Below are 64,078 nucleotides of genomic sequence, written 5' to 3'. Positions count from 1 at the left end.
GTCCTTCAGGGAGCGACGGAGGAGGCGGGTGTTTATCTTGATATGATGGCGTCTTTGTTGGGCCGTCCGTCACACAGAAGTCGTCCTGGTGTGTCTGAACTGTCTCCTGTGTTCAGTAATAACACTTAAACCTGTCCTCTGACGCCGGGACGTGTTTTTGTAACGATGCTAAATCTGCTCGACCTTCTGCTTCGGCCTCCTGCGTCACGGAGCCGAGCCGAAAAGTCCTCCTGGATTTGCTCTCAGCTGTGTGGTCTCCTCACCTCGGCACTCTCTCCTCACCTCGCCTCTCTCTCCTCACCTCGGCACTCGGCAACTGTCTTTACAGGAAAGTGGCCAAAGCACGTCTGCTAATTTAAGCATGACCTCATCATGTAAGCCTCAACGCCTCACCTTAACCACATGGTTATTATTCTAACCGCGCTGACGAAGGTTAACGCTGCTGCACTGATCACATGACACGCCTGTCCCGCCTGTAGTCGGGGGGGAATCTTGAAGTTGTGGAGACGGTGGACTCGAAGCAGGAAACAGGATTTCTACTGTGTCGTTGGTTTAAGTTTAAGGAATGCAGCGACCCAAGGAGGGAAAGAAAGAGGACACCTTGAACGACACCCACTGATTTGCTGATCGCTGTTTTGAGGCCTCGAGTTTGGTTTCATGGTCGTCGCCATCTTGGTTTATGAAAATGAGAGCGTTAAAGGTCCTAAATGAGAGCGACGCAGCGATCAGTCGATTTAAACTACTGAGAGAAAATGAATCTGCTGCTATTTTGGTAATCAAACAGTCTCTGATTTTCTGTTTTATATCACAGTGAACTGAATCTTTGGGTTTTGGACTGTTTCTTTCTCCATTCGTCTGACATTGATTAAAAAACCTAAATCAGCAGAAGCAGTCCTGATAAAGCCGATCAGTTGATGAAGCATCGATTAACAACTGTTTTCATCAGCGGTTAATCTACTGATTATTGTAGTAAAACTAGATTTCTTGTTGTTTTCTACCAGTAAACTGATTATTTGGGGTTTTGAACATTTAGATATGTTGATCTCAGCTGTGGGGACCTGGGATTATTTTTTGTCGTGATTTGTTTTGTATATTTTCATCATCGGTTAATCCAGGGGGGTCAAACTCAATCAAAGAAGGGGCCAAAATTTAAAACAGTCTCGAGGGCCAAACAGGCTCAACATTTATTGAAGTCTAAAAGTGACTGTTTTATTCAGAAATATGAAAACTTTTCCTCAATAAATAAATAAATAGAATAAAATAATTGGTATAATAAAACTTGTACTTATCCTGATGTTTTGTCTTATAGTGTCGTCTTCTGTTATCTTCTTTAAGTACGGCCACATCAGCTCCACAAACTAGACACACAGGTTTTACCTCCGACATCGACAAACAGGTAAAACTCTGCTGTGAAAGTCTCTGTGTTCAAAGTTTAGCCGTTTATTTTGGAGGCTAACTGAAGTGTCACAATAAAAGCATTTCTCAGCTGATCACTGATCGGTGTGTCATTATATTATATTATTATATATTATACCAGCGGGAGGAGGGGCTGCTGCACGGGTCTTGACTAGCGCGGCAGCTGCATTGTGGGATTTGTAGTTTGAGTGCTGGGCCTGGGCAGCATGGTGGTGCTGTGGTCAGCACTGTTGCCTCACAGGTTCAAATCCTGGTTTGAACTCTGGGTCTTTCTGTGTGGAGTTTGCATGTTCTCCCGCATGGGTTCTCTCCAGGTACTCCGGCTTCCTCCCACAATCCAAAGACATGCACATTAGGTTAATTGGTGACTCTAAATTGCCCGTAGGTGTGAGTGTGAAAGGTTGTCTGTCTGTATGTGGCCCTGTGATTGGCTGGCGACCAGTTCAGGGTGTAACCCGCCTCTCGCCCCAAGTCAGCTGGGATAAGCTCCAGCCCCCCTGGCAGATAAGCGGTATAGAAAATGGATGGATGGATGGAGTGCTGGGCCTTTTGTTAATAGTCGCATATGTTGGACATGTCTGGGTTAATCTACTGGTTATTACTTGGTCTATAGATCATTAGAAAACAGAAAATTAAAATAAAAAAGCACAGTTTCTAAGAGAGAAACCTAAAGAGACTTACTAAGAGAATTTACAGCAGAAATCACATTTTATTTGGTCTCACACAAACTCTCTGCTCCTCACAGCTGATTTTGTTTCAGCGTAATCGCTATTTTATTTTATTTTGTACAGTTATAGTTACAGACTTAATGTTCCACCTCCCTACTTTTGTATTTTGAGTGTCAACAACAAACAAACAAACTTATAGATGAATTTGACTGAAAGCTTTATTATGTTTTTTTTATTTTCTAGCGTCATCGTGAATTCTTTTGGCCACAATAATCCTGTTTTTTAGACATCTGATAAAGTCTCCAAACTGATCAATCAAATATCAGAATAGTTTCTCACGACTTTAACGATTAATCGACAAATTGTTTCAGTTCAAAATCAAAACACACTGTTTGTCCCTGAGTGCTTATTTCTGCCTGTAATCTTCTTCTAACCAGGTCATGTTTGCCAAATCTTAACCGTCACCTCATTAAACAGATTTCTTTAATTTAATTTATTCATTAACTGTGATGTAACAGACGAGGTCGTCCCGTCAGTAGAGACGTCGGGGCTGAAAACACTTGGATGTGTTTTGTTTGTAAATCACAGTGCCGCCGGCCTGCGGTTGGACCCCTCGCCTCATCCCTCCGTCAGCCTGATGCAGGATGATGTCGGTGGTCACGGCAGAGCAGGACTCCGATGATCTGCTGCCAGCTGAGATCACAGCCAGCGTAAATGATCCTCGTGGGATCACCAGAGCAGGATGTGCTCTGGATTTAAGACTTTATGTAACACGTCTAGTTATCGTGGGGTTAATTATGCTGGATACCTGACACACTGCAGCAGATCTGTCGTCCAATACAAACACTCAAAGAGAGCATTAAAGGGACAGTTCGGGTTATTTGAGCTGTGTGTCACCTACAGTAGAGTTTGATTTATTAACACACCCAAACTCTTTCTTTTACAAGCATGTTTTACTTTTCTGTTCACGTCTATGGATGTACCAGTCCCCAAGGAAGGCGCCAGGCTTTGAAGCCAAGTTCAAACTGTGTAATTACAACAATGGCGTCCGTCACGTGATGTCGTTGGGCCCCAGACTCTCATTGAGAAAGAGACGTCTGTAAATGACTCGTTTCACCATCAGGATTTGATCCATTCAGTCCGTCTAGAAGAGTTACTTCTGGCTCCCAAAAACCAAGATGGCGGCTGCCGTGAAGCCAAAGCTGTGGCTTCAAACCGGCGGTCCATAAACCTTATATACGGTCGATGACCCTCCAGTCGATGATCTCAGTCTGTGTGAAGCTGCGGTCATGTTTTCTGAACGCCTCATCAGGTCTAACGCTCCTCCGCTCTGTGTCCGCTCAGGGTGTGCAGTCGCGGCTGATCTGGGATCGGCCCGGTGGAGTCTAGGCTGCCGGCTGCGGCGTGCGTCCGGAGGAGGCTGCTGTCTGCGGTCATGAAGCCTCCCTGCTCCCTCTACTGCTCCCTGTGGTTCCTCCTGCTGCTGGGAGCCGGATCCCTGCTGCTGCTGGTCCGCCTGCAGGACCTCACCGAGATGGTCCCGCAGCAGAGCCCAGGTCAGTGCTGTGGTGTTCACGCCGGCTTCTCTCCTCCTCTGTCGACGTCTTCTTCATCTCTCTCTCAGCCTCCTCCTCCTCCTCCTCCTCCTCCTTTCTTCATTTTCTCCTGTCTCTTTGCTCCTTTTCTTCCTTTGCTCTATTCTTCTTCTTCTCCTCCTACTTCTTAATCTTCCTCTTCTCCTTATTCTTCTTCTTCGTTGTGGTCTGCCTCTCATGCACCTCCTCCTTCTCCTCCTGCTTCTTGTTATTCTGCTCCTTCTCCTCCTCCTTTTTTCCTTCTCCTCCTGCTCCCCATCTACCCTTTCTTCTTCATGTTCTTGTTCTTCTTCTCCCACTTTATCTTCTCCTGCTGCCTCTCGTTGCTCCTTTTCTTCCTTCGACCTCTTTTTCTTCTCCTCCTCATCCTTCTTCGTCTTCTTCATCTCTCTCTCAGCCTCCTCCTTCTCCTTCTTCTCCACCTTTCTTCATTTTCTCCTGTCTCTTTGCTCCTTTTCTTCCTTTGCTCTATTCTTCTTCTCCTCCTACTTCTTAATCTTCTCCTTCTTCTTCTTCTTCATTGTGGTCTGCCTCTCATGCACCTCCTCCTTCTCCTCCTGCTTCTTGTTATTCTGCTCCTTCTCCTCCTCCTTTTTTCCTTCTCCTCCTCCTGCTCCCCATCTACCTTTCTTCTTCATGGTCTTGTTCTTCTTCTCCCACTTTATCTTCTCCTGCTGCCTCTCGTTGCTCCTTTTCTTCCTTTGACCTCTTTTTCTTCTCCTACTGCTCCTTCTCCCTCTTCCTTCTCCTCCTCCTCCTTCTTCCTCTCTCCCTCCTCCTCCTCCTCCTCCTCCTCCCTGTCTTGTGCTGTGTGTGGATCTGGTCACACTCCTGCTTGTGGTGGTCCATCAGTAGTGAGAGACGTCAGAGGTGGTAAAGACCATAAAACCTGCTCAGTGATGCTCTGGACTAAATGTATGTTATGTTCATGTACAGCTTGTGATTATAAACACAACACAGGTATGTTGATCAAAATGGCTGCGAACGCATCATTTTTCGTTGCTGGGTAATTTACGAAGGAGGGAGTTGGGCCTCCTGGAGCTCTTCTTCTCTTTGGTGTGAATGCTAACAGTGATATACGGCTACATGCTAAAACACATACAGATGAGCTGATGACGGCACATCGGTGTGATCGACACCTGAGATCAATCAGTGTTGGAGTCACACTCTTTCTAAGTAAGGAGCAGGACAGAGGGTGATAAACATTCACGTCTAAGCACTGAAAATAAGTTTAATGTTATGATTATTGTCTTTATTGTGGTACAAGCGGGGCAGTTTGGTAGGGAATGCTGAAAACCGGGTCACCCAGCATGAAACCGGGACAAGTCTCAGTCTTTTTTGGTTTTTGTTCTAGTTTTGTCCCCTTTTATATTTAATTCTGGTCCCTGTAAGTCCACTCTGCAGCTGCAGCAGAGGGAGAGAGAGAGAGAGAGAGAGAGAGGTGAGGGGAAACCACGGATGTAGAAACTCTTCAAACTCCTCCCGTCTGGTAGGCGCTACAGATCACTGTGCGCCAAAACCACCAGACACACAGACAGTTTCTTCCCTCAGGCCGTCACCCTGATGAACTCTCACTAAGCTCAGAGTCTCAGGATCCACTGTAGATAGTCCTCCACCCCCCCCCCTCGCTGCACTTCTGCAACTTTTTGCACCACTTTCTTTTCTAACTCTGCACTACATCTACCTCCATTGTACATACTGTTGACATAGAGTTCTATATTGTTTAATACTGTATATAGAGAGTCAAGTTTCACCAAGTCAGATTCCTAGTTTGCCTGCTCAAACTTGATTTTGATCATCCCATTATTGGGCCCGTAGAGGATGGCGTGCTAGCGTCTCAGGCCTGCTGAGCCGGCTAACTTCCTGTTAGCCCTCCGCTAACATGAATGTGGATAAAATTATTAGATTGAGTGACTGAACGGATCAAATTCTAATGGTGAAACGAGTCATTTCATGGATTGTGATGCTCAGAAAGAACATTATTCTCGTCCATAACGTGAGACGATGAGGATGAAGTAAGTCTTTTGGTGCCCAATGGCATCATGTGATGGACGCCATTGTTGTTGGCGCACTCACTTGGGGGCTTGGGTTAAACTTCTCCGTACATCCATGGATTCACTGCGAACAGAAAAGGAAGACATGCTCGTTAACAGAGTTAATAAATCAGATTTCACAGATCGATGGAACCCAATAAAAGAGGAAAAACTCTTTCTATCTAACCGTGTTCTGTCGGAGCCGAACACACGGCAGCCTGACGCTTCAGTTCAGTCACGTCTTTATCAGCCCTTCTCCTCTCCAATCAAATAAACTCTCCCTCCCTCCGGCTCGGAGGAAACTGTAGTGGAGGGTGTAATTGTTGTGTTGCGAGCGCCGTGTGTGTCCACTGATAATGGATTCACAGCCGCCATTAGGCCAAGTGCTGCTGTCAAATGAAGCAGAGACACAAACATTAAGCAGCTCAGAGGGAAATAAAGTTTACAGAAGGACCCCCTCCGTCCCCCCTACATCCCCACCCTGTTATTTCAACACTGTGTTTGAAGGTTACTCTGCTTAAAGGGACAGTTCACCCCAAATTACAAAAATGTACACGTCCAACAGTGTGTAGATATTATGGCTTTTAGCCTGCCTCCCTGAAATAAGTGACAAAAGACTGTGGTTTGTTTGCTGTGGCTCATACACCAGTCGCTGTGGGGAAGGACAGAGTGAATTGTGGGAGGTGTAGGCCTTAACCCCTTGTTGCCTGTTGTCGAGAATTCGCCTCAAACCTCTTCCGGTCTTGATGCAGCTGATGTGGCATTATATAAACATTATATATACATACATAAATATATATATATTCTATGCGTATGTACATATATGTTTTATTATACTATTATTATATTGTGCTATTCTATGCTATGCTATATTCAAATTAACAATCTCCACTTAATTTAGCATCTGCTTGAATGCAAAAACACAAATGATACATTTTTTTAATGTAATTGTAAATAAATTCAGGTTAAATAAGAGGCAGATATCACTAAAGTGCAGCATAAACACCACAACACCGAACTTTCTAAACTTCTTTCATGTGTTTTTAACTGACTGTGTTCTCGTGTTACCCAGCTGGAAGGTTACTGGTTTTGATTTTCACCCATAATGCTTTGCTAAGTCAACTAAAACAGCAGCCACAGATCCGAATCAAGCAGACGGGGGATCTGCAGTCTGGAGTTTGTAATTTATTAGTTCCATTTTGGCTTATTCTGTGTTAATGACCCATACCGACACCCCCAATCCACATGGAACTTTAATATATTCGTTCCTGATTGTTGTGAAAATTAAAAACACAAGCGTTTCCATTTAAAAACCTGCCAGCTGGAAAGCAGGCAGTAATTGAGGGTGTGGATGTGAGCCAGGCTCCAGTGGAGAGCAGAGAACAGAGCGCCAACAGGACGTCTGAGGGAGCGTTTTCTCTTCTCTGACATCCGTGTCGGGGTCTCGTGTTCGGATCAGGAGCTTTACGCTGATTTCTCTTCAGTCCACATGTTTTTGTTCCAGGAGAGATTTGAAGAAACACGGCTGTGACTGTCAGATTTCAGATTTGATGGTGCACTGTAAACCTTGTTTATGTTGTTGATGCTGCCTCCGCTACGCTAACATCAGTTTGGAGTGGCCATATTTAGCAGCAACCGGTCCCAGTCGACCGATTTGTCACTTTAGAACCAGCAAGCAGGCGGTTCATGTTACGTTTAGATCCACTCAGAAGTCCGACAATCGATGTAGACGCATCTCTGAAGTTAAAATCGATGTGTATCAGTGAATCTTTACAGCAAAACATCATAAAATCATTTACTGAGAGATGTCGTCTCCAGTCAGACCATAATGTGACTAAACATGTGAGAAAAAGAAAGTGTATGACTTTCCTTGTTTTACTGTAAATAATCTCTGCACATACATAATCTGTAAATGCGTAAAACTAGATTGAGAATAAGAGGAGTGCTGCATATAAATAGAATAATAAGAATAGAAAACAGGCAGCACTTCATGCTGCAGAATGTTGTATTTCCATCTTTACCACAAAGAGCTCTGTGCTTCATTGCTTTGACTGTTTTTACCCTAAATACTGTAACACAGAGAAGGAGTTGGAGCTTATTTCAGTCCTGAGTCGTGCCTGCAGTCCTCTTATAAATAACTTTCCCCCCAGTGGGGAAACTGGATGAGTATGAGAACTAAAACCAGGAAAACAATCAATGCAGCGTCCAGTTTGTTTTCAATTCAGCCAATAACGGTAAAGCATCTGCTCGTTTTCCATTTTCACTCCCCAGAACGGCAGAAAAGTGACTTCATGATTGTGTTTTCTCCGGTGTAGGTTGGACAGGTGATACCTGGACCGCAGCATATGGTTCACTTTGTGTTAAATCACCAAGGTGGTTTCAGCTTCACGTCGTGAGCTGAGCTGTGAGGTCTGGAGCCACCTGAGCAGGTTCACCTGAACGTGAACGCATCGTCCTTTAGTTCACAGTCAGTTCACACCATCAGCTGTAAGGATTTAATCATTAGAAACTGTTCAGGACTGTTTCCAGTATGACACCAGTAATATAACACTTTGTTTTGAAGAATCTAAACACATTTTAAGATGGTTTTCTTCACTTAAACACCGGCAGCTGCACAAGAATTGGCGAAATTATGATTTAAGACGTTAACAATCTGCGTCTAAATGCCTCAGTATAGTCTTTCACTTTAAACTGGCTTTTAATCAACATGCAATCTCAGTCTCAATTAATCATCTATTATCAAAAATATCAGAATACAATCTTAATAATACAATATTTTCCTTTTTTGTGCTTAGTATTATGTTATTTAGAAATGTATACTATACTGCAACATATGGCAAACTGTTTACACAAGTTATAAAAATCGAAATAAAATAAAAATAAAAATAAATAATAATAATAATACAATATTTTCATGGTATTAACCAGAACGCATGCAAGAAAAAAACAAAAATCACACAAATATACATACATACAGAGAAAAAGAATCCATAAATACTCTAAAGTATGAAAAATATATCAAATAAGGAACAGAAACAGAAAACTGATTGTTCAGATTAAGAGAAACCAAACCGCTGCAGACACTGTAAGAGACACTAAAGAGAAAATAAAACAATACATTTAGTCTGTTCACAGTTCATTTTCTCCTAAAAAGACTCTAGAATTGAATTAAATGTCAAACGTACTGCAAGATGTATTCAGATCTATAAGAGGAAAATATAATGATGCGTTAATAATATACAGGTTTATGTAACGTTTCTATTTTTTATACTACAGTTACTATGGAACGCACAATAAGCAGGTCTGCCATCATTTATTTGGTGGATTGATTTTGTTTTTTTTTTCACTTTTTCAACTGAATCCAAACCAAAGCTGCATGTTGATGCCAGAGCACTGTTAGAAAGCTGCAGTAATCCACGGATGCCTCAAAAGTCTGGGAAACCAAACAAGCACAGATGATCGTTCTCACTGTTCCTCGAGCACCAGGCTCATAATGCCCCCTTTTCGTAATCGCAGAAAGAATTAATGACCAAAGAAATCCATCCAAGACTCGGAGGAGGGCAGAGTTTCAGACGTACGAAGCCCCTGAGGCGCGGTGAGTCCGGCGGGTCTGTGGTTCTGATGTATTGTCTGTGTCATCACACTCGAGGGCTGAATTATAATCGTCTTTTCTGGACATGAAAATATCCAAAAAACGCTGAAAATGTGTAGCCCTCACACTCCAGCTGCACAATTCATTAGAAAACCATTCACAGTGGAATATTTGACCACTGCAGAGAAGTCAGAGGATGTAGTTTGTGTTTTTATTGGAGGGAAACGCGTGTCAGAAAGTAGATTTTATTTATCACCAATAATCAAATTACATTTATTTAGTACAGTAAGGGGTGGAGCCAGAGGGGCGGTGGAGTCTGATTGGTCATCCCTGGTGCCAGCGCAACTCTGGACAATGTGCAGACATGATTCTCTGAATATTCAGAGATGATGCAGATTAGCAAAATAACCAGAATCAGGAGCAAAATGACCACCAGCCGAGCCGTGTGGTGATAAAAGAAACTGAGAAAAAGACACAAAATCACAGAGACGCTACATCACTACAAAGAGATGCTACATGACTACAAAGAGACGCTACATCACCACAAAGACGCTACATCACCACAAAGAGACACTACATCACCACAAAGACGCTACATCACCACAAAGAGATGGTACATCACCACAAAGAGATGGTACATCACTACAAAGAGATGCTACATGACCACAAAGAGATGCTACATCACCACAAAGACGCTACATGACCACAAAGAGACGCTACATCACCACAAAGAGATGGTACATCACTACAAAGAGACGCTACATCACTACAAAGAGATGCTACATGACTACAAAGAGACACTACATCACCACAAAGACGCTACATGACCACAAAGAGATGGTACATGACCACAAAGACGCTACATGACCACAAAGAGATGGTACATCACCACAAAGACGCTACATCACCACAAAGAGACACTACATCACTACAAAGAGACGCTACATCACTACAAAGAGACGCTACATGACTACAAAGAGACGCTACATCACTACAAAGAGACTCTGCATCACCACAAAGAGACGCTGCATCACCACAAAGAGACTCTACATCACCACAAAGAGACGCTACATCACCACAGAGACATTACATGGGATGGGGGATCTTAGGGAGCTCGTGGTCAGATAGTCTGTCCAGTTGGTCTGCAGCCTTTATTCTGTTTCATTCATCTTTTAGTTTATAAAGTCCTTAAAGCCCAAAGTGACCATCATCCATACATCATTAGTCAGTTATCAAACTATTTGCCGATAAGTTTTCCAATTAATGGAATGAACCAATAGTTGCAGCTCTACTGTCTGTGGCTGTAGGATCTTTGGAGTTCACTTTATATTAGAGTTTTATACGTTCTTTAGTGCAGTGAATAAACACAAGTGTTTGTGATGTACAGTTAATGTTGTGGAGAGTATCAGAGTTTCACTGCAGATTTCAGCCGAAATATCAGTGTTTTGGTCAATATCACGGAGCCTTTGAGACTATAAAAAGCTTGTTTGCTGGATATTTGAACTGCAGCAGGAGTTCATTCCAGTTTGTTTGTTTTTTTTTATTGATTTCTTTTATAAATATATTAGGTATCACATTGATTAGAATATCATGTTCCCTCTGAGCGGGCCTCTAAAATTACTGACGGGCTCCTCCGTCATTGATCCAAAGCTGAAGTCAGCTGTTGCTTCACATCCCTCTTTTCTCTCAGAAATGATCGGATATCGCTAAAACCTGATTGATTAGCAAGCCACTGATTCCGGTTCACCGGCGGGGGGGTCGGTGGGGGGGATGCGGCGTCGGATCACAAAAAGCTGCAATAATTTAGAGGCCGATTCGGATGATTGTTCTTCTTTAATTAAATCAATGGCTCTCAGTTAAAGCTGTGAAACTGAGTCCCACTTCTCTTCTGCGCTGTCTAATAATCTAATAACACTTTTAAGTGGCACTCTGGTTCCTTCTTTTCAAATCATTCCCCCCGTAGCTCCATAAATTAAATGAATGCCGGTGTTTCCTGTGAGCTCAGTAATGCTATAAAATGAGTATATCTGCCTCTGGCTGTGTCGCCCAGCAGTCCCCCAACAGAAACAACCGTCAGAGTTGCTGCAAAGCAAAGTAAGCACTGCGCTGAGTGTTTCTATGTTATGCTATTTAACACCTGTACTTCACCACCTAGCAGAGCGGTTTGTCTGCCTCCACTCCACCGGCAGCTGTAGCCAGAGACGGTCTGTTGTCAGGTTGTCGGTCTGATTCAGCTGAACGTTGTTTCTCAGAACGCCTGCAGGGAAATGCTTCAACTTTGGCACAAACATCCACTCAAGGACTCAAGGATGAACTGATTTTGTTGGTTTAGTGGGTGCTAATGCTAGTAAGCATGCTAGGCTAACGTCAGCCAAGACAGTGAAGAAGCCCAGTGGTCTCCAACAACAACTTAGCTAATAAGCTAATTAATTACTTGAAGATGTCGATGAAGTTGCCTCACTTAAAGTTTCGCCGTCCATGGAAGGTTCCACTTGTTTTGCCGCTGGTTGCAGCCGTGCTAATGTTAGCTGCAGCTGCTGCAGGAGCTATCAAACCCGGTCCTCTCCTTTTTAGTGTGTCACCAGGTGTTTCTGCAGGTTAGACGTGTCACCCAGCGTTTAACTTCTGCACACTAGCAGCTGCCGCTCAAGGCTCAGCATCGCCCAGACTGTAAGGGACTCGAACAAGGGTTTAGTGGCAGCTTATATTTCAGGTTTCTCTGCAGCAGGTTCCCTTTCAGCTCAGCTTCAAGGGCAAGCGCTACTAACTTAGAACTAGTTGTAAAGTCAGCGGATGTAGTAGCTATGGGAAATTAGGTGAATTGGAATTGGGTCGTACGGAGATAATTCAGTCTGTACTCTTAAAGGCACAGAGTTGGGCACCTTCTGCTTGATAAATACTCCTTCCATCGTGTGGCTGACACACAAAATGGAGATAAACTGGTAACAAAACCAGCTTTAACGCTCCCACAGGAAGCTTGTGTTTCATTTCTCGTTCCAATGAAAATAGTTTAAAACGAAATTGGTCTCGGTCTTATCATTGTTGCCCTGGAAAACGCAACTAAACATACGTACTTTGAAAACTTCAGCAGCTTCCAGTGAGAGATAACCTTTGTGTGGGTGCTGTTTTTCTTTAAACAGAGAGGGGAAAGAAGCAGCAGTGTGTCTGCACTGAGGCGAGACGAGCTCTCTGAAGGAAAAGCACATTAAATTATCTCCGAGCTCCCTCAATGTGCTGCAGATTCAATTTCCTCCCTTAAGTGACCTAATGCAATTTGAAAGTTTGGCTGCGGGAGTGTGACATGTGTGATGTGCGGCCTATTTCAGTCCAAACAAAAACATGTCACAGCACGCCTCAGCCTGATTCGAACAGTGCATTTTAATTAATGTTCTCAGGGGGGGTCGCGCAAAGCTGCTCAGGAGTTTTCTTGAACAATGACTCTGCCTGCCTGGCTGCTGCCCCCACATTAAGGGCCTGTTTACACCGGGATAAATAACCACAGTGACATGCATATTATGCTGTAAGTTTCCAGTGCTGCTGAATCTCATTTGTACAATTTGCCACCGTTTCTGTAAATCCCTCAGAGGGCTGGCTGAACAAACACGGAGGGGAACTCGGACGTGTTGATTTAAACCCACCTGGCTTCACCGCTTTGTTGTTCCTCACTAAAGAGGGTTCGGTCCGCAAAGTTAAAAACACAGGAGAGAGCTCTGGATATTTATCTCACAACATCCAGTTACCACTTCCTGTTTGCCACTAATTCGTCCTCATCTTCATCACAGCCGATTCACTTTGTTGACTTCAGCCGCGGAACATCCGCACGCTGTTTATCTGAGCGACCGGCTGGCAGATCAGCAGAACACGAGCTGACTTGGTCCGACAGCTTCTCCAGCGACGGAGCAACAATTAAGCAGCGGTGCCACGAGCTTTTAGCAAACGCTGGTGACGGCTGCATCTGTGCTTCGCTGGGCAACACGAGCAACTGCCTGCACAGGACAGAGTCTGAGCATCAGTCAGAGCGATGAGGCAGTGGGCCTGTCACGCTTCTAGACTGGAAATGACAAAATGACTGCCCGTCTCTTTGTGGCCGTTATGTCGTCTGTTTGTAGTCGTTTTGCATATTTTTGTCCCCTTTTCCACCAACATTTCCAGGAACTTTTATCACCAGGAATTTATATATCTGGTAAAATAATCCTGGTAATCTGTGTGGTTTGTGTTTCCACCACACCTCAAATTTCAGGAACATTTATTCAAATCAGGCTGATGAGGTGTGATGTGGTGCTCCTTCAGCTTCTCATCATCTTTCATAAGTTTCTTCAACTTTTCTTGAATCGGTTTCGGCGTGTGTCCTACTTTCAGCTCCGCCAGCTTGTCGGCTCTTCTTCCACAGACTCTGTCGTCTCGCTGAAAAGAGTCTGGACCTCGTCGTCCGTCTGCTTCTCTTCTTTTACTCAATTTTCCAAACGATCAAAACACAAACGAAGTGAAGCTTGTAGAAATGTTCTGCAGCACACAGCCCCGCCCCTCAAGAAGTCCAGGTAATCTGAAAAGTCCTTCCCCCCTACTGGGAACTTTCTTCAGGGAAAGTTTCAAAATCACGGGTAAATGAGAAAAGTTCCTGCGGTGGAAAAGGTCACTGGTCACTGCATCTCTCTCTAGTCTTATTGTGTCTCTCTCAGTTTGAGTCTCTGCAGCAGTTCACATTTCTGTGTAGATTCTTTCCATCTATTTGTTGTCATTTTGTGTTTTTGTACTTTTGCATCTCCTTGTTTTTTGCATCTTTATTGTCATTTTGTGTGTCTTTGTAGTTGTTTTGCATCTCTTTGTTTTCGTCTTGTAGCTCTTTTTAATCGTATCGTATCTTTTATAGTCATTTTGAGACTCTTTCTAGTCGTATTGTGTCTCCTTGTGGTTGTTTTGCACATCTTTGTAGTGTTCTGTGTCTCTTTGTAGTTGGTCTGTGTCTCTTTGTAGTGTTTTGAGATTCTTTGTAGGCATTTGCGTCTCTTTAATTTTTCTTAGTGGTTTTTTTTGTGTCTGTGGTCATTTTGAGCTTCTTTGTAGTCACTTTGAGAAATAACATTGTTCTTTCGATGCTGCCAAGTATTTCAACATGTGAAATATTTAGACTTCAGCGTCCATGACTTCTGTGGAGTGTTGGGGGAGATTCAAATAACTAATTTAAAGCAAACAAAGGTATTTTGTGTCCTGGTATCTACATGTGAGAAGAGATCATGACACTATACATTATTGATAACTTGAGCTTGGATCTTTTTTTTTTTTTTTTTATTCTTTGGAAACAGCCGTTGACAAAACAGTTTCATCTCAAGATTCACATTCAGGCTTTCTGTCAAATGACATGGTTTTCTTCGGATCGATAAGGCGTTGCGATCGGCTCCTTGTGCCGACGAGGACTGTCTGATTCGGTCGGCAGCTCCAGAATAAGAAGGGAGGTAAAATCAAACCCTGTCAGAACAACAGAGAGCTGGAGAATGATTTAAAAAAAAAAAAAAAAACTAGTACCTGAGCTTGTGTTTTGTCAGCTGTGCCCATGCATATGAATTATACAGCAGAGATTTGAACAGGTAAATAAGTAACCATGGCAACTATGAATTAAAAGTTGGCAAGGAGACGAGAGGCTGTAGAAATTAATATGCGACACAAAAAAAAAAGTGCGTTGGAGTTTTCCTGTTTGAATAGAGATCAAAAGTGTTGAGAGCCCAGAGATCTCTCCTGGGTGTGGAGTGTAAAAGGCTTTATTTCACCGCAGCCTTTTAACTCGACACCTCGCACGGCTGCCTTTACACCTCTGCTGCTGCAGTTACTCTTTATTATTAAACAGCATGTAAGAATCTGATAGCAGCTCCATTTTATGTCGTTCACATAGTTTCCACACATTCTGCTCTGGTGAACACGTCGACTTCACACCAGTGTGCAAACAGTTTTCTAGATGTTTCTGCAAATTAAAGGAGATGATGTGGACAGTAAGAGATGAACCTTAATATATAAAGCAGTGTATCGGTATATCTGTTACTTAATTTCGCCTGATTAAAGTAAAATAAAATGTCAACTTAGTTTTAAAGACTGATTTTAGCTTTTTTTTAATTTGAAATGTCACTTTTCTACACGTCTTCAAATGTCTTGTTTTGTCCAAGAAAAAGTTCAAAACTAGAAGATATTCTGATTAACTCTTTTAACTCGTCCTCGTCGGTGTTTCTTCTTCTGGTGACGTCGTTTCTTGGAGGATCATCTTCTTCTTCATGTCCCTAAAATGTGTCCAACCTCAGCTAAAAGCTTCCAGAAGTCACTAAAGCAGAATCAGTGAGGAAAGTTGGAAACTGTGCTTTACATACATACATACACATATATATTTGACTAGATAAAGATAAAACTATAATATACTTGAAAAAAGTGTTTTTTGCCTTTTCTCTCGACTAATTCAGCCATTTTTTTGTATTTATTTGTGTTTTGATCTTTTTCTCAAAGAAGAAAATTGAAGGCTTTCACTCAAACTCTGCTTTTATCTCATGCAGAAATAAAAAAACCAAAAAACTTCTGGAGCTCTCGACTGTGAGAGATGTTCTTCTACAACAGTGATATATTGTCCTTATTTCTCCTCTGTGGAAGGAATCCATCAGCTGTATGTAAATGTAAATAAGCTCTGTATTCTGAGCATGTTTTCATGTGACAAGACTTTTAAAGATCTCATCTCCATTTATTTAAGTGCAGAGAACCTTTTCTGGCCCAGAGAGCAGCACAGGTACGAACACAGACGGCTGTCACACTCTTCAGAGCAGTAAACTCCTTCTGTGGTAATCTGTTCAACTAACTAAACCATTTTAACCCTCCGCTCTCTAAACGCTGCTGTGTCTTCTTCTTCTGGTGACGTCATTTCTTGGAGGACCTTCTTCTTCTTCATGTCCCTAAAATGTGTCCAACCTCAGCTAGAAGGTTCCAGAATCAGAATCAGAATCAGAGGTCCTTTAATAATCCCCAGGGGGACATTGCTTTTGTTACACACAGCTCCAAAAGAATAAGAATAAACTTCAAACACAAAAGTAAAAATATAAATATATAAAAAATTATGTATTAAAAATTATTATTACAAATTATTACACAGAGGTAAATAATTGCACCAGGTGAGTCCAGAGTCATTTAATAATAATAATAATAACAATAATAATAATAATGATGATGATGATATAATGATAACAACAACAACAACGACATAACGATAACGATAATCATAATCATCATAATAATATATAACAACATGTACATTCAGAGTGAGGAGTTGTACTATATTATAATAATAATAATATAAATAAGTCAATAAAGCAGAATCAGTGAGGAAACTATTGAGATTGTTCTTTATATACATATATATACATATATGTTTCTATATCTGACATGTTTTATCAACAGATTTGACTAAATAAAGACACCAAACATGTTGATCCAGGACAGTGACTGTAAAAACATAAACTAAATGTTTCTCAACCCTCCAGAAGAGATTTGAGTTATTAATATTTTTTACTTCTGTTGAGTGAGACTGTTGTGATGTTGCCACCACGACCCGACTCTGGATGAATGGATGGATGATAATGATAGTGATAATGTTGTTTGTGATGTACAGCTGCTGTAGCTCCCAAAACTGGAAGTCTGTCTCTTTGTCTCGGCTGCCGGAGAAGCTTTTCTGATGTCTTCATGTTTTATAATTAAACGTCTGGTCGTGGTCGTCCTGCGCCGCCCCTCCATAATCTGATCCATAACCTGCCGTCAGTGCTGTTTTAAGATATTATATTTCCCTGGTTTGTTGTCCTGTAGCTCCTGTCACAACACACACTCCCTCTTTTCTGTTCTCTTCTTGAGAAGACGTCACCTTGGACTTTGGTCAGTTCATCACAAAAACAATATTCAGGATTAATCAGTATTGATTACTGATGTACTTCACAAATCAAATCCAGGTTTGTTTAGTTTTCCAGGTGCGTTTTGAGCTCCTGATATCTGTTAAATGTTCTTTTACTGTCACATCTGAGCAGTGAGGTCCAGTCAGTCGAGCCACACACACACACACACACACACACACACACACACAGTGGACTGAGTCAGCACTGATCCAAGGTGAAGGTCGCCGTCAGAGCAGGACGCTGTGACCTCCGCTGGTCGTTTGTAATCAGGAGGCGGCGTCTCATTTAATCTCTGCCAACGTCTCTGACATCTGCATGAGGTCACTGCGGGGGCACGTGTCCCCTTTCCAATGTGAAATATGAATTCAGCCGGACAGAAATGTATGCTAATGTCCTGTAGTGACGGGGGACATCTAGAGGAAAAGGGTGCAGACTAATGTCCGGCAGCGAGACCAGCTGACCGCACAGCGCCGGCTTTGTGTGGAGACGCCCACAGACCCAAAAGGACAAACAGAAGAGACGCCTGCAGGCCAGTTCGGTCCTGAGGAGCCGCCACCACCACCACCAGCACCACCGCCCACACCGCTCTGCTTCCTGCTCTGAGCTGCATGCAAACTAATTGGGCGGACAATACCTGTCAGTGTGTGGCCTCGCTCCCAGATCAGTCCGTTAACATTAACACAGAGAGAGAGAGAGAGAGAGAGAGAGAGAGAGAGAGAGGCTCCCCAGCATCACTGAAAGACAGCTGATGAAGCTTCAGGAGCTGCTATGACAAGTCGATTAATTGATTCGTTGATTGGCAGAAAAAGAATCCGGTAATTTACTGATCGTTTTAGTGGTTTTTCAGCCAAATATTCTCTGGTTCCAGCCTCACATTCATGGATTTTCTCTGTTTTTAGGTGAAAATAAGACATTCGATCGCCATTTTATTCTGTTTTCTTACATTTAAAGACAAAACAAATGATCCACTAATAGAAAAAATATTCAGCTGCATCGTATTGTATCTCCCCCCCCCCACTGTGTTGTCTCAGCGTTTTATAATGTTGTTACACTCATAACGCATTTTAACCCATAAGAACCCTTTTTTTCCTTTAAGTAACATTATGGAGGATATAAAACAGACTTGTGTTTGAGATCCTACCCCGACTGTCCAAGATCTGATGTTAGATACGTCTCAGCTTTATTTTTAGAAGCTGTTTCATCCTAAAACACAGTCAGGACAGGTTCATATAATCCAGGACAGGATTAGAGCTGTTAAAGTGTCTGAAACTCACCTTTAAATAACTAAAACTGTTTAAAATCAGCTGGTTGTGTCTCAGGTGTTAATCAGGCAGACAGACATCTTGGAAAAGGTCACTGGGTCACATGACTGCACCAGGAAGTTCAGGATCTGTCACTGACGGAGTTAAAGTCAAGCTGTAAAGGGACATTTCCAGAATATTTAAACGGTCTGTGTCACCTGTGGGCTCTTCTGGGTTAATGGCGTCATGAACGTCCAACATGAAGGCGGACGTCTTTGCTTTCTGCTGCAAAAAGAAGGAACCACACGTCTACTATAGTTTTTATTTTAGATCAGTTTAAACATGCTAACGGCCGGGGGGGGGAGAATCAGCTCTGACTGTTTCTGTACGTCGTTCAGCAGAGAGCAGGAAGCTAAACTTAGAAACCAGAAACGGTGAATACACGACTTTCCACAGTTCTGGCTCCAACTGGAACAAAGCAGAGACTCCTAACAGCCTGGCATGATGCTCCCAGACGCTTCCAGTTTACCTCCTGCTCATGGATCGACATCAGTGAAAGACGCCGAGGCTTTAGTGGCAGCGAGGAAGCATCTGCCGCAGATGACACGCAGGAGGACGAGGCAGCAGCTCTGTCGCTCTGAGGAGGCGCTGATCTCAGCCTGATTCATATTTTCAGCTCACAGAGCGGCGGGACACACACACACACACACACACACTATAGACCTCCACTACACACTAACACACTGACTAACTAACACACACACACACACTATAGACCTCCACTACACACTGACACACTGACTAACTAACACACACACACTATAGACCTCCACTACACACTAACACACTGACTAACTAACACACACACACTATAGACCTCCACTACACACTGACACACTGACTAACTAACACACACACACACTATAGACCTCCACTACACACTAACACACTGACTAACTAGCACACACACACACACTATAGACCTCCACTACATACTGACACACTGACTAACTAGCACACACACACACTATAGACCTCCACTACACACTGACACACTGACTAACTAGCACACACACACACTATAGACCTCCACTACACACTGACACACTGACTAACTAGCACACACACACTATAGACCTCCACTACACACTGACACACTGACTAACTAACACACACACACACACTATAGACCTCCACTACACACTAACACACTGACTAACTAGCACACACACACACACTATAGACCTCCACTACACACTGACACACTGACTAACTAACACACACACACTATAGACCTCCACTACACACTGACACACTGACTAACTAGCACACACACACTATAGACCTCCACTACACACTAACACACTGACTAACTAACACACACACACACACTATAGACCTCCACTACACACTAACACACTGACTAACTAGCACACACACACACACTATAGACCTCCACTACACACTGACACACTGACTAACTAACACACACACACTATAGACCTCCACTACACACTGACACACTGACTAACTAGCACACACACACTATAGACCTCCACTACACACTGACACACTGACTAACTAGCACACACACACTATAGACCTCCACTACACACTAACACACTGACTAACTAGCACACACACACACTATAGACCTCCACTACACACTGACACACTGACTAACTAGCACACACACACTATAGACCTCCACTACACACTGACACACTGACTAACTAGCACACACACACACTATAGACCTCCACTACACACTGACACACTGACTAACTAGCACACACACACTATAGACCTCCACTACACACTGACACACTGACTAACTAGCACACACACACACTATAGACCTCCACTACACACTGACACACTGACTAACTAACACACACACACACTATAGACCTCCACTACACACTGACACACTGACTAACTAGCACACACACACACTATAGACCTCCACTACACACTGACACACTGACTAACTAGCACACACACACTATAGACCTCCACTACACACTGACACACTGACTAACTAGCACACACACACTATAGACCTCCACTACACACTGACACACTGACTAACTAGCACACACACACTATAGACCTCCACTACACACTAACACACTGACTAACTAACACACACACACACACTATAGACCTCCACTACACACTAACACACTGACTAACTAACACACACACACACTATAGACCTCCACTACACACTGACACACTGACTAACTAACACACACACACTATAGACCTCCACTACACACTGACACACTGACTAACTAACACACACACACTATAGACCTCCACTACACACTGACACACTGACTAACTAACACACACACACACTATAGACCTCCACTACACACTGACACACTGACTAACTAACACACACACACTATAGACCTCCACTACACACTAACACACTGACTAACTAACACACACACACACTATAGACCTCCACTACACACTGACACACTGACTAACTAGCACACACACACACTATAGACCTCCACTACACACTGACACACTGACTAACTAGCACACACACACACTATAGACCTCCACTACACACTAACACACTGACTAACTAACACACACACACACACTATAGACCTCCACTACACACTAACACACTGACTAACTAGCACACACACACACACTATAGACCTCCACTACACACTGACACACTGACTAACTAACACACACACACTATAGACCTCCACTACACACTGACACACTGACTAACTAGCACACACACACTATAGACCTCCACTACACACTGACACACTGACTAACTAGCACACACACACTATAGACCTCCACTACACACTGACACACTGACTAACTAGCACACACACACACTATAGACCTCCACTACACACTGACACACTGACTAACTAGCACACACACACTATAGACCTCCACTACACACTGACACACTGACTAACTAGCACACACACACACTATAGACCTCCACTACACACTGACACACTGACTAACTAACACACACACACACTATAGACCTCCACTACACACTGACACACTGACTAACTAGTACACACACACACTATAGACCTCCACTACACACTGACACACTGACTAACTAGCACACACACACTATAGACCTCCACTACACACTGACACACTGACTAACTAGCACACACACACTATAGACCTCCACTACACACTGACACACTGACTAACTAACACACACACACACTATAGACCTCCACTACACACTGACACACTGACTAACTAGCACACACACACACTATAGACCTCCACTACACACTAACACACTGACTAACTAACACACACACACACTATAGACCTCCACTACACACTGACACACTGACTAACTAACACACACACACACTATAGACCTCCACTACACACTGACACACTGACTAACTAACACACACACACTATAGACCTCCACTACACACTGACACACTGACTAACTAACACACACACACTATAGACCTCCACTACACACTGACACACTGACTAACTAACACACACACACACTATAGACCTCCACTACACACTGACACACTGACTAACTAACACACACACTATAGACCTCCACTACACACTGACACACTGACTAACTAGCACACACACACACTATAGACCTCCACTACACACTAACACACTGACTAACTAACACACACACACACTATAGACCTCCACTACACACTAACACACTGACTAACTAACACACACACACACTATAGACCTCCACTACACACTGACACACTGACTAACTAACACACACACACACTATAGACCTCCACTACACACTAACACACTGACTAACTAGCACACACACACACTATAGACCTCCACTACACACTGGGAGGACCCTCACCTGCCCGTCGCTCCGTCTTCCTTCATCCTCAGATGAACTAGAGCAGTGATGCTAACGCTAACACAATGCTAACCCCCCTCCCCCTACAATAAATCACAGCCGGCTCGGACGCCCTGATGGACGACGCCCTGATGGACGTCGCCCTGATGGACGTGGCAGTGAGGGACGCTCAGGTGTTTCTGTTATTGATGACAGAAGAAACGTGGCGACAGGAGCGATCGTGAGCGTCTTCCAGGCTCAGATGAATCGGATGTGGCAGCCGGAGTCGTGTTGTGATGCATTATTGTTCTCAGGGCGACAGCGACCGCATCAGCTGATTAGATGGAGCGAAGAGGAGGAGAGAACCTTCTTCTCTTTTCTTCTTCTGAGGAACTCGGTTCATCGCTGCTTCTTTCTGGTTTTCAGGGCGCGAGTCTTAAAATAATGCACTAAAAACAACACACGCACCAAAATATTCACCAAATAATATAATTGATTTTACTTTTATCTGATGGGGACGATGTGATTTAACATACAGAGCATGAAACTCCTAGTTTCACTGTATAATAGCAGCTTATAACATCATAAAATCACACTACAGATATGGAATTACAATAAAACCGATAATTTATTGTACGATTAATTATCAATAATTAAGTACAATTGGCTAAAAATGGGCACAAAAGATTTTGTATGTAAATTTAATATGATTTCAGTTGGTTTTCGTTCCACAGTTGACAGATTATTCTCAATATTATTAGTTTTTATATTGATTTATTTGTGTAATATTGAATAATTGGTGGCTCCACATTTGAGTTCTTCTTCTTGTTCTTCTTCTTCGTGTGTCAGACGGATTATTAACCTCTAATATCTGTTGTTCTTCGGCTCCTTCCTGCATATCAGGGGTTCACTGATGGTGTTTTGCCCACATCTTCATCATCGGTGAACCATTTGCCAGATGGTATTATGGCCGTCGGCTCTGCCGTTAGCACTCAGCGTTTCACCGACTTCAGGCCTCCTGTTAATAGAAGCAGCGTGATCTGTTGTACGCGGCACGAGTTCATCGCTCACAGCCAAACGTCTCACTGCAGCCAGCGTGGAAATAGATTTTTCTCACAGTTTCGTTGTTTTGTGTCATCTGGTTGAGAGACGAGATGAGCCGCCGTATGGAAACAGGCAGGGGTGTGTGTGTGTGTGTGTGTGTGTGTGTGTGTGTGTGTGTGTGATTTACATTCACAGCTTTGTTTGCACCAAAGGAGAATTTATAGTTTTGTACTTCACTCTTTTGTCGTCACTCAGTTTTTTTGTTCAGTCTTTTTATTTGCACTTTAAATTGGAGCTGCAACTCCTAATTATTCTCCTCATCAATCAAACTGCCAATTATTTTCTCTTCCGCCAAACATTTGGTCTTCAAAACATCAGGAAACTGTGGGAACTGTCCGTCACAGTGGGTTTTTTTTTAATTTTTATAGTGAAGCATTGAAAATATTCAGTTTACTAAAATGTGGGGAAAAGAAAAGTTCTCACATTTAAAAACCAGGAAAGCATCGAATGTTTTTATTTGGTTCGGCCTTTTTGTCAAATTGTCTTCAAAGCCTGACGCACTTTGCCGTCATTCATCATTCAGACCTTCGTGTGAAACAAACCCTTCTTCACGTGAGTCTGTACGTCGATAAACAAACACCTAAATGTGTAATTTGGATGAAAGAAGACGACGTCTCAGTGTTGAGTTCTGCTTTTCATTTGTAGTATTTCTCCTGTTTTGGTTTCACTAATAGCAGATTTGCTTTATCGCTGTTGTTCTGACTAAAGGTCATCGCGTCGTCCGTCTGCTCTATTTGGAAACATATTGATCGACAGAATGGGAGGAGGGGGCAAAAACAAAAGCGTCCAAACCCTCAGAGCCACGATGTTGTTTTAATGAGTCATCTTTAATCCTCCTGGACTTTATTTTGGCTGGAAACCGTCTTTTAAAGCAGATTTCTGGCTGAGGCTTCCTCTGCAGGACAAACACAGGAACGGTACTTAGCAGGACTTCAGGGGCCGACGTGATGTGATCCGGACAATAAAAAACACTGAACTCTCTGCCGATATCGTCATCCAGTCGATGACGTCGTGGTGCTTCATGGCGTCGTCCTCTGACCTCCACTAAAAGCTTTTTCTTCGCTGTGCACTGCGAAATAAAACGTTCCTGCAGGGATTCATCCTGCCTCATGTGTGAATCTGTAATTAAACTGATGAATCGTTCTGGTCAAGTGCTGATTTAGATGATTATGTAGACGGAAGTACCGTTACTCCTCCATCTTTGTAGTTTTTTAACTGTACTTCTGCATTTTTTGAGCATTTGCATTTAAATCAGTGTTTCAGTGATGAGTTTTGTACATTTTTCCCATCACAACCTCACATGTACGTTTTTATATTTCCTTCATGTGCTTTGTATTTATCTCTGCGAAGCAAACAAACAAAACCTTGACTTTAAAACCAAGTCTTGACCTTCTAACAGCCCAAAATGTCCTCACAATGTAGGAATGTCAACACAAAGCAGAACGTTTTCACAATGTGGGAATGTCCTCTTAATGCGGAAATGTCCTCTTAGTGCTGAAATGTCCTTTTAGTGCAGAAATGTCCTCTTAATGCGGAAATGTCCTCTTAGTGCTGAAATGTCCTTTTAGTGCAGAAATGTCCTTTTAGTGGAGAAATGTCCTCTTAGTGCAGAAATGTCCTCTTAGTGCAGAAATGTCCTCTTAGTGCAGAAATGTCCTCTTAGTGGAGAAATGTCCTCTTAGTGCAGAAATGTCCTCTTAGTGCAGAAATGTCCTCTTAGTGCAGAAATGTCCTCTTAGTGGAGAAATGTCCTTTTAGTGCAGAAATGTCCTCTTAGTGCAGAAATGTCCTTTTAGTGGAGAAATGTCCTCTTAGTGCAGAAATGTCCTCTTAGTGCAGAAATGTCCTCTTAGTGCAGAAATGTCCTTTTAGTGCAGAAATGTCCTCTTAGTGCAGAAATGTCCTCTTAGTGGAGAAATGTCCTCTTAGTGCAGAAATGTCCTCTTAGTGCAGAAATGTCCTCTTAGTGGAGAAATGTCCTTTTAGTGCAGAAATGTCCTCTTAGTGCAGAAATGTCCTCTTAGTGCAGAAATGTCCTTTTAGTGGAGAAATGTCCTCTTAGTGCAGAAATGTCCTTTTAGTGGAGAAATGTCCTCTTAGTGCAGAAATGTCCTTTTAGTGGAGAAATGTCCTCTTAGTGCAGAAATGTCCTTTTAGTGCAGAAATGTCCTCTTAGTGCAGAAATGTCCTCTTAGTGCAGAAATGTCCTTTTAGTGCAGAAATGTCCTCTTAGTGCAGAAATGTCCTTTTAGTGCTGAAATGTCCTTTTAGTGCAGAAATGTCCTCTTAATGCAGAAATGTCCTCTTAGTGCAGAAATGTCCTCTTAGTGCAGAAATGTCCTTTTAGTGCAGAAATGTCCTCTTAGTGCAGAAATGTCCTCTTAGTGCAGAAATGTCCTCTTAGTGGAGAAATGTCCTCTTAGTGCAGAAATGTCCTCTTAGTGCAGAAATGTCCTCTTAGTGGAGAAATGTCCTTTTAGTGCAGAAATGTCCTCTTAGTGCAGAAATGTCCTCTTAGTGCAGAAATGTCCTTTTAGTGGAGAAATGTCCTCTTAGTGCAGAAATGTCCTTTTAGTGGAGAAATGTCCTCTTAGTGCAGAAATGTCCTTTTAGTGGAGAAATGTCCTCTTAGTGCAGAAATGTCCTTTTAGTGGAGAAATGTCCTCTTAGTGCAGAAATGTCCTTTTAGTGCAGAAATGTCCTCTTAGTGCAGAAATGTCCTTTTAGTGCTGAAATGTCCTTTTAGTGCAGAAATGTCCTCTTAGTGCTGAAATGTCCTGTTAGTGCAGAAATGTCCTGTTAGTGCAGAAATGTCCTCTTAGTGCAGAAATGTCCTCTTAGTGCAGAAATGTCCTTTTAGTGCTGAAATGTCCTTTTAGTGCAGAAATGTCCTCTTAGTGCTGAAATGTCCTCTTAGTGCTGAAATGTCCTCTTAGTGCAGAAATGTCCTCTTAGTGCAGAAATGTCCTCTTAGTGCTGAAATGTCCTTTTAGTGCAGAAATGTCCTCTTAGTGCAGAAATGTCCTCTTAGTGCAGAAATGTCCTCTTAGTGGAGAAATGTCCTCTTAGTGCAGAAATGTCCTCTTAGTGGAGAAATGTCCTTTTAGTGCAGAAATGTCCTCTTAGTGCAGAAATGTCCTCTTAGTGCAGAAATGTCCTTTTAGTGGAGAAATGTCCTCTTAGTGCAGAAATGTCCTTTTAGTGGAGAAATGTCCTCTTAGTGCAGAAATGTCCTCTTAGTGCAGAAATGTCCTCTTAGTGCTGAAATGTCCTCTTAGTGCAGAAATGTCCTTTTAGTGCAGAAATGTCCTCTTAGTGCAGAAATGTCCTCTTAGTGCAGAAATGTCCTCTTAGTGCTGAAATGTCCTCTTAGTGCAGAAATGTCCTCTTAGTGCAGAAATGTCCTTTTAGTGCAGAAATGTCCTCTTAGTGCAGAAATGTCCTTTTAGTGCTGAAATGTCCTTTTAGTGCTGAAATGTCCTCTTAGTGCAGAAATGTCCTCTTAGTGCAGAAATGTCCTCTTAGTGCAGAAATGTCCTTTTAGTGCAGAAATGTCCTCTTAGTGCAGAAATGTCCTTTTAGTGCAGAAATGTCCTTTTAGTGCAGAAATGTCCTCTTAGTGCTGAAATGTCCTCTTAGTGCTGAAATGTCCTCTTAGTGCAGAAATGTCCTCTTAGTGCAGAAATGTCCTTTTAGTGCAGAAATGTCCTTTTAGTGCTGAAATGTCCTCTTAGTGCAGAAATGTCCTCTTAGTGCAGAAATGTCCTTTTAGTGCTGAAATGTCCTCTTAGTGCAGAAATGTCCTCTTAGTGCAGAAATGCCCCCTCAGTGCAGAAATGCCCTCACAACACACAAATGTCCTCTCAATAGAGGAATGTCCTCTTAGTGCAGAAACGCGGGTACAGAAACTGAAATTGGTCCTCACAGAGACACAAATACGAGCCCCTCCGCACACAGACGGATCCCTTTCATGCTTTTCCAACCTGACGTCTCTCAGTGTAATCCGTCAGTCTAACTTGCAGCTGCTGCTCATCATCTCCTCCTGCAATAAAATAATAAAAAATAAAAAATCTTCCCTGCAGCTTTAAGTGTCTTTCTCACCTGAAGCCTGAATTCAGTTTATAGTATTTTGTCATGTGAAAAATAAACACACAGGATCCACGTGTTTTAGTCTGAAGGCATCCATTACTATTAGTCTGAGTACCATGAGCTCATGTTTGACTGCTCATACTGTGCAGCCGTCTTTTGCAAAGGCTCATGGGAACAAGATAATAAATTCAGGTGTATTTTTAGGTGCTTACCTCACTGCTTTTTTTATCTTTATCTCTTTATCATGTTTCTACAGATGTGTGGATGTTTGAAAGTTCCCTGTTTAATTAGAGAAAATGTGGCACCAACACTAATTAGCAGTGCTTCTTATAGAACAGGATTTAATTGAGGATGTGGCTCGTTTTCTATACCGTCTCATTAATGTACACAGCTCAGATGTTTTTTCTCCAGTGTAGTGAAATACTAATAATGCCTTTAGGTAGTAAAAGTGTTGGAACTGGTCCAGTAGATCACCTCAGCCAGCAGCCACCAAACGGGCTGCAATGGCTGCAACGTGATCCTTTGGGACAACTGATCACAGTAGGTCCACTAAAAGAGCTTGTTTGATCCACTGACAGGCTCAGAGTGTTATTCTAAGTGTGTGACAGCATCATGGAAAGGATCCCTACAGAGAGAGACCTGGAAGATCCTTTTGGTTTAACCACAAACAGCACACACACCAGACTACATTCACTAAAACACTAATTTTACCTCACTGATCACAGGAGCTGCTGGTCTGCTGCTTTCTGTGTGACATTGGAGTTTTAAAGACTTACTTCAACTAACCCTTTAAAACACCAGAGTCACACAGTAGCAAAAAACAAATTAACCAACTGAAGCAGCAGCAGATCAGCAGCTCCTGTAATCTGTGACCACACCACACCAGACTTCATTCACTAAAACAGGGATTTTACCTCGCAGGAGCTGCCGATCTGCTGCTGCATTGATCGGTTAGTATGTTTGTGTTATTTTGTGACTTTGGTGTTTTAAAGGATTAATTTGGGACCAACTAAATATTTGTGCAAAACACAATAACACAAACAAAGTGATCAATACAACGACAGACCAATAACTCCTGTGTTCTGTGAAATACTAAATACTTTTATTCAAGGGCTGTTTTTTAAGGGTAAATACTGTAATTTAAAACCTGGGCCCTATTTTCTTTTACATATTTTGTATTCAAAATGTCTGGTAAACTCAAACCAGCAGTGATGAACATTACAGAAACAGTCGTTGTATCGCTTTCTTCAAAGCCACCAGACTCCATTGACAAAAACAGTATTTTTATCTCACAGAACATGGAAGCTGCTTATCTAGTTGCTATGACTTTGGTGTTTAAAAACTTTATTTTAGATCTAAACTAACCCTTTAAAACACCAAAGTCACACAATGAGACCAACAAGCTAACCAACGGAGGAAGGGGTACGCCAGCAACTCCTGTTATCTGTGAGGTAAAATCCCTGTTTTAGTGAATGTAGTCTGGTGTGTGTGCTGTTTGTGGTTAAACCAAAAGGATCTTCCAGGTCTCTCTCTGTAGGGATCCTTTCCATGATGCTGTCACACACTTAGAATAACACTCTGAGCCTGTCAGTGGATCAAACAAGCTCTTTTAGTGGTGATCTACTGCTGCAGTTGTCCCAAAGGATCACGTTGCTGCTGGCTGAGGTGATCTACTGGACCAATTCCAACACTTTTTGTACCTACTGGTTATTTTGACCCTTAAACATAATTATTTATTCAAATAGGGCCCAGGCAAATTCAGTTAACTGTAATATATAAATTGTGAAGTGTCAACTATTAGGAACATGTTTATCAAGCTGTCCTGCCTCGGTGCGTCGGATACAGAACAAAGTCGGGACACTTGATTTTCTGCTTCTGAGCTTATTTCTTGCAGCAGAAAAAGAGAACAAAAGTTTCCCTCAGAGGGAGAAACGATCAACTCGGTTCATGGCGTTTCAGCTCTGCTCCACAGAAGAAGAGTATTGTGATTTAAATACCGGCCGTGGTCCTTCACCTCCCTCTCTCGTCTTCATGTTTATTTTAAGAAGACATCAGTGAACCACAGAGGCTGGCAGTCGGTGTGGGCGGCTTCAGCACAGTAACATTAATATCGCTGTCAGACTGCTGACCCACAATCTGAAGATGCAGAGATTCACACACATCTTTAATATTTCAAGTGGAGCTGAAACGACACAGTGTCCTCAGAAAGCTATTAAACAGACTGGATTAGCACGGCGGATGTTATTATTGGATGATTTGATCTCGTCACAGCTTATATGATGTAAGTTGGACTGATTCAGATAATCGATTATTAGTCGTTTGATTAATTGGGCTATTTTGTGTGAGATGAAGCACACAATGGTTGGACGTTTTGTGTTTTATATCACTAAATTAAGGATCTTTGCGGTTTGACGGGAGCACAGGACGCTCATCTTGCTCATTTTTTAATAACTAAAAATGTTTTTTATAGTGTTTTTTAAACATTTTACACTTTTACAAGCTTTAATTCTTAGTCGATTCATCACGAAAGAGTCAGTTTCTCCAGTGTGTCAGTGAGTGTCTTTGGTTTTGGACTAAACTGGCAGCATTTTTCAGTGTTTCCTGACATTTTAAATGGAGGTTCGGGGTCTTTGAATGGAAGTTTATGGAGGTCAAACTGTGCTGCTGTCTTACAGGATGCTCTCAGGTCAAACTCATCTTCATTTGAACAGCCTGCGTCTTCCAAGTCATCCAGAAGTAACGGAAAGTTACTTTAATATTGTGATAAATGAGGTTACTGACCACATTAACTCACTTTGAACTCTCCTGTTAGAAGAAAAGCTGCAAAATGTGGAATAAAAATCCTTTTTTTTATCCCATTTTTTACTTTTTTGTTGTTGTTTAGATTCAGATCTGTGGTCACTCTCACCTTCTGTTTCTATTTCCTGTCGTGAAACAAGGTTGGCTCTGATTTAGTCCGAGCGACCGTCCACAGGTTCGCCGGCGCTCACCAGGCCTCCCGCTGTTTTATTCATCAGGTCACTCTGTGCAGCTCCGCGGCTCCGAGCTGGCATCATGTTGCTTGTCATCGCCTCGAACAGACGCAGGCTCGACCACAACCGCATGAATAACACAGGAGCCAGATGAATAATACAGGAAGCAGCTGTGAGAGTGTGTGTGTGTGTGTGTGTGTGTGTGTGTGTGTGTGTGTGTGTGTGTGTGTGTGTGTGGCAGAAGACAAATTAAAGAGCGAAGGCTCGACTGACTGGACCTCACTGCTCAGATGTGACAGTGAAAGAACATTTAACAGATATCAGGAGCTCAAAACGCACCTGGAAAACTTCACAAACCTGGATTTGATTTGTAAAGCACATCAGTAATCAATACCGATTAATCTCCTGAATATTGTTTTTGTGATGAACTGACCAACGTCCAAGGTGACGTCTTATTTTAGCCAAAACTCAAGAAGAGAACAGAAAAGAGGGCAAAACATGAAATACTGCAGCCGGTAAATCTTCAGCATTGAATGAATGATTATTCCCTCATTGGCATAGATTTGATTAATCGAATTGTTTCAGCTCTAATTTATTGATACTTTAGCTAAACGCTAACATTAGCATGCTAACACGCTGACGTTTAGCAGACATTTAGTTCTCCATCAGAGGCTAGCGTGTTAGCATGCTAACATCAGCTAATTAGCGTCAAAGTAGAAAAAGTAGAAACAACTAATGTTTCAAAAGTTAAATGATAATAATGATGATAATGATAATAATGATGATAATATAATGATGATAATGATGATAATAATGATGATAATAATGATAATAATGATGATAATAATGATGATAATATAATAATGATGATAATAATAATGATAATAATGATGATAATGATGATAATAATGATAATAATGATGATAATAATGATAATAATGATGATAATATAATGATGATGATAATAATAATGATAATAATGATAATAATAATGATAATAATGATGATAATAATGATGATAATAATGATAATAATGATGATAATATAATGATGATGATAATAATAATGATAATAATGATGATAATAATGATAATAATGATGATAATAATGATGATAATAATGATAATAATGATAATATAATGATGATGATAATAATAATGATAATAATGATGATAATGATAATAATGATGATGATAATACAATTTTTAAATATTTTTCCATCACACGGTGGTGAAAAGTAACAATAAACTACAATTAATTAAGTACAATTTAGATTCAAATGCACTTTACTTGAGTATTTTGACTATTTTCTGCATCTTTATACTCATAATTATTCCACATAGTTAGATTCACACCAATAATACTCAATAGCCCATATCAGCTAAGAAATAATGATGTATTATTACAGTTTTACATTAAAGTGATGAACGCATTGATGCATCATTACTTATAATCCAATAATATGATGAACATTATTCTTTATGTATCTTTATTTGAAGGAAAGTTTAGTTTTTATTCGCTTTGGTTCAGCTGTTAAATTCATTTTAGTGGGTTTTTAGTGTTTTTGTTGAGGCGAGACTCAGTCAGGTCTGGAAAAACTGCTGTCATAGACATTTTCTTTATAATTTTCATTTGTTTTAAGGAGTATTTTTTTTAAAACCTTGTTTTTATTATAATTTCAGTGAACAAAAATGTTTTTTCACACCTAGTCTTCATTATTTTGTTAGTTTTTGCTGCAGTAATAACAGATTAAAGGGTGGAGTCGTATCACAGACCTGCATGTGTATAAATGCTGTTTACATTATTATTTTTTACCCTTTTTACATAATGAATAATACAGAAAACAAGAGAAGAAACCAACAGGATTTAGCCGTTTAATCTAGAGCAGATTTACGCCACATTTCCTGCAGACAGACGGGGGTGTTGGAGGGAGACCTGTGGGGTGTGAGGGGGGAGGAAAGTGTTTTGGTGAATCGGTTTTGGTAGAGGAAAGTCTCCAGCACGCCGGGAGAGGCTGCTCACCTCTCTGCTCGTGTTTTATTGATGTTCAGGTGATGAATATTTGAAGGCGAGCTGGTAGAGAGAAACTGTGCTGAAGTAATGAGAGAAGACAGATGAAACCAGGCAGTGGTGGACTATAACTAAATACTTTTACTCAAGGGCTGTTTTTACTGTATTTTAAAACCTCTTTTATTTTAATACATATTTTGTATTCAAAATGTCTGGTAGATTGGAATCCGTCTGAAACAGCCGTTAAATATCGCTCTCTTCAAAGCCACCAGACTCCATTGACAAAAACTGTATTTTTATCTCACAGAGCATGGTTCTGTTGCTTATCTAGTTGCTATGACTTTGGTGTTTAAAAACTTTATTTTAGATCTAAACTAACCCTTAAAACCACCAAAGTCACACAATGAGACCAACAAGCTAACCAACGGAGGAAGGGGTACTCCAGCAACTCCTGTGATCTGTGAGGTAAAATTAGTGTTTTTGTGAATGGAGTCTGGTGTGTGTGCAGAGAGCGATATAACGGCTGTTTGTGGTTAAACTAAAAGGATCTTCCAGGTCTCTCTCTGTAGGGATCCTTTCCATGATGCTGTCACACACTTAGAATAACACTCTGAGCCTGTCAGTGGATCAAACAAGCTCTTTTAGTGGACCTACTGTGATCAGGTGTCCCAAAGGATCACATTGCAGCCCGTTTGGTGGCTGCTGGCTGAGGTGATCTACTGGACCAGTTCCAACACTTTTACTACCTACCAGTCATTTAAACACCAGTAAATGTAAACCAAAGTATTTCCACTTTATATAACTTGATACTTGATAGAAATATTGTACATTTGTCTGTCTGTCATTTTTCATCCTGTCCAGTGAAAAAAAACACGAATCTCCAGATTTTAAATAGATGAGATGTTAAGACTGAAGTGTGGTTTCTATCCCGAGGGTCATCTGGTTTTGGGATTGGCTCTGTAAGCGTCGGGACAATCCTTAGAAAACCATAAATTAGCACCAACACTCTGAGAGGCGTTTCAGGGGATTTGGGAGGAATCCAACATCCTTCCAAACGCCGCCGTCTCATCTGGAGCTCATTCAGGGTGAGCGCACTAATACAGAACCTCCACTGAAGATTTGAATATCTGTCACAGTTTAATCTGACGGAGGAATTTAAAAACCCTCCCAGAAGGTTAAGTGTGGACTGTGTGCTGAGGCTGCTGAGGACATGCGGAGGGTTCATCTCTCTGCGCTGTAAAACCACCAAGGACCTCTTTATTTCTACTCGCTGATAAAATGAAGAAAAAGAAAAAGCAGCGAAGCGTCACGGCCGACCTCAGCAGATCTGAAGCCGGCGGAGCACGGCTGAGGACATTGAAGAGGAAGTGGATGTTTGTGGGTCGATTATGCTCCTCGGTGCAGCACAGGACTTGTATCTTAACAAGATCTGGCAAGCGTTTGTAAGATTTATGTTTGGTTTAAGGATTAAGACTTTGCCAGGTATATTAATCCCTGTGAAATTATAGTAAGCTGCTGCTGAGGATTTTCTGGCGGTTATGACACCTCTCTGGGCTTCAGATGTTTGGGGGTTGGGGGGGCTGAACTTGTCTTTCGGCGACAATGGCCTCAGATTTTAGACGGGGGGGGGGGGGGCTCGGCGTGAAGCTGAGGAGCAAAGTGCTTCGAAGTATTGAGCGGTGATTGAGGAGGGACGTCTGGATGTTTGTGCATCTCAGAGAATCGGTGGATTAGTGGAAGTTGGAAACTTTTTAACGGAGTAACATTAAGTGGTGCTTTCAGTGAAGTTGGACTCTTATTTTGACGTCACAGTTTCTAAAAAAAGACGCTGTGACCTAAAGGTAGAAAGGTTTTTCATTTTTAGACTAATAAACCCTTTAAAACACCAAAGTCTCACAATAACACAAACTAACTGGTTGAGGCAGCAAATCACTGTTTTTGTGAATGTAGTCTGGTTTGTTTGCGCTTTTTTTCCCTTTTTATATTGAACATATAAATTAAATAGTGGTTTTTCAATCCTGGGCCTGATTTGTACATATTTTGGTGGCTCAGATTGTTATTCTAAGCGTTCCCTACAGAGAGAGACCTGGAAGATCCTTTTGGTTTAACCACAAACAGCCGTTATATCGCTCTCTGCACACACACCAGACTCCATTCAGAAAAACAGTGATTTTACCTCACAGGACACAGGAGCTGCTGCTTTGACCAGTTAGTTTGTTTGTGTTACACAAATATTGTAATGGATCAAAACTAAACCTTTGAAACACCAAAGTCACTCAATAACACAAACATACTAATCAGTCGAGGCAGCAGTTGATCAGGACCTCCTGTGTCCTGTTCTCTAAAATCCCTGTTTTAGTGAATGTAGTCTGGTGTGTGTGCTGTTTGTGGTTAAACCAAAAGGATCTTCCAGGTCTCTCTCTGTAGGGATCCTTTCCATGATGCTGTCACACACTTAGAATAACACTCTGAGCCTGTCAGTGGATCAAACAAGCTCTTTTAGTGGACCTACTGTGATCAGGTGCAGTTGTCCCAAAGGATCACGTTGCAGCCATTGCAGCCCGTTTGGTGTCTGCTGGCTGAGGTGATCTACTGGACCAGTTCCAACACTTTTAGGCCTATTAGTCATGTGGACACCAAAACACGGGTTTAAAAATACCGGAGTTCTCCTTTAGAGATGACTGATGAGCTCCGGTTGGTCTCCGACAGTCGAGGCTCCACGGTGGAGATAAAACAGCAGCGTCTGACTGTTTGGTGATTTCACAAAACAAATGAACATCTTGCTTCTGTAATTTCATGCTCCAGGGGAGGGCTGATGTTTGAGGTTCCTTAAACGGACCACGAGAACAGCATTAAGTTGAAGTGTAGTTCATCCGAGGTCGAGAAGTCGAGCTGATGTTTTATCCAGTTGGACGGTTCGGAATTTGAATTCTCATCCTCCACTGAGTCTGTTTGCTGAGGAGAGTAGAGGATGCACACTTATAGGGCCAAACTGAAAGAACAGCGATAATGATCTTTATTTATAGAGCACTTTACGCAACAACTTCACAACAAGCAGATCATAAAAACAGTTTCCGATAGAGTAATAGGTGAATAAAACAAAATGAAATTACAGTGTCGCCAGCAAAGAGCCGTCCATGAATCAAAGCATGTGGGCACCTCTGGACCGGACCCTTAACTCTCAGTGCAGCAGCATGCAGTCATAGTTTAGTTGGGTTAGTTTGGGTGTTTGTCCACTTCCTGTTTCAACATGGCCAACTTGTCCAAACTCAAAAGGTTTCTTTCCCCCTGACACTGCAGCCAGGGATGGAGGAAGTTATAAGATTTCATTGGTGCCAGTCTTTGACTCCAAAAGGTGAATTACCTGTTCCTCTATAGTGTTAATCCATTCACACACATAACGTGGGGATCAGTGGAACCGCCAACCTGTGGATCAGTGGAAGAACCCACAATGTGACGGATCGATTGAAGACACATCCTGATTTATTTATTAAGCACAAACTAACTGGTTGAGGCAGCAGTAGACCGAGAGGTAAAATCACTGTTTTTGTGAATGTAGTCTGGTGTGTTTTTATATTGAACATATAAGTGGTTTTTCAATCCTTAAGCCCCATTTGTACACATTTTGGTGGCTCAGATTGTTATTCTAAGTGTCTAGAATAACACTCTGAGCCTGTCAGTGGTTATAACAAGCACTTTTAGTGGACCTACTGCGATCAGGTTGTCCTCAGTGATAATGTCACAGCCATCGCAGTCTGTTTTACAGCTGATCCTGATTCATTACCGGTGTAGTTAATGGACAAAAACCTGCCGGTGGTTCAAATGTGAAGATTTGATGCTTTTCTCTGTTTTTCTGTCGCAGTGAACTGAATCTCTTTTAGTTTTTGACGTCACCTTGGACATTTTTACTATTTTTATTAGACAAAATCACACGATCGCTCCCCAAAAGCGAAGCCTAAACATCTAACATCCATGTTAGTGAATGGGTCAAACTAAAAAAACTCTAAATACACGTTAAATAAACTTTTGCACAAAGATGGTTTCTGTTGTTTTAGGCAGTTGTTTGTTCACTTGTTGGTTTTTCTCATTAGTTTGGTTTTAATTATATTTGATGGTATTATTTTATCTTCTTTCTGGGATTTAAAGTTTTATCATGTCATTATGGATTATTAGTATATCTGTGATCTTTATGATTATGTTCCTGTAAATCATCGACCTCCAGCATATATTGTTTGTTTCTTTTCCTCTTACTTTTGAAAACGATCCTAATGATGTTACCTAATTAAAGAAACTGAAGACAGTTTTCTCATGTTTTAGTTGACGCAGCAGGATTTCTTGCTCCTCCGGTGGAGAATATTCTGCATCCTTCAGGTTTATGAACATTTTAGGAAGCTTTCTCACGTTTAAACCTTCAGACCAGATCTTCACGAGCTCCTGAAAAGCTCATCAGAGCGCTCGGAGCAGCTCCTCTCTCCCCGTGCTTTCATTAGCTCGCTGCACTCCCGGGTCAGCTGTGGTACAGTACGCCCAACGCGATTGGCCGCGGCAGGTGCTGAGCTCGACGAAACCGCGGCATGCTGGGTAATTAATTAGAGCCCCGTGGGAGGCGGCGTCACCGGCGGCCGGGGTCACGAGTCAGTAAACACACCTGTGCAGCCTGCACGAGCTCTGTGCCGCAGCTGCTGTTCAGCTAAAGTTAGCACTTCTGTGAGTTGGAGAAGTTGTGCGGCAGCAGTTTGAGCAGTCGCTGAGGCAGGAGAGTAAATCAGGAACACAATGAGGCGAAGGCGTGCGGGTCAGCTGTGCAAACAAAACAACACAATGAGCTCACGCTGTGAGCACGGGGGGGGGGGGCAGGACTCAAATTTCAGTCCAACCTGCAGTCCTGAATCTGCTGCACATCATCACAACAGCCAGCAGGACGAGAGCTGAGTCTGAGGACAGGATCACTGTGATGCTGGTCTGGTTCTGGAAACCTTAAAAAACAATTGAAGTTTAAATATAATTCATTTGAAGTGGAGCTAACTCTGGAGCAGGTGGAGGGGGGTGGGTGGGAGCTGTAAAGATGGACGACGCCTCTCTGCTTCCTCCAACTGCACAGAAACGAAGCCAAAATATCCAAAGCAGGAAACGGGTGCTGCCATCTTATGCTGCTGACGCTGCACCACCTTTTATAGCATCGAGCATTATAGCAGGTGTTTGTAGCTTCCTGGTCTGAACAGTGAAGCCACGGTGAATGTCCAGCAGGGGGGACTTCTCTCCTGATTTATCAGCTCAGTGAACATTTTCCTGATGAGCTTCTGCTCTCAGTCTCTAGTTTACAGTCTTCTTCAGCACAGCAGGATGATCATTTGGGAAATTCTAGATAGACCAGGAAGAGGGGGGCGGGGCTTCCTGCTCACTGACCAATCAGTTTGTGGAACAAACGTCACTTCTGGCTCCACAAACTCAAGGTGTCGACAACGTCCACTTCTTAAGTACAGTCTGTGGTTTGGCTTCACTTCTGAGGCGCCGTCATATCAAACACCTTTAAATACAGTCCAGGGAACGAGCAGACGTCCGGTCGACACAGCGTCCCGGGAGCAATATGCCCACCCACCAGCCACAGTTTGTGGTGGAGGACACCCACTGGGCGACAACAGACGCTGCACCTCAGTAAACCTACCGAGAGAAACAAGCAGGGAGAAGGAGACGCCAATGGGGACAAATGGGCCATAATTTAACTCCGCTGTGCGTCCTGAAGACGACCACGGCGAGCAACCCTCAGCAAGGGAGCAGCTCTGCTGGACCATAAGGGACACGACTTTATTTACTGTGTTAATGTGAATATAACAGCTGAGGACAAGACCGACAAAGCTGTTCAAATGTAGAGTAATATAAATATACCATTATTCAATCAATCGATTGTTTTCAGATATCACTGTTATGAACTTTACAAATAAAGAGCAGCTCAGATAATTAACAGAGAGACTCAACGATTCAGGAATTCAACTGTAAGGATTCAACAATCCCCACATGAGCAGCATCAGAGATTATATTAGGAAACAGTGGCAGGAAGAACTCCCCTTTAACAAGAAAAACTCCCCTTTAACCGAAAAAACTCCCCTTTAACACGAAAAACTCCCCTTTAAATGGGAAAAACTCCCTTTTAACCGTAAAAACTCCCCTTTAACAAGAAAAACTCCCCTTTAAATGGGAAAAACTCCCTTTTAACCGTAAAAACTCCCCTGTAACCAGAAAAGCTCCTCTTTAACAGAAAAAACTCCCCTTTAACAGGAAAAACTCCCCTTTAACAAGAAAAACTCCTCTTTAACAGAAAAAACTCCCCTTTAACTGGGAAAAACTCCCCTTTAACAGAGGGGGGCGGCTTTCTGTCGCGGTCCGTGTTGGGTGTGGGTTTATTATCATACTTATAATATATAAATATTTCTAATAAGCAGCATTCAGTGTCCACATACTAGTCAAGTGTTTCTGTAAATTATTAAGAATACAAACAGAGCAAAGGAATAAATATTGAATGATTAATGTAATAGATTTATTTTTTTTTAAGATGCATGAAGTGGATTATTGGATTATTTAACCCCCCCAAACACATTTATTCAGGAATATCCTCCACATAAACTCAGATGAAGTGAAATGCTGTGCAGCAGAGGTGTTTTTGCTGGAAAGGTTTCTAATGACTGAGCGTCTCTGACTGTTTTCCATCAGAGTGTCAGACGCATGAATGTGTTCAGCCTGCGTGGCCTTCAGCAGGAGAGCTGAAAAGAGCTCTGACAATGTCGACTGTACACGTTTTCTCTTTACTCTCAGACTGAGGTGAATTCAGTCTGAGATCATGTTTTTTTAATGTCTAAACAGCTGAAGTGAGCACTGACTGATGGTTGAACTCCTCCGCAGTAGAAGCAGCGTTTGGCATTGAGCTTCTCTGCTGCGTGTGATTCACTGCCGCCTGAATCCAGAGGAAATCTACTGTACGGGAACTTAAACAGACTGGAGGAAGGACCGTGATGCATCACCAACTGCTGCTGCTGCTGCTGCACCACACACACACACACACACACACACACACACACACACACACACACACACACACACACACACCATCTGTGGTGGTGTAAAAATGTCTCTGAGACAGATAAGACAGACTTTGTTTCCTCTGCAGAGGAATAATCAGAGCCCTGAAGTGTGCTGACACGACGGAGAGACAGATACGAAGTGATGGATGGAGTCCACACACACACACACACACACACACACACACACAGATACACACACACACACACACACAGATACAGTAACAAACACACATTTTTATATATATTTTTTTCAATGTAAGATTGAGATCAAAACATAAAATAAAGGAGTGATCAGCATCAGTTCAGATTAAAATGCTTCAGCAGCGACACCTGCTGACTTACCTGTAAGATATCAGTAATCGTTTTATTGACGACGAGGTGTTTAATCCAGCGACACCCAGAGAGCCGAGAACTGTTTTGCTCGGTGACGTAGTTTGCGTCACCTAGTTGACGGTGAGAGCGTGCAGGAGACATGGAGGAGTGTTACACATCACGTGTTTGTGTATTTTACCAATAATGTAATGATATAAAGCCGGAAAGGTGTCTCTTTAATTTAACTTTAATTTAATTAAGATTAAAAATAAGTCTGGAGGCTTAAGTCTTTACCAGATTAAAATCCAGCCTCCTCCCTTGTTTCCTGTCACTATCTAATCTATCTATCTAAAGAATCGATTGACGAGCTGTTGTTCGACACTCTCTTCTATCAAAGCAGTGAGGTCGGGGTGTGAAGGTGTGAGATCTTCACGTTGTTTGGATCTCCAGGTTCCTCCCCAACTTTAAGCCTCACAGTCGGCCTGAACGGGACCCAAACAGGAGCTGGAGACACCTTCATGTGTGTGGAGGCTAAAGAAGAGAGGATTTTCTGACAGCGTTCCTCAGATGGTAGAACTTTCTGACTGTATGAGCTTGTTGGCTGGTGTCAAAGCGAACACCTGACGGCTGCTCTAACGTCGGCAGATAAAGAACCAGGAGAGGACTGGATACTGATGCCAGCACCAAAGATAAGAGCCAGATTTAAAGGCTCACTTTGAAGTTCATCCTTGTATTAGGAGGTCCTTTTCAGAGCAGCTTTAGATGGTTTAATGTTCAGAAGCACATTTCTTTCTTATAGCAGACGCAGACTGCTGCAGATGTTTGAACAGAAACAATCTGCTGCTTCGCACAAACGTGGATTCAGGAGGTTTTCGGTCGGCCTGCTGAAGAGCTGGAGGAGGTCACGTGATCGACAGAGACCCCCCCCCTTGTGACATCATAAAGGGAGCCAAATCTGAACAGCATGTGAGGACAGTCTTTACTGAAGGGAAGGGAAGTTATAATTTAAAAATGTGAATAGTTAATACGCCCATCGTCCTGTCTACACCCGTCAGGAGCAGTAGATTGATGAAGCCACTAAGATGAAGATGTGGGCAGCTTGAATGGTTCACAGTGACTTGAAATGCATTTTTCTCATAGTTTGGAGATCTGTTGGGACACATCGTCGATGAAAAGGCATTAAAAAGTGTATTTTGCATAATATTCATCAAGGAAAATTTGCCGACATCCATTTTTTAATATATCAACTGCACATCTAATGAAACGAATGAATCCAGAGTCGGCTCCAGTCAGCCAGCCTGCCGTGGTGTGTGGTGTCTTTGGTGACTTTTGACGCTCTGCAAAGCTTCGTCCTGAAGTTCGCCGTGTTAAAAGTGTTTTGTTTATATCTCAGCTTTAATCGCAGCGTTTCAGGAACAGTTGGTGTCTAATGGCGAGTGTTTGCTTTGACGGTTTACGGCCACAGTTAATCATAGAGCGAAAATTGATACCATCACGTCTGTGTTCACAGCAGGGGGACACCAAAATATATAGAAACACATTAACACACACACAATTAGACACACACTCACTCACACACACACACACACACACACACACACACACACACACACACACAATTAGACACACACACACACACACACACATATTCACACACACTCACGCACTTTGTCAGCTTGACTTGGCTGCTGTCTGAGCTCAGTCCGTCAGCAGCAGCAGGATCTGGCATCTAATCGATGGCGGACGACCTCAGTGTAGGTCAGCGTTTGATGAAGACACACACACACACACACACACACACACACACACACACACACACTCACTCCACAGTGTGAAGTCACATCTCAGACTTGATTTAGCAGAGAGAGAGACGGAGATCAGAGAGCAAGTCTGATGGAGAATAAACAAGCACAGGTCAAACACTAATAAAGCCAATAACACTTTAACTAGGTTGAATCACACTCACACACACACACACACACACACACACACACACACACACACACACACAGGAGGGTGTCCAATATGCTTAGTGACTTTCACACTTTTAGCTCCACGAAGGAACAGTTCAACATTTAAGTAAATCATCTCCTTCTCTTCCTCTCTGAGAGTCGGATGTTCAGACTGATTGCTGTTAGCTTAGCTTAGCATAAAGACTGGAAGCAGAGGGAAACTGCTAGCCTGGCTGTGGTTAAAGGAAATCCACCCTCCATCTCCTCTAAAGATCTCCGATTAACACATTAAGTCTGGTTTTACATGTGTTGTAGTATTTGTTGGATTGATTGATTGATTGGCTGTTGCTCCCTCCACCAGGTGAGGTTGGCTCGTGGAGTTTTTCAGTCTCATAACACGAGTTTGATGTTTTTTGGACAGAAGAAAAAGAACATTTGTGTTGATCCTCCACAGTTTGGAGGAGAACATTAAATCAGCAGAGTTATCTGCCAGTTTTCTGATTATAAATCTACAAAGTATCAGTGTGTGATTTCCTCCAATCAGATAAACTTAATTCAACCACAATCACAAACATGTGAGATTGTGGTCAGTGTGTGTGTGAACCAGCAGAGTGTAGCTGCCCGTTGTCGGCCTGTTGTCGGTCTGTTGTCCATCTGTTGTCGGCCTGTTGTCGGCCCGTTGTCGGTCTGTTGTCCATCTGTTGTCGGCCTGTTGTCGGCCCGTTGTCGGTCTGTTGTCGGCCTGTTGTCGGCCTGTTGTCGGCCTGTTGTCGGTCTGTTTTTGGTCTGTTTTCGGTCTGTTGTCAGCCTGTTGTCGGCCCGTTGTCAGCCCGTTGTCGGCCCGTTGTCGGCCCGTTGTCGGTCTGTTGTCGGTCTGTTGTCGGTCTGTTTTCGGTCTGTTTTCGGTCTCTTGTCGGCCTGTTGTCGGCCTGTTGTCGGTCTGTTGTCGGCCTGTTGTCGGCCTGTTGTCGGCCTGTTGTCGGTCTGTTGTCGGCCTGTTGTCGGCCTGTTGTCGGTCTGTTTTTGGTCTGTTTTTGGTCTGTTGTCGGCCTGTTGTCGGCCTGTTGTCGGCCCGTTGTCGGCCCGTTGTCGGCCTGTTGTCGGCCCGTTGTCGGTCTGTTGTCGGTCTGTTGTCGGTCTGTTTTCGGTCTGTTTTCGGTCTCTTGTCGGCCTGTTGTCGGCCTGTTGACGGTCTGTTGTCGGTCTGTTGTCGGCCTGTTGTCGGTCTGTTGTCGGTCTGTTTTCGGTCTCTTGTCGGCCTGTTGTCGGTCTGTTGTCGGTCTGTTGTCGGTCTGTTTTCGGTCTGTTTTCGGTCTGTTTTCGGTCTGTTTTCGGTCTCTTGTCGGCCTGTTGTCGGCCTGTTGTCGGTCTGTTGTCGGTCTGTTGTCGGTCTGTTTTCGGTCTGTTTTCGGTCTGTTTTCGGTCTCTTGTCGGCCTGTTGTCGGCCCGTTGTCGGTCTGTTGTCGGTCTGTTGTCGGTCTGTTTTCGGTCTGTTTTTGGTCTGTTTTCGGTCTCTTGTCGGCCTGTTGTCGGCCTGTTGTCGGTCTGTTTTCGGTCTCTTGTCGGTCTGTTTTTGGTCTGTTTTCGGTCTGTTTTCGGTCTCTTGTCGGCCTGTTGTCGGCCTGTTGTCGATCTGTTTTTGGTCTGTTTTCGGTCTGTTTTCGGCCCGTTGTCGGTCTGTTTTTGGTCTGTTTTCGGTCTGTTTTCGGTCTCTTGTCAGCCTGTTGTCGGCCTGTTGTCGGCCCGTTGTCGGCCTGTTGTCGGCCCGTTGTCGGTCTGTTTTTGGTCTGTTTTCGGTCTGTTTTCGGTCTGTTTTCGGTCTCTTGTCGGCCTGTTGTCGGCCTGTTGTCGGTCTGTTTTCGGTCTCTTGTCGGTCTGTTTTTGGTCTGTTTTCGGTCTGTTTTCGGTCTCTTGTCAGCCTGTTGTCGGCCTGTTGTCGGCCCGTTGTCGGCCTGTTGTCGGCCCGTTGTCGGTCTGTTGTCGGTCTGTTTTTGGTCTGTTTTCGGTCTCTTGTCGGCCTGTTGTCGGCCTGTTGTCGGTCTGTTTTTGGTCTGTTTTCGGTCTCTTGTCGGCCTGTTGTCGGCCTGTTGTCGGTCTGTTTTCGGTCTCTTGTCGGCCTGTTGTCGGTCTGTTTTCGGTCTCTTGTCGGTCTGTTTTTGGTCTGTTTTCGGTCTGTTGTCGGTCTCTTGTCGGCCTGTTGTCGGTCTCTTGTCGGTCTGTTGTCAGCCTGTTGTCGGCCTGTTTTCGGTCTGTTTTCGATCTGTTTTCGGTCTCTTTTCGGCCTGTTGTCAGCCTGTTGTCAGCCTGTTGTCGGTCTCTTGTGGGCCTGTTGTCGGTCTCTTGTCGGCCTGTTGTCAGCCTGTTGTCGGCCTGTTGTCGGCCTGTTGTCGGCCTGTTGTCAGCCTGTTGTCAGCCTGTTGTCAGCCTGTTGTCGGCCTGTTGTCGGCCTGTTGTCGGCCTGTTGTCAGCCTGTTGTCAGCCTGTTGTCGGCCTGTTGTCAGTCTGTTGTCGGCCTGTTGTCAGTCTGTTGTCAGCCTGTTGTCAGTGTGCCACTCTGAGGATTTAATGTGGAGAAAGGAGGATTGTGGATTCACTTCACAGTCTTTTAACTTGACATGTTAAAAAACAGTTATGTCAGTTTGAACGCATCACGGTGCCTTCAGGTGCTTATTTCTACACAGTGACTACATTTTGTTGCCAGAACTTTCTGTACTTTTACTCAAGCAGGATTTAAATAGTGCAGTATTTCTACGGTGTGGCTATATCGCTCTCACACCAGACTCCATTCACAAAAACAGTGATTTTACCTCACAGAGCTGCTGCCTGGTGTTATTGTGTGACTGACTGAGATGTTTTAAATCTTAGAACATTTGTGTAACCCAGAACAACACTGGACCAATTCTGAAACCTTTTGTCCCCCACAAGTGTCATTTTGAGCTAATAAAACAGCATCCGAGTCCTTCTTCCACTTCTGAATTTGACGTTAATGTTTTCAAACCAGAAGTTCATGGTAATTAAAATCCGCCTTTACAGACATTAGTAGTTATGTTGTGTTGTGTTCAAACTGCTGCTCTGGCAACATTTGTGATAAACAGGATGTTTAAAGCAGAAAGAGAGGATTTGACATTTCTGTGTGTGTGTGTGTGTGTGTGTGTGTGTGTGTGTGTGTTTGAAGCTCCCGGCTCAGTGCAGCCTTTGAAGAAGGGTGTGTTTGGTTTTTGCGTCTCTGTGTGCAGATGGGAGCCGGGTGGGGTGTGGTGGGCAGGTGCTTCCTACACAGCAGCTGCAGTAACAGCAGATGATTTAAACCTGCTGCAGCTGTGATGTGCTGAAGGTAAAGGAGGATTTATAATAACGGCTTTAAATACACACAGCTCCTTTTTTTTTTTTTTTTTTTAAACCGCCGCTGAACGCTTTGAGGAGACCAAACTCAGAGAACACTTTTCCTTTACAGTCTAATCCCAGTTTACATGTTTTTAACTTTGGAGCTGAGTGATCCAGGTGTTTATCAGCCTGGATCCGGATCTAACGCAGAGCCCGATAGCAGAGGTGAACAGGCGAGACGCTTCAGGAGCAGAAGAAGCTCAAGCTGCTGCATTTTGGAAGAGACGGTGTAGCTCTCTGGTGATGACGGGCCGCATAGAAGCACGACACCGCTTTCATTTTAGCGTTCACACATTATTTGTCACATATTCTAGCATATTGGTTTCATTTAGGACACAATCTCCAATAAAAAGACTGTTGTAGCATCACAGGAGTTTGTAAAACAGCTTTCTGAAAAAGCAATAAACACCAGAGCATGTTCTTATCGGGTCATTCAAACATCAGACTTTAATAGTATGTAATTATTTTAAAAAACTCACTAAAAGATTAGATTAGATTCATTTTATTGTCATTAGAAATAAATACAACAAAATTTAAAGCACAAAAAAGTGAAACAAAACCATAAAAGTGCAAAGATACAAAAAAAAAAAGTCCACGATGTGACATGATGAAGAAAAAAAATAAAACATTAAACAAGAAACTCCTTTTAGCAGAGTCCTCAGGGTTCCTCAGTCCTGGAAAAACCTGGAAAAGCAGTCACGTCCTTGAAAGTGTTGGAAAAAGTCGATGCAAGGACTCAAACTTTTTCCGTGGATGATCCTCCACTTAACGTAACCTGACGGTGAATTTACAGACGTAACGTCGCTCTAATCTGCGTTGATTTGTGACAGACCTTTCAATACTCAGTGTGTGATTTATTTATTTTACATAAAATTATTGGTATTGTTTTCAATAGCTTCCATGTGATGTGACCCAGTGACTCATAATCAATACTAGAAATAATTACTACACTGGCCACATGGGACACACTTATATTATATTACATTTTAGTGCTTTTTCTATTTTATTTATTAATAATTTTATGGAAATTCATGATCACTAAATCACTAAAATCCAATATAAAGAGCTGTGTCCTATTAGTCCACTGTAGTGATGGTTTAAATATTAATAATAATGATATCTGGTTTTGATTCACATTATATTAGTGTTATTTTCTTGAAAAGTGACGGAGAAGTTTTGATATTTTGTCCATGAAAATGTGTGGAAACCCTGTATATGTTCAAAAAAACATGAATATTGATGTGGAGAGCAGTGCGAGCAGATCAATAAACACAAAGATTGGCAAACCTTGCGAGGTCAATATGCCGATGATGTTGGCGTGTTCCTTTAAAAATACATTTCCTGTTGTCAGTTTAGACTCATTAAAAGTTTGATGTGTGTGTTTCCGTGAACCTGCAGACGGTTTGAGGCTGAAACTCTGACAGATTTCCAAACTTTCCAACTAAAGTTTGCTCCTGACTGAAGCTCCGGCTGCTTCCCGGAGCTCTTTGCTTTGTGTTTACTGAATATTTCAACAGATTTGTGTTTGAACCTTTTGCCTCACACGGGAAATTAAACTCTGCTCTCTGTGTCAAAGTCAAATTAGGAAGTTTCACCTCTTTTTACACGATTGCAGTCTGACTGTCTGCTAATGACGGTTTTGTCTGACAGATAAATGTCTTTTCATTTCTGGCGCCACAGCTTTGATGCTTTTGAAGCCGCCTGGAAAGTCGTGGAAGTATATTCCAGGGAGGGAAAGGTCAGGGAATTTGATCAATTATTGGGAATAATGATGGAAAATCAGGGCGTTTTGTGCATCTTATTTAATCTAATAATCAAGGATCTGGTCAAGGAATCCTAATCAAGGATCTGGTGTTCCTTGAATCGATGGAAAAACTGAGGTGAAGTTTACCAAGATGCCAGGAAAGTGTAAATCTCAGGAGCTTTGGTTGCAAACTGCTCGGCACAAGAACGAGCAGACGATCTAAAGTGGGTTTAAGATTTTTTATTTCTTTGCATGTTACATTTATAGGTTGTGGAAATTCAACTTTTTCGTCATAGAAATTTGTGGAAAAATCAGGAAATTATTTATTTGACTTGGAGTGGGAACCCTGAGGCAAAGTGTTATTCAGATCCATTTATAATTTTCATTATTTTGAACATGTTTTATTTTAGCTATAATCCATAATTTCTTCATTATCGTCAGTACTAATGAGTAAGAAGAGCTCTGATGTGAGGACGGAGGTGTGTTTAATTAAGATGCTAAATTAATCGTCACTGAACTAAATATAATAATTAGCCAAAACAGTGACGTAAGACTGAACATTTGAACTGTTGGCTCCGTGATGCCAACTAGCTGTTAGCAAATGTATCAGCTAACATTACGAGACAGTTATAGCTCAGTTGCAGCTAGCTGGCTAACCTTAGCTTACATTAGGGTACAATTAGCTAGCTGGCTGATCGTGCCTCGCATCGATCTTTGTATTGTTACATCATTTATTGTTGGCTAAAATCAACATTGTTATAACACGTAAGTTAGCATCATGGATAGCATGTAAAGTCATATAAGCTAGCCAACTAGCATCTGAGTCAGATAGTATTTTGCTAGCGATAACGTTAGCGAGCAAGCGGCCCAAACAAAGGCCAACACCCCGATGACGTTAATCGTTGTTTGCCGCTGATGTCGGTCACGTTCCCGTTTGGCTTCACGAGATAACAAATCTTTTTTATTTTTTTGTGCTTACGTGGCCATCGCTAAGCTAACATTAGCTAGTGTTAGCGCACATAAACGTCACATCCTTCCCCAGAAAAATAGTCCCAAATCTTTTACGCAGCAAGTCGGGAAAGGACTCAGTCTTTAAGATAAGTTATGATCCGTTCTGGCAAAACAAGGCAGTTAATAAATTGTCACACAGAATCTTTAATCTGTGTTATTGATCAGCCCCGTGATATCAACAGCACCACTCTCTCCGTGGACTGGAGGTTGTGGTGCGTCTCTGCGGCGCAGCAGCTCGGGGAGCGGCCACATGTCACTTTGGGACTCGGGATTAGTGGCGTGTTTGGTTTGTGTCGTGTGTGTGTGTCTAACGGTGAGGTGCAGTCTGGGTAATAAATAACCAAGAGCGGCTGCAGGAGGAGCAGGACGCCGCTAACCTTCAGTGTCAGGAAGCTGCTGAGAGGCCATCTGGGGTGTGTGTGTGTGTGTGTGTGTGTGTGTGTGTGTGTGTGTGTGTGTGTGTGTGTGTGTGTGTGTGTGTGTGTGTGTGTGTGTGTGAGATCATGCCTTTGCCTGAGTGCTTCTCTCTAGTGTGTATCAGGATGAAAATGTGTGTGTCTTGAAGTCCAATCTGTGTGTAGTTGTGGATGTTCTGTGTGTGTGTGTGTGTGTGTGTGTGTGTGTGTGTGTGTGTGTGTGTGTGTGTGTGTGCGCGTGCGTCCTGTTTAAGATTCAGTGAAGCTGCCAGAGTTATTTAGAGCATCATTTGCCTCCTGTTGAGTGCTGTCAACAGCGTGAGCTTTGCTTTGTCTGGTCCGCCTGTCGAGTCAGTTCACACAGCAGAAACTCACACACACACACACACACACACACGCACACACACACACACACAGGAAGGAGGGTCCTTTCAAAATAAAACAACCCCATACAGTCACTTAAGGTGTAAGGACGTGCATCTCACACTCCCGACTTATTAAAGCACTTTGTTTTCAGCAGAAACACATAGTGAACACCAGAACAGAAGAAGGACTAAAGGAAAGGAAGAAAGATAAAAGCAGCGTAGGAGGAAAAGATAAATGAAATATAAAACTCCTGTGTTCTGTGAGGTAAAATTCAGAATAATTAATCAAACAGCTGTTATATATATCGCTCTCTTCAAAGCCACCAGACTCCATTTACAAAAACAAGTGTTTTTTTTCAGATTTTACCTCCCAGATCACAGACTTTCATTCACATTAGTTTGGTTAATTCAGATCTAAATTAACCCTTTAAAACACCCAAGTCACACAATAACACAAACAAACTAAACTAAACATAACAACTGAGGCAGCAGCAGAGCAGCAGCTCCTGCTAACTGTTCTCTAAAATCCCTGTTTTAGTGAATGTAGTCTGGTGTGTGTGCTGTTTGTGGTTAAACCAAAAGGATCTTCCAGGTCTCTCTCTGTAGGGATCCTTTCCATGATGCTGTCACACACTTAGAATAACACTCTGAGCCTGTCAGTGGATCAAACAAGCTCTTTTAGTGGACCTACTGTGATCAGGTGCAGTTGTCCCAAAGGATCACGTTGCAGCCATTGCAGCCCGTTTGGTGGCTGCTGGCTGAGGTGATCTACTGGACCAGTTCCAACACTTTTACTACCTACCAGTCACTCAGACAGACCAGAATATGCAAATAAATAAATAAATAAATAAAAAGGTTTGAAAATACCAGCGTTCTCCTTTTAATGTTTCATTCAGACTGCAGCTGAACTCAGAAATCAATCAGTGTATCTGTCAGCTGATCAGTGACAGTAAATGTCAGATCAGAAATGTTAAATTTTGACATCTATCACAGCATTGCTGAGGCAAATGGAAATATTACTGAATGGAGCTGCATGTGTGAGTAGTGGAAAAACATGATGATGATGCCTAAAAGATAATCCCAGGAATTCACCAGCAGCCGTGTGTGAAAGAGGCACATGAGTCTTTGCTTTGGGATGTTTAAATTTAAATTACATAAAACCGCCGTGGCCTCATTGTTGGAGGGCGACTGCTCTACGTGGCTCTGAGTTTTCATGCATTTTGGAGCCACAGAGCAGCCACTAATCACGTCTCATGTTCTAGTATACGAAGTGTAAATCAAACGGGGATCGGCCTCATGAGGCTGACTTCCTGTTGCCAGTAGGCGGCGCAACGACTATAACTGAATATTTGCACGCGCCTCTTATCAAACGTGAAATTTAGTGCTTATTTGATCACGTGGAGGTCTCTTAAGTTTGAGGTGAATCTGTTTTACCTTCTCGGACTAGTTCGTTAATTTATGGTTCATCCAAATCACCAAAAATACATTAAAAATCCAATATGGCCGACTTCCTGGTGAGTTTAGGTCAAGTCACCACGACACTTTTTATGTAGATCTTTTTGTAGGTACATGTAGATCAAATGACCCATAAAATATTTACATTTTCACCACAACTGACATGAAAACTGACACGAAAATCTGAAATCTGCTGATTATCTTCTTTATTAATCATTTGATCTGTTTGTTTGTTTTTTAATAGAAGAGCCAGATAAGAAATAAAACTCCACAGATAATATTACACGGTTGCAAATGCTAGCATCAGCATGCTAACATGCTAACATGCTGATGCAGCTATAATGTTCACCATCTTAGGTTAGCATGTTAGCATGCAAACATTAGCTAATTAGCAGTAAATTAGCATTAGTTCTGTAGGTATTAGAATGTTGACCTGATGATGGCGCTAGAGGAAAAGTCAGAGGAGCAATAAAGTTATTACAATAGTCTGGAGTCCACATAGCCACACTGCTAACGTGGCTAACATCTCAGGGGGTTATGGGAAATGTAGTCTTGACTTTATCAGCATCTTTGTGTGAGACGGAGGCTGTATGAGTGTTGAGTGAGTTAATACGGGAAAAGTTGCCCAATCAGATGAAGCGTTTGTGTGGGCAGCCAGGTGTAACATTTGATCTGACAGGGAAGTATTGATCCGTAGAAACGCCTCTTGTTTGCACCTTTAATCCGACCGTGAGGGGACCTTTAGCCGGAGGACACCTGAAGCATCCAGCGGACGCCTTCTAAATGTCTCACGAACACCCAAATGTTTCCCGTCTGCGGACGCTCTTCACATAAATAAAAGGTTTGGAAAGCTGAACATGTCTGAGGCAGAGTTTCAGCTGAGCAGTGAGTCGTGTTGTGTGTTTCACAGATGATGTTATTCCACCTAAATGAGCAGAGAGAGCAGATTCTGCTGAAGTCGTGTTTATGGATATTTCTGCGCTCTAAACCTTCCCACAGGATTTGCATTGTCATGTAATTTTTTTTTTTTTTATACTTTATTTATTTATTTATTTATTCTAATTCTGCATTTATTTATTTTATTTATGCATCCAGGAAGTCTGGTTGTGTAAATCAGCTCGGCTACAAGAGAGACCAAAATATCCACATCAATATACAATAACAAAGGATACTGTCTGCAAAACCATCATGAAATAGAGCAGAGCTGCAGTGATTAGTCAATAAATCATCCGGCTGATCAACAGAACACTGCTTTTATAATTTACTAATCATTTAAGGTCAAAATTGATTGTTCCAGGTTCTCAAACATGTAAATTTGCAGCTTTTCTTGACTATTTCTGACTATTTGATGGGGTCACATTTGGCTCTGAGATACTGTGATGGACATTTTTGAGCATTAACTCAAAGTTTTATCGATCAAATGATCAATAAAGTCATTAGATTACAGTGTAACGTCGTCATCTGTGTTATAAAAAGTTCAGTTTTTCTAAGACGATGAATGCACTGCTGGCTCTTGGTAAAAATAGCCTCAGCACGTTGGTCCCAGGACGGTTTATGATCTATAATAAGACAAAGATATTTATACTCCATCACCGTTTACATCCCTGGACGGAGCGTCAGGAGAAGAACACCTGCTCCGGGAGGTTTTTTAGACTAACAACTAATCAATTAGTTGAAAAAGATCAACAAAAGTAATCAGTAAGTCGCTTGAGTATGATATAAAACCCACGTTGTGTCTCCAGGTGAGAAGAGTGAGCAGGGATATAACCACACACACACACACACACACACACAGGTCTGATCTCAGGTCTGTGCAGCTTCATCTGTAATGCACACCGTCCCTCCTGCTGCCTTCAGGGCCGCTGCGTCTCCAGAATATTTCAGCTCCGCCGCACAAACATGTTTCCTTCAGCGCGCAGAGAGATTGTTTTGTGAAGGACTGACGCTGAGACTCTAAATCCTACATCCTGTAGTGTTAAAGCACACCTGTGGTAGCGACCCACGCAGGTACTTCCTCTCTCTCACCCACTGTGGAACCAGCTCTTATTCTCAAACCTCCTTTTTTTTTTTTTTTTAACAATGATCTGGTGTCTTCTCCTCTGCAGGCATTATTGATGAAAATGTTGTTCCAGACGTTACAGTGTGAGTTATAGTTCCTGCTGAAGGTCACACTGGCTCCAGATCAGTGTGTGAAGGGTCTGATGTTGTTTTTCTTGTCTCTGTGTGTGTGTGTGTGTGTGTGTGTGTGTGTGTGTGTGTGTGTGTGTGTGTGTGTGTGTGTGTGTGTGTGTGTGTGTGTGTGTGTGTGTGTGTGTCTCTCTCCAGGCGTAAATGTGCTGGTGGCTCCCAGGTGGCCCGTAGAGAAGGTGAGCCAAGCTGCAGCTCTGCCAGATCAAACTGCCGTCGCCAAGCAAGCCGGCCTCTCTGCTGCCGAAGATGGGCACACAGGGACACCTGCTGGACGCCCACGGCATTACAGCACACACACTGAACACACACACATACACTGAACACACACACACACACACACACACTGAAAACACACACACACACACACACTCACACACACAGCTGTGTATGTACTGTACCAGCATAGTTCAAACCAAAAGCCTCAGAGTCCATCACCCCCCCCACTGCTGCTGTTCCTCGTCTTAATCCTTCATAAGTTTGTTTCTAAACTTGAAGCCTTCGCTCGTTCTTTAAATCTGTTTCACCCTTTTCCTGTCTGTTGTGTGTATTTGTCGAACCGAAAAATGAAATTAATAAATGAAGTTGTATTGAATCAAACAAGGAAAAAAAAATTAAAACAAACAAATAAGAGTTTTCCCTCAAACCCAAATATCACAGAATACTAAACTGGAGCGAGGAACCAAATAAAATGTAAATATACAACACAACTGTGGTAGAAAATAAACTAATATTTACACAAAAACAATAAAATATGACAGCATGAATATAAATACAGTCAAAAACAAGACAAAGTCACTGTCTTTATAATTACAGTCAGATCAGATCACATGAAGAATGTTTCTAAACATTATAGTTAAAATCAGCAGTATAAATGGATTTAAACCATCTGTTCATCATCTGTGAAGCAAAGTGAGTGAATTAATTTCACCTTTTGTGTATAAAAGGTTTAAAGCATCAAACACGGGATCGTATTTCTCTGTGACACATTTACCTGCTGTTCACGGTACGACGGCGTCTTCGTACATTACAAACACACTTCAGACTTAAAACAAACAAGGCACTTCGAGTTATAATGAAACTTTGAACTGAGATCATTTTCAGACCCTCGGGTGGTTGAAAGCTCGGGAAAGAGTCTCTCAGATAGTCGTGCATGACTCATAAGGTCCCAAACTATTATTTCATCCAGGTGAGGGATGTTCACATGTTCCACCAGGTCGCCTTCACCAACTCTGGGCCTCCCAGGTTTAAGAGTTACCAGGGGATATTAAGTCTGTGAACAGGGTTTCTGTCCTTTGTTTGTTTAGTTGTAGATCATGTGTTTTTATTATGGTCAAATCAGACGTCTGTATAATTATAATTGATGTTTTTTATCTCTGATGAGTTTTTAATGACCATCAATAACATGTAGAGTGTGTTTTATTGTTATTTTAGCCCTCGTTGCTTCGGCAGAGCTTCTGTTTTCTGTTAAATGTCTTCGTCTGATGAGTCGAACTCTCTCTGTGTTGCAGGAGCTGCTGGCAGACAGAGCAGCAGATGCCGAGCAGCCTGAAGACGCTGCTGCTGCTGCAGCAAAGCTTAAAGTCTCCTCCTCCGGCCTCAGACTGCAGCAGTCGCCTCTCTCGCCGTCGTCTGACTCGTCTCCGTTGGCGTTTGAAGACTCGGCCGGCGGCTCCAAACCGCCGGTCACCAAACGCCACAGGAAGCTGCTCCTGAAGAGCAACTTCGCGGCTTCCAGCGCTCCTGCTGGCGGAGAGGAGGAGCAGCGCGTGAAGCAGCAGCAGCAGCTGGCGAGGACGCAGGAGTCCCGCCGCCGCCTGCTGGCCGACGTTTGTGCCAAATACCAGCCGGGCGTCGCCGAGCAGCGCGTCTCTCAGCGGCAGGTGTCGCGGGTTTATGTGGAGGACCGGTCCAGGCTGCTGTACTGCGAGGTGCCCAAAGCCGGCTGCTCCAACTGGAAACGGGTGCTGATGGTGTTGGGCGGCAGCGCCACCTCCACGCGAGACATTCCTCACGACGCGGCGCACTACGCCAACCACCTGCGGCGGCTGGAGAGCTACGACCGCGCCGGCATCGCAGAGAGACTCCGCTCTTACACCAAAGTGCTGTTCATCAGGGAGCCCTTCGAGCGTCTGGTGTCTGCGTTTCGGGACAAGTTTGAGAGTCCGAACTCGTACTACCACCCCGTGTTCGGACGCCCGATCATCTCCAGGTACCGCGCCAACGCCACGCACACCGCCCTGCGCACCGGCGCCGGCGTCACCTTCAGGGAGTTCATCCAGTACCTGCTGGACGTGCGTCGGCCGGTGGGGATGGACATCCACTGGGAGCCGGTCAGCCAGCTGTGTAACCCCTGCCTCCTCAGGTACAACTTCATCGGGAAGTTTGAGAGCCTGGAGGAAGAAGCCAACTTCCTGCTGCAGAGCATCGGAGCGCCGAGGAACCTCACCTTCCCCGACTTCAAAGACAGAAACCCGCTGGCAGAGAGGACTTCCTCCAAAATCACCCAGAGGTACTTTGCACAGCTGAACTCCACAGAGAGGCAGAAGGCCTTCGACTTCTACTACATGGATTATCTGATGTTTAACTACCCCAAACCCTTCAAAGACCTGCACTGAGCGGTGACTCTACAGTGACTCGATCACCTCAGTTATTATCTTTTATCGATTCACCTTCACGTATAAACCTTTTTTTTTCCAGGTGCTCAGAAAGAGGCCGTGGCCCATAATGCAATGCAGCGCTGCCTTGCTGAACAAAACGCCCGAACCTGTAAACTCGTTTTTAACACTTGAACCCTGACGGTCAGAGTCGTGGGTGCTGACTCGTTTACCCACGATGCAGCTGTGGTGACGGGAACATGGCTGCAGGACCAGCAGCCCCTCTGAGCTGTTTTATATGCTGCACATCACCGAGACTGAACCACTGACGCGTTCCTGTGGGCTTTAAATATGCACTATAGTCACGTCCGACGAGCGTTTCATCTGACTGATTTGTTTGTAGAAACATTTTCACCAGTTTATATCTTCTGTCTGTCGTGTCATTAACGGACGAGTTCAGGTGTAGAAATCTGAACCAAAGATTAATACCTGAGCACCAACTCTGGAGCCGCAGATTCCACCTGACGTCTGTATTTCCTCTAATATTGTTCTTTATCTAAAAACAAAACCAGTGGGTATTGATGAGCCATTTTGAAGGCTCCAAGTGTGGCGTTTAGGCCGTCGCCATCTTGGTTTTTTTGGAGCCAGAAGTGACCATATTTGAGGGTGGAGCTAGCCAGCTAGCTTGGTTAGCGAGGTGGATCTGAAATTCACGTTAACTGTGATGTTAATTGGGATGCTTGGCTTGAAACAAACAAAATTAACACCCGCCCTAAAGCCTCCCCTGATTTATTGTCCATCTTCCTCTAAATGGCCCATAATTTACTAAATGAACGTCCTGCTGTGCTGAAGAAGACAGTAAACTAGAGACTGAGAGCAGAAAATGTTCACTGAGCTGATAAATCAGGAGAGAAGTCGGCTCACTTCAGCACCGACTGTAGCTGTAGCATAAATGTGGATGTTCAAATTATCTGATGTGGTTCATCAACAAGCCGCCTCGCTGCAGCGATGCTCAGGTGCACTCCAGGGCAGCGTGACATCACTGGTGGGCGGAGCTACAGGTGAAAGGATTCTGACCAGAGCTGCAAAAACAACCATTAAACCTTCAAAACGTCCTAAAACAGTCAAACTTGTCCATCGTAGTGGCGTCTTTAAATGAGTTTTTTTGTCTAAAAGATCAAAGTAAAACAGCAAATCCTCACATTTGAGAAGCTGTAACCATAAAACTGTTAATAATATAAAATCAGGAATAAGCTGCAGGTTTATTGTTATAAAGTTAAGGGACAAACTAATCACTTAATAAGATGTGTTGTACTTGCAGCTTAGCCATTAAAAAGCCCCAGAAATAATTCATTTTCAGAGGGACTCAGAAATATGAGACACTTCTGAATAGAAATAAATGTATTTTTGACATTTTGAAGCGGACCAGAGGGGCTGAGATGTGTCCTGCTGGACAGGAGTTGGTATGAAGGAGTTCATCTTTGTCTCTTTGTCCCTTAAAGTCACCAGAAGGACAATCGTGTGTGTGTTTTTAACCCGTGAAGCCGTTGTTGTGTCGTGTTGTCACAAGTGATGGGAGATGACCTTTAGCCGTCTGTTAGCTTGATTCTGAGTCCAGTGAACAACAGGTCGCTCGAATGACTTCTGTGAAGTTTAATTTACGTTAATTTCTCTGAAACTACGTTCGCATTCAGCCATCTAATTATAAAGGATCCCATATTGTGCACTTTTTAATGTTCTTATCGAGGTTGGGATGACTGCAGTTATGGAGGCTAAACGGGTAACGCTAGGCTAGGCTAGGCTAGGCTAGGCTAGGCTAGGCTAACAGGGCAGCAGCAGGCACCAACATCGGTTTGAAATAAACTAATTGAGACTAAAACTGAGAGTGAGAACAAACAAACAGATGAGGAGGGAGACGAGTAAGCAGCAGCTGGTGATCTCACCAAAGGAAGTGCGCCAGGCTTTGAAGCCAGTTTGACCAAAAGGTGTATTTACCTGATGCCACTGGGCCCAAAAACACACTAACATTGTGACAGACGTCTATTAATCAGTGGATTTGATCCATTTGGTCTGACAACATTTAAAAAGTCTAGAAGAGCCACGCGATTAAATCATTTTATCCACATTTAGGGCTAACAGGAAGTTAGCGAAGGGCTAACAGGAAGTTAGCCGGCTCTCTAGGCTAGTACGAGTCACTAGCGCGTCGTGCTCTGTGGGCCCAATTTTACGCCCTTGAAGTCAAACTTTTTGGCGTCACGCTCCTCTGGTTTTATGTTGTTTTTAAAAGTGTCTTTAATTTCTTGAATCACTTAAATCATGTGGCTCCGAACACACGTTTGTTTTTGCTTTACGCAGATTTAAACAAGCTGAAAGAGAGAAAAATCTGTTTAAAATCAAAGCAGCTGAATGTGGACGTGGTTTTTTTTTTTGCGTTCATGATATTCTCACCATGTTTTTATGTGTTCAGGTCGTCTGTAACAAAGAGGAGCGACGAGGAAAAGATGAGGAAAAGACTAGTTTAAGCTTCCGTCTGCCATTTTGTGCTAAAATGATGAAAATGTTGATTTGAAATCGTGAGTCGAACTTTCTGCCTTTCTGAGAGCGAAGTCTCCTCGTCTGCGCCGGTGTTTGACATCGGTGCAGATAAAACGTGAAGATGACCTCGAAGCCTTAACACTGCCATTTCACCTGATGCATTACGGTTGTTTGAAAATGTTGCTGTGACTTCAAATAAATGTGTGAGACTCTTGTTAACGACGGCCTGTTTTCATCCAGAGCTTCTCTTTCCTACCGCAGGAGGGCAACACCATGATGATTTAATATATATCAGGCCTTTAAATACGCTCAATAAAACTCATCTGTCCTTAATATTTCAGTGTTTCCATCAGGAGTCAAAGATGTGAGGAGGTTTGTGTCCATCCCAGCTGAGATCAGTGCCCGAACAGTAAGAAACTTGTTTCTGATATTGTTTTTAGGCCTCAATTAATCAATCAGGCTTTATTTGTACAGCACCTCTCAGACAGGTTTAGTGCAGTTCAAAGTGCTTCACAGACGACATGAGACATGAAAAGTTTGGACTGTAAAAATAAGTTGAGACCAATGCACATGAGACAAAGAAAAAAAAAAGTTAAAAGCCACCAGACTCCATTGACAGAAGTAGTGATTTTACCCCACAGACCCAGGGAGCTGCTGATCTACCACTGCTTTGACCACTTAGTTTATTTGTGTTGTTGTGTGTTACACAGCTATTGTGCTGGATCCAAACTAAACTTTTAAAACACCAAAGTCACACAATAACACAAACAAACCAAACTGATGGAGGCAGCAGCAGACCAGCAGCTCCTGTGTCCTGTTCTCTAAAATCCCTGTTTTAGTGAATGGAGTCTGGTGTGTGTGCTGTTTGTGGTTAAACCAAAAGGATCTTCCAGGTCTCTCTCTGTAGGGATCCTTTCCATGATGCTGTCACACACTTAGAATAACACTCTGAGCCTGTCAGTGGATCAAACAAGCTCTTTTAGTGGACCTACTGTGATCAGGTTTAAGGATTTAGTTTCAGCCATTGCAGCCTGTTTCACAGCTGCCAGCTGAGGCGATCAAATGGGCCCAACTACCCTTTAAATCAATGAAAATTTCTTTTAATTAACACTAAAACACACTAAACACTGTGTGTGTGTTGTGTGTGTGTGTGTGTGTGTGTGTGTGTGTGTGTGTGTGTGTGTGTGTGTGTGTGTGTGTGTGTGTGTGTGTGTGTGTTCACGGTGGTGATGGAACAGGTCGGCCGGTGAAACAGTGCTGCTCGTGTTGTGTTTCTAAGAGTTTCTGAACCACAGTGAAGCTCTGTGGCCTCGGAGGAATGAGATCCATCAGGCTGACGCACTCTGGTAGATAAAAAACCAGCGCTGGTTGGAAGCCAAGAAGATTAATGGAGGCAAAGAGCAGACGGCAGTTTTAAATGTTGAACTGAGTAAAGTGTGAGTCTTCACTGCCTCCTTGTGGCGGCAGCAGGGTACTACAGGTGAGACGGGGCACAGGTGAGGAGCTGTAGGTGAGCACTGACTTTAAAATGTTTCACATTCAAACTTTCTGTTGTGTTTTTAAACTGACAAACAAACCCAGAAAGTGATATTTTGGACCATTTTAGTCTTTTAAGTTAAACTATATTCCAATAAATGGGCTCGTTTTCAAAAACTAAATGTAATTTCAGTTCATTAAAACCAGTTTCAGTTATTTTTACATCTGTGGGGGAATTATTATATTATATTTTATTTTTAATTAGAGTTTTCAGTATCATAACTGTGTTTTTGCCTAATTATACTGAGGGAAAGTATTTAAGAGGACAGATATTGAAATATCAATAAACAGAAAGTCTGAAAGCCACAAATATACACAAAATATCTAAGAATATAATCAGTTAATTGATTTATATTTAAAATGCAAAATCACCATGCAGCCAGAAAGCAAATAAAGTAGTCACAATAAAAATATCAAAGTTAAAGATTGTTTGAATATAGTAAATAATACAAAATAAAACAAGTTACAATAAAAACATTACAGTTTAAGGGATGCTATAATATAGATAAAAAATAAAATAAAAAAGCCACAATAAAGGGGCATGTGTGAATATAGCAAATAATTAAAAATAAAATAAATTATCTACAATAAAAACAGCAAAGTTTAAGGGATGTTTGAATATAGTAAATAATAATAAATAAATATTTATTATCATAAGATGAAAAAGTGTTGATTTACTAATCGTTAAAAGCTAGCGCTAACGGTAGCTAGCGTTAGCTACATAAACAGTTAGCAGGAGGCTAAATAGCAACGTTCAAATATCTGCACACACACAAGCTAACGAACTGATCAGTGTGATTTGACAGGAAGTGTTGTCAGCAGAAGTTGATCATCCCAATTGATTGTGACCCGATGACGTTACATAAACATGAACATGAATTAGCATCATCCAACATGGCCGCTCGTCTCGACGTTCTCAGAGTCAGAAGCTAACGAAGCCGTCGGCAGGAACCTGAAGGCAGCAGCTTCATGGACTCTGAGTCCTTCACTGTCTCCTCTCTGCTCCGGTCGCTCTGCACTGAACACACTTAGAAACTTTCCCTCCATTCAGTCAGACTTTCAGACACACCTGAGGGTTTGTGGAGCAGCCAATAGGAACGCTCTCTCTCTCTGAGGAGGCCTGTGATTGGACACTGCTGTCACCAGGTAAATTTACTAAACCCTGGAAAAGTTTTCTGTCAGACCACCTGAACTACAACATGATGAAGGTTTTTTTAGCTAATTCCACCAGAAACAACCTGCCTGTAAGTTGGTCACATCCCAGGAAGGAACCAGATGTTTGGAGCTGACGTCCAGCAGCTGCTTCATAAGGTGACGGATCAGATCTGTGTTTGTGTTTCTAGACCGACTGTTTCAGAACAAAGAGATCTTTGTGTCTGAATCCTCTCAGTGTGGCGTCTGTCACCTCTTCATGGACACTCTGGGCGTCTCACTCTTCATGCCCCGAGGGGGGTGGTGGTGCTGAGGTGGGGGGGCACTATAGTTCCCCCCCACCACCATCACCCCACCCCCCCATCATCCCTCCATCCTCATCTCTTTGTCTTATAAAGTCTTAGACGCCCCTGAGGGTCACTGTCACAGGAAGCATCACCCTGCCTCCATCTCAGCACACACACACACACACACACACACACACACACACACACACACACACACACACACACACACACACACACACACACTCTCTACGTGTGTGTGTGTTTGTATGTAAACACTCTTTCACTGTACGTGCAGAATATTTTAGCCCATCTGATGTGAATCCTCTCCGACACAGCGGCCTCCTGTCTGAGCGCTTTAGTGAGAAACTCACCTGTCTACCTGTCTACCTGTCTACCTGTTCACGAGGGGACGCAGGACCTTCACTGCTCCACCTGGAACGGCACACTGTTACCTCTCCATAGATCAGTGCCCAGGTATTCTACATACCTACTTCTATATAACCACCATGTCAACTGTATTTAAAAGATAAATTCAATTTTTTTACATATTTCAGTGTCTGCAGCGTGATCCTTTGGGACAACTGCACCTGATCACAATAGATCACCACTAAAAGAGCTTGTTTGATCCACTGACAGGCTCAGAGTGTTATTCTAAGTGTGTGACAGCATCATGGAAAGGATCCCTACAGAGAGAGACCTGGAAGATCCTTTTGGTTTAACCACAAACAGCACACACACCAGACTACATTCATAAAAACAGGGATTTTAGCTCACAGAACACAGGAGCTGCTGGTCTGCTGCTGCCTTGATCAGTTTGGTTTGTTTGCGTTATTGTGCGAGTTTGGTGTTTTAAAGGTTTAGTTTGGGTCCAGCACAATAGCTGTGTAACACACAACAACACAAATAAACTAAGTGGTCAAGGCAGTGGTAGATCAGCAGCTCCCTGGGTCTGTGGGGTAAAATCACTACTTCTGTCAATGGAGTCTGGTGGCTTTTAACTTTTTTTTTTCTTTGTCTCATGTACATTGATCTCAACTTGTTTTTAAAATCCAAACTTTTCGTGTCTTATTGTCGGATTGAACTGCACTAAACCTGTCTGAAAGATTGATTCATTTACAAACAGCGGCCACGTTGTGTGGTACAAAGCCATCCCTTTAATTTCATCATGTGTGACGTCAGCCTTTAGCTTCTGTCTTTACCTTTTTAACCTCTGCTGGGACTTCCTGTTTAAATCCTTCTCACACAACCTGTAGACCCTATTGTCTGAGGGAGGGCAGGCAGTGGGTCAGTAGTGTAAAGAGGCATTTTGGTGTGTTGATAGTGTCCCTAACAGAACCCAAACAGACAGGTGGTAGTAAAGAGCTGTTCTCTGTGATAGAATTAGCTTTATTTATTTTACATTTGAAAGGACGCTGGTTGCTGTCAGATGTGATTTCCGGCACGTTTGCTCTCTGACTCCTCCGCCATCTTTTTATTTACCATCATCGGGACATCAGAGCCTCTCGGAGCAGCAGCCTCCGCCTCCGGCCTCAAAACGTCAGACATGGAGTCGATGTGAAGGAAACGTTTCCTGAAGTGTCGGACTGACGGATGTCTGACGACCGGACGCCCGCCCTCCTCATCCTCCTCCCTCCCTCCCTCCCTCCTGCCCTCCTCATCCTCTCCTCTTCATCATCCCCTCTGTGCATAAAGAAAATCCATAGATTACAGACCGAGCTGCCAGCGCCTGGGGCAGGTTTAGCAGATATTTAAATCTTTAAATTCGTAACATGGTTCCCCCGTACTTCATCTAATTGAAGTAACTGCAGGGTTTCTTTAATTAGGGAGACGGAGAGAATCAAGTCATTCTGCTGGTTTGCTCAGTAAAGAGAGGCACATGTGCTGCCCGGGGCAAAAACTAATGGAAGAAGAAAATTTAACTGTGTGTGTGCGTGTGTGTGTGTGCGTGTGTGTGTGTGTGTGTGTGTGTGTGTGTGTGTGTGTTTCAGGGAGGGAGCTTGCTTTAGACAAATGAAGACATGTAACTGCTTCACTGTGTCTCTGTGAAGGCAGTCCTCCGTGTCACCGACCTCAATTACACACACATTAGTTTCCCATCAGCCCCTGTTTTATTACAGGCCGGGTCATGTGATCATTGTGATAGATAAAACATGCAACTGCAATTAAGGGGTAGCTTTTTAAAAAAAGAATCTGGGCTCTATTTCTACACATCCTGGTGTCTGAGTGACTGGTAGGTAGTAAAAGTGTTGGAACTGGTCCAGTAGATCACCTCAGCCAGCAGCCACCAAACGGGATCCTTTGGGACAACTGCAGCAGTAGATCACCACTAAAAGAGCTTGTTTGATCCACTGACAGGCTCAGAGTGTTATTCTAAGTGTGTGACAGCATCATGGAAAGGATCCCTACAGAGAGAGACCTGGAAGATCCTTTTGGTTTAACCACAAACAGCACACACACCAGACTACATTCAAAAAAGTAGTGATTTAACCTCACAGAACAGAGGATTTCCTCGTCCTCCACTGCCCCAGTCGGTTGGTTTGTTTGTGTTATTGTGTGACTTTGGTGTTTTAAAAAGTTCATTTAGATCTGAATTAGTCAGTCTAATGTGAATGAGAGTCCCTGTTCTTTGAGGTAAAATTGAAGAAAAAAAAAACCCCACTTGTTTTCGTCAATGGAGTCTGGTGGCTTTGAAGAGAGCGATTTTTATAACAGCTGTTTCTGATTAAACAAGAAGGATCTGACAGGCTCAGAGTGTTATTCTAAGTGTGTGACAGCATCATGGAAAGGATCCCTACAGAGCGAGACCTGGAAGATCCTTTTGGTTTAACCACAAACAGCACACACACCAGACTACATTCACAAAAATAAGGATTTTAGCTTTGTGTTCTTAAGTGTAACACAGTAACACAAGCACACTAACTAATCGAGGCAGCAGTAGATCACAGTTGCCGCCGCTTGTCGTGCTTCATGCCTGCAGTGGACGACCTTGTTGAATCACTGGATTCATCAGTTTTTCTTGGGCCATAAATTTATTCCTCTCACACTTATGACTTAGTATCTCAGAGGAACATGAGCCTTCACACCTTTCAGCTCTGCAGAGGGCGACAACGTGCGACATTTACCTTCAGACGCTCGGCTGAAAGGTCAGACATGTGGACTATTATTATTATATTAGTTTAAAAACACATAATGTAAAAAATATAAATGTAAAGATTAAAGTGGGACCATCAGCAGCAGCAGCATCTTTAAATAAACTACAGTAACTTCAGTTTTATGTGTCTGACTCAGGGTTTCTTCATCTTGTCTTATATTAGTTTGATAGGTTTTTATCCTAAAAGTCACTCTAACTTGCTAAGTTACAATATTATTATTATTAAATGGAATAATGAGCAGCTGATAAACAACACAAAATGAGGTGAGAAAATAAAAACAGTCCTAAAATGTCTTAAATTCACATTTACTGATAAAAGCCCTTAGTAAAGTATAAAATAGTCTGTTATTCTGTTTGTGAAATTCTTAAAAAGTTTATTAATCGAAGGCAGTAATGTGAACTCAGAACATCTGACAGTTC

General features: G+C 42.8%; 1 protein-coding gene across 1 annotated transcript; it reads left to right on the top strand.

Moving 5' to 3' along the window:
- The first annotated feature begins 3,519 nt into the window (after positions 1-3,519).
- On the top strand, positions 3,520-55,018 carry LOC139200983 (carbohydrate sulfotransferase 8-like). The gene is made up of 3 exons (XM_070830179.1): positions 3,520-3,640; positions 52,539-52,579; positions 54,014-55,018. The coding sequence occupies exons 1-3, from the start codon at positions 3,520-3,522 to the stop codon at positions 55,016-55,018; spliced, it is 1,167 nt and encodes a 388-aa protein (XP_070686280.1).
- Positions 55,019-64,078: the final 9,060 nt, after the last annotated feature.

Source organism: Pempheris klunzingeri, chromosome 5 (assembly GCF_042242105.1).
Source record: "Pempheris klunzingeri isolate RE-2024b chromosome 5, fPemKlu1.hap1, whole genome shotgun sequence".
Taxonomy (NCBI): Eukaryota; Metazoa; Chordata; class Actinopteri; order Acropomatiformes; family Pempheridae; genus Pempheris; species Pempheris klunzingeri.
The sequence above is the reverse complement of the archived record's forward strand: the minus strand, read 5'-3'. Positions and strand labels throughout refer to the sequence as shown.

Coding starts and splice junctions, on each gene's coding strand:
- LOC139200983 (XM_070830179.1), top strand. CDS start 3,520: ATGAAGCCTCCCTGCTCCCTCTACTGCTCCCTGTGGTTCCTCCTGCTG. Junction 3,641..52,538: donor GGTCCCGCAGCAGAGCCCAG/GTCAGTGCTGTG, acceptor GTCTCTCTCCAG/GCGTAAATGTGCTGGTGGCT. Junction 52,580..54,013: donor CCAGGTGGCCCGTAGAGAAG/GTGAGCCAAGCT, acceptor AGACTGCAGCAG/TCGCCTCTCTCGCCGTCGTC.